At 44.5% G+C, this 71724-nt stretch overlaps 3 protein-coding genes and 3 non-coding genes across 7 annotated transcripts in view; 4 read left to right on the top strand and 2 right to left on the bottom strand.

The window, feature by feature from the left end:
* slc25a3b (solute carrier family 25 member 3b) overlaps positions 1 to 10962 on the top strand; it is a 14988-nt gene extending 4026 nt beyond the window's left edge. The window contains exons 3-8 of one of the 2 annotated variants that reach the window (XM_061714182.1): positions 96 to 220; positions 2126 to 2305; positions 4888 to 5069; positions 7527 to 7699; positions 8489 to 8599; positions 10574 to 10962. In XM_061714182.1, the coding sequence (XP_061570166.1) occupies positions 96 to 220; positions 2126 to 2305; positions 4888 to 5069; positions 7527 to 7699; positions 8489 to 8599; positions 10574 to 10734 (932 nt within the window). In that variant the 3' untranslated portion in view covers positions 10735 to 10962. The remainder of the gene's footprint in view (positions 1 to 95; positions 221 to 2125; positions 2306 to 4887; positions 5070 to 7526; positions 7700 to 8488; positions 8600 to 10573) is intronic. The other variant, XM_061714181.1, reaches the window with a different exon arrangement.
* Positions 3336 to 3520, top strand: LOC133424624 (small nucleolar RNA SNORA53). Its single transcript, XR_009770911.1, has one exon. It is a non-coding gene; the product is annotated as a small nucleolar RNA SNORA53 (small nucleolar RNA).
* LOC133424626 (small nucleolar RNA SNORA53) lies at positions 5108 to 5299 on the top strand. Its single transcript, XR_009770913.1, has one exon. It is a non-coding gene; the product is annotated as a small nucleolar RNA SNORA53 (small nucleolar RNA).
* LOC133424625 (small nucleolar RNA SNORA53) lies at positions 8635 to 8825 on the top strand. Its single transcript, XR_009770912.1, has one exon. It is a non-coding gene; the product is annotated as a small nucleolar RNA SNORA53 (small nucleolar RNA).
* A 9473-nt stretch (positions 10963 to 20435) lies between the features above and the next one.
* LOC133424121 (lamina-associated polypeptide 2-like) lies at positions 20436 to 60318 on the bottom strand. Its single transcript, XM_061714552.1, has 7 exons — positions 60226 to 60318; positions 58691 to 59008; positions 45111 to 45225; positions 43473 to 43607; positions 41758 to 41897; positions 23352 to 23452; positions 20436 to 21343 (listed from the first exon to the last, which is right to left on the bottom strand). Exons 2-7 carry the CDS (start codon positions 58943 to 58945, stop codon positions 20920 to 20922), a joined length of 1170 nt encoding a protein of 389 aa, XP_061570536.1. The 5' UTR covers positions 58946 to 59008; positions 60226 to 60318; the 3' UTR covers positions 20436 to 20919.
* On the bottom strand, positions 30721 to 32327 carry LOC133424123 (uncharacterized). Its single transcript, XM_061714553.1, has 3 exons — positions 32089 to 32327; positions 31519 to 31835; positions 30721 to 31333 (listed from the first exon to the last, which is right to left on the bottom strand). Exons 2-3 carry the CDS (start codon positions 31787 to 31789, stop codon positions 30987 to 30989), a joined length of 618 nt encoding a protein of 205 aa, XP_061570537.1. The 5' UTR covers positions 31790 to 31835; positions 32089 to 32327; the 3' UTR covers positions 30721 to 30986.
* Positions 60319 to 71724: the final 11406 nt, after the last annotated feature.

The raw sequence follows: 71724 nt of genomic DNA, 5'->3' as shown, positions 1-71724 counted from the left end.
TCTGCCAGCGGGTTCTCTGCTCTGGTGCTGATTGTGTCCTGTGTTGCATGTGACCTTGCATGTTGCATGTGTGTTGTCCCCCCCTTCTACCACAGAGGACGTGAGCTGCGAGTTTGGCTCCTCAAAGTACTATGCCCTGTGTGGTTTTGGGGGCATCCTGAGCTGCGGCCTCACACACACGGCAGTGGTGCCGCTCGACCTGGTCAAGTGCCGTCTGCAGGTTTGTACGGAGGCCCGACACGCCAGGTGAAGCACCGGTAGCGGTGGGAGGGAACACCAGGGACCACACGCTCTTCATCAACACAAATCCAGCATTTGAAGTAGAAGTCGACCCATTGTTCTCCGTTTCCGTACATTAAAGTAGAAGTCGTTTGCGTCTAGAGGTTTTCGGTTATCTCCACCACCCGTGAGCTCCGACACTGCTGGGCAAAAGACTGCTTTCCTTTTTACAAACATGTCCTCTACACCAGTGGTCCCCAACCCCCGGGCCGTGACCCATTACCGGGCCGTGGGTCATCTGGTACCGGGCCACACAAAGAAAAAATAATTTCTGTAGCTCCGACTGATGATGGATGACTCTCAAACTGATGGTTCACAATGTTTTCATTCCTTGGATGTAAATACACTGCAAACACACCGTAAGAGCTATAAAGGAATAAAAGAGTTAGTCTTTCTACATTCATAAGTTTCATTTATTTTTCATTTATACAGACCAACGCAGCTGCTTGCTCAGTCGGCAATAAAGCTACCGTTAACCACGATACATGAGTGACCAAACTCAAGCTGGACATAAATACGGCATAAAATGTGCACAAATCCTCATCAACAGGGGCTTTGTGTCAGTTAGGCTCCACTTTAGCATTCCTGACACTAGTTTAGTCTTTCAGACACACTTTCTACTGCCGTTAAACTTTTACCCTTAAAGTCCGAAGCGCCGGATGTTCAAAATAAAAGCACTAAATATCGGTCTCCTTAAACTGTATAACAAATAAAATAAAAGCCTGGCTTTAAATAACGTTAATGAGAAAACAAACATAAAAACACATTTATAAAAAAAATACTCATATTAAAGTTAATTTACAATTTCCATTACTTTATTTTTTCGAAAATATTTTATTTATTATTATTATTATAGCAAAAATACCAGTTTTTAATGCCGAGCTTGTCATTTTATTTAGTTTTTATCAGCTACACCTTTAGATTGGGCCGTGAAAATATTGTCAGACATTACGGTACAGAAAAGGTGGGGGACCACTGGTCTATACGGTTGTGTTGTCCAGCAAGTTACACACTATCCTATAGGGCTGGGGATCCATTCAAATGTCAAGAATCCATTCGATTCTTAAGATTCAGAATCGATTATCACCATTTGATCCGATATTGATTAGTGTTATTAAAACATTTTTTTGAGCTGTTGCATGAATTATGATTGAAAAATAACTAGTGAAATAATAATTTCACAATAATTATTGTGAAATAACTAAAATATTCATTTAAAGTGCAAAAAAAGAAAGAAATAGCAACAGCTCATGCAGTAAATTCTGAATAATTAATTCCAAATTAAAAACAATCATGTAACTGTGGCCGCAGACACAGTGGCTAGCTGGTGCACTAAAGCAGTGACGAGGCCTAAATGCACAAATGGTCCCGGGGCTGTCGGCCGGTAGTCCGGCACTCCTGCGGCCCGTCCGCGTTGTCGTGGAAACGTCACAGCTGGTGTTTTACAATCTGGTGGATATCCGTAGTACGCATTTAAAAACCATCTAAGGAAGTGAACGGGATAACCTCCCGAAGCTGACACGAGTCCCGCTGAACAATCGCTCCACTTCTCACTTCAACACAGCTGAGTTTGTGAGAATGTCGACGTTTATGGGATGTAGCAGTAAAATATTGTTCAGATCTAAAAGGAAGGCAGTGCTGTCTCTTCTGAGGTTCCACGCCAGCCTTGAAATTCCAACCAGAAACTGATGATTTTCCAATCACTTTAGAGCTTTAGACACATCAAAGCCGAGCTGCAGGTTTATAGCAGCTGTCATCGTAACCGTGACAACCGGCTCCCAGTCCCGTGAATGCCAGCCGTCTCCAGGGCCGCGAGTGGTTTTGCTGACGTGTTTGTTTCCTTCAGGTGGACCCAGATAAGTACAAAAGCATCGGCACGGGCTTTAAGGTGACGGTCCGGGAGGACGGCGTCCGAGGGCTGGCCAAGGGCTGGGCCCCCACCTTCATCGGCTACTCCATGCAGGGGCTCTGCAAGTTCGGCTTCTACGAAGTGTTCAAGATCTTCTACAGCGACCTCATGGGAGAGGTGAGAGCAGCTGAGAACCAGCTGGTTCATGTGCCCGTGCACGCCGCTTTAACCGTGACCTCAGCGTGGATAAATGACGGTAGTAGTAGCAGTGTAGCTCCCAGCTGTTTGTCTGGACTCGTCGGGGGAACGATACCTGAACTATGACGTGACTACTGCCAAATAGTACGGGCCAATGCTACTAAAAAAGGTTTAAATAAACTCCAGCTGGTTCAGAACAAGCCAGCAGACCTTATAACACCAGTATCACCAGCAGGCACTTCTGTCTACAGGTTAAAGGTTGAGGACAGAATGAATGCTGCACTTCTGTTTTCAATATGGAAGGTTTTACAATTCAAAACTCCATTCTATCAGTACAAGACACAATCTAGAGTCGTATCCACCCGCCACTAGACAGGAAACAAAGGGCCGCTTTTCACTTCCTAAGCCAAACACTAGTTTTCTGAAGCAAACAGTAGAATATAGATCAATGAAATCATGGAATTCTTTACCACTATATGACCCTACACTTGTAGGGTATACATGTACACACTGGACAGGGTAAGGTGTATTTTTGATCTGATTTTCATGGCCTAGATGATGTTTTACTCTATATTGGAATGTTTAATGTATATTTTTTTTGCTTTAAGATAATGAATTACATGTACGGTGAAGTTGAATGTAGGTTTGTCGTGTTATGTTGTTTTCTTTGAGTCTTGTTTTTAACTGTGTTTTAAATGTATTTTTTAATGTGGACCCCAGTAAGAGTAGCTGTTTAAGGGCATAGCTAATGGGGATCCTTACAGATAAACGACCTCTGGTCCCTCAAGAAACATCACATTATGTCTAATATAGTTGACGAAGTGGAGCGTCAAGAACTCCAACCTAGTCAGAAAAGCTGCGTTTAGATTTGTGGGCACACCCTGTTTGTCACCATGGCGACCGCCCCCTGGAACAATCCCCAACAGGCTGCGACCTGAACTCCAACGGCCTGAAGAACGAGTCTGTTTCCTGACTCTGTTCCTCCGTTCCTCCCCTAGTATGATGTGTCTGCACGCTCCTTAGATCCACCTCTGGAGGAGCCCAGCTCCTCGGCAGCTTCCTGCTGTACAGTTGGAGGTGCTTGAGTCATTGGCGTGCCAGAGCAGTCCACCTGTCCCCCAGACCCCCGTGGTACCGGCTACCCCGTCACCTGATGGGGAACTCCCGGTACCGCCAGTCTGGGGGACGGACAACCCTTAGGATAGGAGAAATGTTTGAAAGTTAACTTTAATGTCCTCCATGTCTCTGAAGAACCAGTGTGTTCTGATCAGTAATCAGCCGGGCCTCGCGGTCTCACGGCTGCTTCCCTGTTCCTCCGTAGTACTGTTTATCTAAGTTGAGTGATTTTAATTATAGTTGTAGTACATATTTGTTGTTGTTCCACTTCAAATTGCTGTTGCAGTTTATTTAAAACCAAAACTAAAGTAGATAACGTGTTTACAGTAAATGGTTTATAAATGATCTATTTGATTATTTTGTTTCTTTTAGTCGGCCTACACTGTAGATGATACTCAATATTTAAAGTGATATAGTACTAAGTGTGATACTAAGTGTAAATCAACCCCAGGCCACTCTTGTAGCTGAATTTGCTCCCATTTCAGATTAAAAACCATAGATGGGTAAAAACATGCCAGACTGACAATAGGATTACGTAGGGCTGGGCGATTTTGGACAAAAATAAAATCCCGATTTTTTTTTTTTTTTTTTAATTTTATTTATTTATTTTTTATTTGGTAAAACTACAAAACAAAATGGAATAAATTGTTTAAAATATTTTATCTTTATTTTTAAAGAAAAATAGCAAACACATTTCCCTATTGGGAATGAAGTGCAATTGAAAGATACTGTAAATCCTCCTTGGGTTTAGTAAAGTGACAACATTTACAATTTTCTTGACCAAACAAAGATGACTAGACGAGCTCTGTCTGTAATGCAGCCAGCTGCAAAAAAGGAAAATCCATTTTCCTTTTTTTAACATCCTCTTGATTAATAAATCCTATTTAGATTTAAAATCGATTAATCGCACAGCCCTAGGATGATGTAAACAACTGCTGCAACTGTGCAGCTCTTTGACCTTTGACCTGTTGCTTCTCTGTGTGGCCAGTAGGGGCAGTTGCTGACTTTGATCAATATTCATTGAAAGATTTTTCTGCAAGTTTGTTAATCTGTAGCTTCCATGGTCTTAATCCCTGTGGATTACAATCTAACTACAACAAAAGGTTCTTACATCTAGTTTTACAAGTGTATTTGTAATGACGGTGAAGAACATGAAATACGTTTATAGTGGCTGTGTGAATGATCAATAATCAGTATTATTGGCAGTAATAGAGGGCCCCAAAATCACATTGTGCTTAGGGCCCCATGGAGGCTTGGGCCGGCCCTGCCTGTCAGCTTGTACACACTTTCCCTCCGGTCGGTTTGAGGGTTTGTTTCAGTAAAACGGAACAAGAGGACTCTTGGCCGCTACAACTGAAATAAGTCCAAAGCTCCACGTGGCGCAGAGGGAGGTGTTTGATGTGGTTGGTGTTGACGTCCTGTCTCCCTGCGTCCCCCCCCACCAGGAGAACACCTACCTGTGGAGGACATCGCTGTACCTGGCGGCCTCGGCCAGCGCAGAGTTCTTCGCCGACATCGCCCTGGCTCCCATGGAGGCTGTCAAAGTCCGTATCCAGACCCAGCCCGGCTACGCCAACACCCTCCGACAGTGTGTCCCCAAGATGTACGGCGAGGAGGGCATCTGGGCGTAAGTGTTCCTCCGTTCCTCCCCTACTGTGATGTGTCTGCACGCTCCTTAGATCCACCTCTGGAGGAGCCCGGCTCCTCGGCAGCTTCCTGCTGTACAGTTGGAGGTGCTTGAGTCATTGGCGTGCCAGAGCAGTCCACCTGTCCCCCAGACCCCCCGTGGTACCGGCTACCCCGTCACCTGATGGGGGCGGGGGCCTCCCGGTACCGCCAGTCTGGGGGACGGACAACCCTTAGATAGGAGAAATGTTTGAAAGTTAACTTTAATGTCCTCCATGTCTCTGAACTACAACACACCTGATTCAGACAAGTGTCATCAGCATAAGACTGATGTGAATCAGCTGTGTTGAGGGGGGTGGGGGCGGGCCTGGGGGAGAGGGGTTAACGTGATGTTGACTAGTTAATAGAGGGTCTGCATTGACGTCACTTCTCCACTGGACCAGCCCCCTTACTCTCACTGAGTGGCAAAACATCAGCAAAAACAGCTGCAACTAGTGGAGAACACGGGATAACAGCTGATTATGGGCTTAAATTAAAGGCAGTTGGACTTGACAGTGACCCGTACAGTTACCAAGAACCAGTGGTCCATGGACATTAATATTTGGTACAGTTACCAAGAACCAGTGGTCCATGGACATTAATATTTGGTACAGTTACCCCGAGAACCAGTGGTCCATGGACATTAATATTTGGTACAGTTACCAAGAACCAGTGGTCCATGGACATTAATATTTGGTACAGTTACCAAGAACCAGTGGTCCATGGACATTAATATTTGGTACAGTTACCCCAAGAACCAGTGGTCCATGGACATTAATATTTGGTACAGTTACCCCAAGAACCAGTGGTCCATGGACATTAATATTTGGTACAGTTACCAAGAACCAGTGGTCCATGGACATTAATATTTGGTACAGTTACCCCAAGAACCAGTGGTCCATGGACATTAATATTTGGTACAGTTACCAAGAACCAGTGGTCCATGGACATTAATATTTGGTACAGTTACCAAGAACCAGTGGTCCATGGGCATTAATATTTGGTACAGTTACCAAGAACCAGTGGTCCATGGACATTAATATTTGGTACAGTTACCAAGAACCAGTGGTCCATGGACATTAATATTTGGCCACCAATCCAGTTTCCTGATATTTATATGTACTTAATTTCTACGCCGGGGAAATACACGAAGCAAAGCTTGAAGGCTTACAAAAGTCTTGACGCTCGGTCCGACTTCAAGGCAGGATTTCTGACACTCAAAGACTGAGTGGTAGAAAGACTGCCACTCAGTGGGCGTAACCCGCTGTGAAGTCTAATCCGTCCATTCCCTCTATTATCTGCATTGTTTGAGCAGCGTATACACAGTGGGCTGGGCTGGGTGGTGCTCACCTAGATGTGGATGTGTAGAACTTGCAGGTCTGACTCCTCCCAACGGTGTCGGGTGTTTTTGGTGACTATAGTTAAGTGACGACCTCCAGACGAGAAGAACCATGTCCAGGTTCCTGTCCCTCGTCCACCATGAAGACCAGCTACTGCTGGGGGGTGGGGTGCACACGGCTGACTGGACACTAGGGCTGGGGATCCATTCAAATGTCAAGAATCGATTCAGAATCAATTATCAGGATTTGATTCCGATATTGATTTGGGTTAGTGTTATTAAAACAGGTTTTTGAGCTGTTGCATGAATTATATGACTGTAGTTCTGCAACATCTTAATACTAGTATTGTATTGAGATTCAACAGCAAGTATTGCAGCTAATGATGCTGTAAGGACCAATCAGCTCCCAGAATGCTGATAGAACTGCTTTCAGAATTATCAAACAGATCCAGGGAGGAAGCAGAGACGGATGAAATCGCTTTTATTTTTCCCCATTATTGAGAATCAGGTTTTTAGCATTTTTTGCAAATGTAACCCCAATACAGTATATAAAGCAAAGAAATATAGACAAATGCAATTATAACTGAAAACTTTAATGTTTTCATACCTTTAAACATATTTACAGGCAAAAACATGGCACCAGTTATTCTGGTGTCCAACAAAACATTACTTTTTTGGGCATAAACAAAATACCAAAAGTTGTAATGTAATGAGAAAAAAAATGGATCTTTAGACATATGAATCGATTTCTTTTACGAATTAATATGAGAATAGAATTGGAAAATTTAAAAAAAGGTTCCAACACGGGCCTACTGGACACGGGATCATGAATAGTTTAATTGGGTTTGACAGTAATCTGCTGAAACCAGGAAGTGCTGCTGTAAATGAGCACATGTCCAGGGGTTTTTCTGACTGACACGAGGGACCCGTGAGGGGGAGACCAGGACCTGCTGGGAGACTCCACCCAGACTCCTAAACATCTGTGCCCTGGGCTGAGACGGCCAGGAGACGGAGCCGTGTCGGTCCGGGGTGGTGCTGCTGTAGTCCAGTTGTCTCCAGCGTGTCCGTGTGTTCCTGCAGCTTCTACAAGGGCGTGGTTCCTCTGTGGATGAGGCAGATCCCCTACACCATGATGAAGTTCTCCTGCTTCGAGCGCACCGTGGAGCTGCTCTACAAGTACGCCGTTCCCAAGCCCCGCAGCGAGTGCACCAAGGGCGAGCAGCTGGTCGTCACCTTCGTGGCCGGTTACATCGGTGAGTGTCGCCGCACCGGGCCTGCCGTCGCCACGGCCATGACTGCTGTGTTTTTATTTATTTATTGTCACAGTTAAAAATTACACAAATAAAAGTAACAAGTTTACAAATTAAAGTGCAGGAAGAGGCGGAAACTCAAAGCTTATCAGCTGCCTCCACCTATAGTTAACATAAAATTTACTATCATACTTATAAGAACAAAATATACAAATGAGCAGTTAGAAATCTATAGATGATGGAAATAAATGAAAATTACAAAGAATTTACACAAAGAAAATCGGATATATGAATAACAATAAAGAGTACAATTTAATAATTAAACAACCAAAAAATAAACGACTAAATAACAAACCAAATAAACACAAACAAAAAATAATTTCAAGGAGATTACACAAGACGATAAAATGTGTCAGCACATCCATTACTTCTGCCAGAGCAGTTCCATTTACAAAACTAAAGTTAAGTGGTGTTTCAGACATCCTTTAAAACCTTGTACAGAGAAGCATTTTGTTGCTAAATGGGAATATTATTCCATAGTTTGACCCCTGTACCGTATCGCATATTTACCCCTGGTTGTAACACATGTTGGAGGATGCAGATCTAACATAAGTTTGGACCTGAGAGTTGGTAGTGAAATAGTCTTTGAGGTGAGCAGGAATGCTTTCCTCCTTTAAGACCTTATAAATAAAAACACATGTCTGATTAATAATTGTTATAAATGTTGAGAATCTAAAGTTTGTGAAACGAAGGTGACGGCTGACTGACTGACCGCTGTTCTCTGCTCTGCAGCCGGCGTGTTCTGCGCCATCGTGTCCCACCCCGCCGACTCGGTGGTGTCCGTGCTGAACAAGGAGACGGGCAGCACCGCCATCGGGGTTCTGAAGAAGCTGGGACCTAAAGGTGCGTACCGCCCCCGGCCCCGGCGCCGCGTCGCCTGCACGCTCCTTAGATCCACCTCTGGAGGAGCCCGGCTCCTCGGCAGCTTCCTGCTGTACAGTTGGAGGTGCTTGAGTCATTGGCGTGCCAGAGCAGTCCACCTGTCCCCCAGACCCCCGTGGTACCGGCTACCCCGTCACCTGATGGGGGCGGGGGCCTCCCGGTACCGCCAGTCTGGGGGACGGACAACCATCACTGTCTGTTTAGAGACTACTTTTGTTGAATTAGACGCTATACAAATAAAAATGAATTGTTTACACTGGATTCACACTGAAGGCACCACAGTCACAGGCGTCCGGTTTCCATTCAGTCTATGAAAGCGCTGCGAGAGGCGTTGGAGGATTCCAGAGCGTCAATTGGAAGTTATAGACTTATGGAACTTATAGACTTGAGATTCCATAACTTATGGTTATGGAATCTCAACTTTATGCAAATGATGCAGCGTCCAATCACAGACCGGGATTCCCGAAGCAAGAACCTCAATGCAGATTGTACTTTCATGTTCACACAAACGTACACTCATTCACATGCATACAGGAGCAGAGCTGTCACTAACAAACTTATTCTATCAGGAATAAATATATTTCATCCAGCAAACTGACATTTTTGCTGATTTGACGGCAGTTTTTACCTGAACTGCCCATGTGAAACACGTATCTGACGGTTGAGGAGCTGGAAACTATTTTATTTGCTACATCGATCCAATGCAAAATAATTAAAAACCGTGCTTATTAATCACAAACTACAGTTTAAACAATATGACCAAATCCGCTCCGACCCAATGTGTCAGTGTTCACCAGACAGAGTGCAGCTTCACCATTTTTTTTAATTTCACCGTGCCGCGCTGAGACGACATCTCGGCCGACTCTGCTCCCCACCCGGCGGTGGGCGCGCCGCAAACCCCGCTCTACGTGAAAGCAGCTTAAGTTGTGCCAGGCAGAACTAAAATACAACAGCAACACGACAAACCTGCGGATCATGTTGATACAGAACTGTCATTTTATTTTATTTTAACTTTGTACTACAGTACAAGTACACAAGTGAGCCATTATGGTGCTGCTAAGTTTAATTGTTCAGTTCATTTCTATGTGAAGTAACATGCCACGTGTTATAGGCATGAAAATAGAAATAATAAAAAATTGCACAAACGGGTATTTGTATTTCTACGTCTTACTGAATTGATATCAAAGCATTTAGATCAAAATCGGATCGTGATGTTAACAATACTCAGCCCTAGGGCTGGGCGATTTTGGAAAAAATTTAAATCCCGATTTTTTTTTTTATTTTTTATTTTTATTTTTTTTTGAAAACCCGATTTTCGATTTTTTTTTTTTTTTTTTTTTTTGTAAAACTACAAAAAACAATGGAATAAATTGTTTCAAATATTTTATTTTTAAAGAAAAATAGCAAACGTCCATATTGGGAATGAAGTGCAATTGAAAGATACTGTAAATCATCCTTGAGTTTAGTAGTGACAACATTTACAATTTTCTTGACCAAACAAAGATGACTAGACGAGCTCTGAGGACTACGGTAGCCAAGAGGCGCACAGCCCGGCAGCATGCGAGAGGAAAATCGATATTCCGATTTTCCTTTTTTTAACATCGTCTTGATTAATAAATCCGATTTAGATTTAAAATCGATTAATCGCACAGCCCTACCCAGCCCTAATGTAGACTATATGCACTTTGTTCCTCCAGTTCTGCAGCACAGCTGGAAAGCCCCGCCCACTGCAGCGTCCACAGACTTTAGCCAGCAGCGATGCAGGAGTCCTGAGCCTCCACAGGACATTTCTGACGCTTTCAGTGTGAATCCAGTTAGGAAGGAGAAATGTTTTAAAATGAACTTGAGTTGTGGTGAAAACGGTTCTTCCTCTGTACTGTGATCACCACGAGGTGGTCTCGGCCCCCGGGTCTGACCCGTATCTCTCCTCCCCAGGTGTGTGGAAGGGTCTGGTGGCCCGTATCATCATGATCGGTACCCTGACGGCCCTGCAGTGGTTCATCTACGACTCCGTCAAGGTGTACTTCCGCCTGCCCCGCCCCCCTCCCCCCGAGATGCCCGAGTCCCTGAAGAAGAAGCTCGGCCTCACGGAGTAACCGGTCCCCCCCGAGTCCACACCTGCTCCCCCCCCACAACGACAGCAGTTTTCTATATTTATGTGCTCGGCTCGCGCCGCCACTTCTCGTGTATATTTACCCGACGGCGGACAGAAGGTGGCGCCGTCCCGGCTCAACAAGAACGTTCCTGTAGAAACACCACTATGGTTTATGGTTTATCGTCCTCATTAGAACATGTGGAGATTCTAATTAAACGATTCCCTGGAACACGCCTCCTGTGGTTATTTGATCAGCCCTCCCCCCGTGGGGGGGACCGGGGTTACCGGGGGTTACCGGGGTCGGGTCCACATGTTACTGCAGAGAAATATGATGTCCAGGTCCGGTACGGCCTCCAGGGGGCGCTGGAGTCGTAGTCAGACTTCACTTGGGGGTGTAGACTTGTGTCCTCGCCAGCGCTGCCCCCCCCCTCTTTTCTCTTTTGTGTACAGGACTGTCTCAGAAAATTAGAATATTGTGATAAAGTTCTTTATTTTTTAAAACAAAAAAATGTCTTACATTCTGGATTCATTCCAAATCAACTGAAATATTGCAAGCCTCTTATTATTTTAATATTGCTGATTATGGTTTACAGTTTAAGATTAAGATTCCCAGAATATTCTAGTTTTTTGAGATAGGATATTTGAGTTTTCTTAAACTGTAAACCATAATCAGCAATATTAAAATAATAAAAGGCTTGCAATATTTCAGTTGATTTGTAATGAATCCAGAATGTATGACATTTTGGTTTTTCTAATTGCATTACAGAAAATCACTATTCTAATTTTCTGAGACAGTCCTGTATGTTTGCAGGCCGGAGCTTCAGGAGCTGCATGCTGACCTGCAGTCCCCTCTGATCATCCCACTGCTGCTTCATCCTGCCTGTGGGGATGTCAGCTATATGCTTTTGATTTATTTTATTTTTTTGGATTTATTCATCTGCACATTTTTGAAAGAAAAGAAAAAAAAATACATTGGAATGTGTTTAGAGAAAAAAAAATTAAAACTAAAAATGTGCTGGAGAGGTCAGAAACCTGAGGGCTTATCGAGTGGCCTCCCCTCTATGATGCACTTCAGACAGTAGAAAAAAACAAGATTTAATAATAGTTAAAATAGACATCATAAAAAATATTAAATTTGCTTGCTGACACCCGAGGCCGGTTCTAGGGGGGGGCAGGGGTGGGCTGTGCCCACCCAAACGTGCGTCCTGCCCACCCAATCAAAGTTATGGGGATCATTTATTTATTTTTTTTTTATATATATATATATATATATATATATATATAAATATCACAGAATATCTGTACCGTTTCTGATTGGGTGGGCACTGCGCATCATTTTTAGACACAACAATGAATGCATACCGCAAAAGTTGTGTCTCGGAGACGTGAGACGTGTTCAGAACAGAAGACACACTGAAGGCTGATTTATGGTTCCGCGTTACACCAACGCAGAGCCCCCGGCGTAAGGTACGCGGCGACGCGCACCGTTCGTTGCGCGTCACCGCGTAACCTACGCCGTAAGGCTGATTTACGGTCCGCCTCGCACCAACGCAGAGCGGTGCGCGTCGCCGCGTACCCCGAGACGCCTCTTTCCATCCCGGCGAGGGCGGAGAGCGCCGGTGCGGGTGGCGGTGCTGCGGTGCCGTGCAGGAGCCGCCAGCCTGCCGCGGGACCTTTTAAATCGACGCAGAGCCTAAAATACATAAAAGAAATGCAGCCTCAACAGGGCACAAGCCAGTGTCCTGTTTGTGCCTCACGCAACAGGTGTCGTTCCAAAAAGTGATTTCCTGCCAGAATCTGATTTCTCCCCTGAAAATTGGTCTTTTTTACCTGCCAAAAATGGATTGAAGGCCAAATACAATTAATAAAAGGTTGTTTCTATCTAAATATGATTTGATCTCATTCTTGAGCTTCATGATATAAACACTATGCTCACAGGATTGCTTTTAACTCTTTTAAAGGACCATTACAACACAAAATAGGCATTTTCACCTGCCAAAAATTGATTGGAGGCCAAATACAGTTAATGAAAAGTTGTTTCTGCCTAAATATGACTTGATCTCATTCTTGAGCTTCATAATCTGAAAATCTGATGTTTTAGCGCTATCGTTCAACGGGCTGCTGTGTGCGCTCCCGCGGCCAGAAATCAGAAGAAATCAGATTATGGCAGGCAATCACTTTTTGGCACAACACCTTGGCACAACACCGGTGTTCTGCCATTTTTTGCTGCTTTGCCAAAAAAATGCTACCTAATGGTTTTCTACCTTTTTGTAGAGCTACAATTTTACTTTGTTTAACTCCCTATCCCACTTCCTTTTCCCCCAAGTGGTCCTGGTCTCTTGCCAGGTCATTGTAAATAAGAATGTTCTTAATGACCTGCCTGGTTAAATAAAGGCGAATGACTGAATGAATAGCAAATAAAGCGATAGAATTGGGTTTTTTTTTCTCTTTATCGTATTCACAAAGTGTAATGCAATTCATGTCATGGTTAATGTATTTTGAAGGATCAAATACTCAACATCCCATATTATCCATGTTACATCGTGCAAGAAATGATTGGCGGGGCAATCAAACTTTGAAAATTGACTGTGCGCGTGCGCAGAACCACAAAGTAGCATTTCTCGGCAGGTAGCAAGGATTGGCAGAACACCGGTCCCAAGCCCGAGTAAATGCAGAGGGTAGTGCCAGGAAGAGCAATTGGGTTAGCATACTGTGGAGAAGATAGATGAACTGATATGATGATAGCATATAGTTTTCAATGCATTTCAGGGGTTTGACCCCCCAAAAATTTTTCGCCCGCGCCGCGTTGCAGCACGGGCAGCATCGCCCACCCTACATTTCAGTCTGCCCACCCTAGTGGGCCTCGCTAAATCCGGCCCTGCTGACACCTCCTCCCCTTCCGACCACCTCAGTGTCTGCTGTCTACATCTGTTTATAGTCATCCCTGTACTGCACCAGTTAGCCATTGTGTCTGTCTCTCCTTTCTCTGTTCTTCATTCTCTCATTAGATGGTATATAAATAAAATTGAATAATCAATATTAAAATAAAAGGCTTACAATATTTCAGTTGATGGTGTATATGTATAAGTTTAAACACCATCCAAAACATTAGGACAATGTTAGTTAATAGTTTTATTTAGTATCAGGTTTCCTATAGTGTGGATTCTAGTTAGCATGTGTTCATCTCCTTCCTCGACTTCACCATCAGTGTCAGGGAAGGTCAGGCCCAGCAGGTCCTGTTTTAACAACGGTGACGTCATTGATTGAATTATTGGGTAATACCAAGCAGGGGGATTTTCTTTTTCAGTATTTGTCAGTTTGATTTTTCTTTCAAGACATTCTAAAAGAATTGTATACTCTTTAGGTAACTAAAATACTGTAATGAGTGACAAACCAGGCGGAGACGGCTCGTAGTTTCTTGCCAGTTTATTACCGAGCAGGAAAAACCAACCAGGTTCTCTGACAAAAATCCAACGGCAGACTGACTAACTGGGGTCAACTTAAAACACCTTAAAAGAACAGAAGAAGAAAACCCGGGGTTCTGAACCCCCCCACCACCAGCACGCACCATTCATAAAATCCCGTGCATTCCGGTGACAGGCAGAGAGGGTCGCTACACTAACCCCCCCTTACAAAGGTCCTCACCCACGAGGGACCAACGACCCAAAACGAAATAGGCAGCTAAGCACACAAAACACTTTTTTTTTTTTTTTTTTTTTTTGAAGAACAGGGTGGACTGCATTCCCTTTCAGTGAGACTGGGGCGCATTCTTGCCCTCTTCTGGAACAAGTGGTCTCACTACAACCCAGTACCCCCATCAAAATGAACAAAGTCTCTGAAGCGGCTTGGCGGCCTCCTCTGCCGTTGCGGACGCACCGCCTGGGCGTCTGACAACCCGGGGAACGGGACTGAGGATGCAGCCTCAAATGGGGGGGCCGGGGAGGGAGGGGCAGGTGACACCCGGTGAATCTGGGTTCCCGGGCGGGGGGTCTGGAAGAATGGGGCGGAGTGCTGTGGACACTGACTCAGGAGCCCACCGTGCTCCCGCTGGGGAACTCTCCCGTGAGTGAGACTGAGGTGAAGCGTCCCCTCGGTACGGGGCCAGTCTGTCTCGGTGGAGCGCCACCTTCCTCCGGGTGTGTGGCAGCTGCACTCGGTACGCTACTTCTCCCAGCCTTTCCAGTATTCTGCCCTTTTCCTCTGAGGGAGGTAGACCCACACCAGCTCCCTGGCCCGAAAGTGCCTCCCGTGTGCCCTCACATCATAATTCCGTTTTTGACGCACCCCTGCTCTCTGCTGTTGCTCCCTGGCAAACCTGTGAGCGGACTCGAGCCGGTCCTGCAGCCTGCTAGCATACTCCGGGCCCGGTGGCTTGTTTGGGCAATCTGGGGGGCGACCAAAGGCCAGCTCTGCAGGGGTGCGGAGCTCTCTCCCCAGCATGGGGAGGGCGGGGGTGCAGGATGTGGTCTCCTGCACCGCAGAGCGACACGCCGTGAGCACTAGGGGGAGGTGGAGGTCCCAGTCACGCTGGTGCTGAGAGGTGAGAATGGCCAGCTGCTGACCCAAGGTGCGGTGGAACCTTTCCACCAAGCCGTCGCTCTGCGACCGCAAGGGTGTGGTGCGCGTTTTGCGTATGCCCAGGCGTTCACACATGGCTGCAAACACCCGGGACTCGAAAATTCTCCCTTGATCACTGTGCAGGGCTTCCGGCACTCCAAATCTGCTGAACATGCCCTCCACCAGGGCGTCTGCAACAGTCTCTGCTTCCTGATCTGGGATTGCGTACACCTCGGGCCATTGGGTGAAATAGTCAACGGCGGAGAGGACGTAGCGGTTAGCCCGGTCTGAGCGGGGTAGCGGGCCCACTATATCTACCGCCACTCTTTCCATGGGAGCCCCCACAGGGAACTGCTGGAGAGGGGCATGAGAACGGTCAGGAGGACCCTTACACGTAGTACATGCGTCGCAGCGGCGACAAAAGTCCTCTACATTGCTCCTGCACTGACCCCAGTAGAAGCCCTGTCGCAGGCGTCGGAGTGTCTTAGTGACCCCGAAATGCCCTGACCCGGCGGCTCCATGCATGGCCTTGAGCACCGCCTCCTTCAGGCCCCTAGGGACCACCACCTGCCACCTCTCCTCTCTGGTGGCTGGCTCCTTCCACGCACGCTGCAGGGCCCCCGACATAGCTGCAGAGCCTCATACTTAGACCACAGCCCCTTGGTGCGTGTGGAGAGAGCGGACACCTCTTCCCATGGCGGCCGCCACTGAGCTTCTACCCACTGCCGCACTGGCCGTAGGTCTGCATCCTGCTCTTGATGCTGGCCCCAATCTGCTGTGTCCACTGTCTGCAACTCCCGACAGATGAACACACAGACTGAACGTCGCCCCGCAGCACAACTCTCCTCCTCCCGTAGCTCTCTGTCACGGTGTTCTCTCCTTCAGCTGCGCATGGGCGCCGGGAGAGAGCGTCGGCATTGGTGTGACGAGCCCCTGGCCTGTGCTCCACTTTAAAGTGGAAAGCCTGCAGTTCCTCTAGCCACCTGGCTACCTGCCCCTCAGGTTCTTTGAATGTCATGAGCCACTGAAGGGCTGAGTGGTCAGTTCTCACAGTGAAAAGAGGGCCTGACTGACAACACCACTGCCAAAAGCTCCCGGCGGGTGACGCAGTAGCGCCGTTCTGCCTTGTTGAACGCCCGGCTGAAGTACGCCACCACTCTCTCCCCTTCGGGACCCACCTGAGACAGTACACCCCCCACCCCCACGCCGCTAGCGTCTGTGTCAAGGGTGAAGGGCAAGGTGGGGTCCGCTGGGGCGAGCACTGGGGCCTGGCTCAGGGCTTGTTGAAGGCCGGTGAATGCCTCCTGACACTGCTTCGTCCACACATATTCCCTGTCCTTCTGAAGCAGCTGAAACAGGGGGGCCGCGATGCAGGAGAAACCCCTCACAAACCTCCGGTAGTAGGAGGCCAGCCCCAGGAAGCTCTTCAGCTGCTTCTGGTTGGTGGGGGCTGGCCAGCCTGTGACTGCCTGCACCTTCTCCTCCAAAGTGCTGATGCCCTCCCCCCCACTTGGTGTCCCAAAAAGGTTACCTCTCTCCGCATAAAGTGGCACTTGTCGGGGTGAAGCTTCAGGCCCCCGGCTCGGATCCGTTCCAGTACCAGCTGCAGGGCTGACAGGGCGGCTTCGAAGGAGTTGCCATGCGCCAGTATGTCATCCAGGTAAACCAGGCACTGTTGACGGAGGACCCCAGCCAGCACCTTGTCCATTAGCCTCGCGAAAGTGGCAGGGGCGTTACAAAGAGGTGGGGCTAGGGACGAGTGGCGTATGTGACTGGCCGGATCGGCTGTGGAATCACTCCAGATAGGACTAGTGGGGAGGGGGGAAGGGGAGGAGAGGCAACTCCCTCCCCTCTCCACTGCAACATCAGCTGGCATGAAAAGCCTGACTAGAGGACTAGTGGTGGGGTCATAGGGAGTCAAAGTGACAGCTGGCCCCCCTCGGAAGCATATGATGCTCCTCCCCAGGTCCAGGTGACAAAGGTCCAAACCTAGGATGCACTGGTCCTGTACTGCAGCTATCCACACCGGATGACGCACTGCTATTTGTCCAACTTCCACAGTCAGTCGGCATTTGCCTAGCAGCTGGGCCATCTCACCTGTGATCGTGCGCAGCCGTACTGTGGTGGAGTCCAACTGAGTCCCCGCTAGCAGGAAGTCAGGCCTCACCAGGGTTACAGGGTTACTCGCCTGCAGCGAGACTGCACGTATCAGTTCGGTTATTTCAGCCACCCAAGCCGGTCTCTCCTCCGGTGGGGGGCTCCCTACTGCAGCCCGGGCCGCAGGTGAAGTCACCCTCTGCTCGCTCCCAGCGGCTCCACCCCACACCTGCTCTCTCTCTACGGCCAGCTCCAAGGTCTGAGGATGCTGCAGCTGAACCTGCACACGCAAGTCAGTGGGGGACAGAGCTCGGATGAACTGGTCTCGGGCTTGAAACTGGATGACTCTTTTGAAGTCTGAACAGTCCCAAACCGCATGAGATCCGATTTTTGCAAACCAGATGGAAACCACCTCCGGGAGGTAGTTTCATATCGCATTTGGGCAGATGCGTTTCAGTCTGAACAGCTCCAAACACTCAGATCGGATATGATCTGTCCGTGACGTCACTCTACGCGACGCCAGACCAGCCCCATGCGCCACACCACCCGCCCATTTCCAGTTGTGGAGCTACGTTACAGGTATGGAGCAGTCGGAAGATGCCGAGGACAGCAGTCCTTGGACAGAGGAAGAAACTAAATGCCTCATTAATCTGTGGTGAGCTGGCTCCATCTTGTTATTGTTTTTGTTGCATTTACATGACTTCACACAATACATGCGCTGGGTGACGCCTCCGCTCCGACGTCGTTGCTACGGCAACCCGTCAGATCAGTCAATGATGTGGCCCAGTCTGAACAGAGCCAGATCCGATATGGACACTTGCTAAAAACAGTGTGGACAGTCAGCCCTGAAAATCGGATATGAGAAGGAATCAGATATGAATCAGATTTGCCTGCAGTCTGAACGCGGCCTAACTAGTTCAGCGGTCAACGAGAACAACTCACAAGACAAAACCACTCAAGACAGCCTTCAGTCTCCCCAGGAGAGGACGTCGCAGCAGCTGTACCCCACAAAAAACCGGGACCTGCTGGTCCAGCTCAGACCGGGACCAGCTGGTCCAGCTCAGACCGGGACCAGCTGGTCCAGCTCAGACCGGGACCTGCTGGTCCAGCTCAGACCCCCCTGAGCTGGGAGGTGTTCCAGTCCAGCACAGCAGAATCAGAGGAAGACTGGACCAGGACGGTGTCTAGAAGAGACTCCAGGAGAAGACAAGAATCTGGGACCAAAACAAATAGATCTGAACAACCAGCAGACCCCTGGATCCATGTCCTCTGGAGACATGAGACCAACGTGGACATGTCTGGTCTTCATGTCCAGAACCAGGTTTGGAGGAAACCAGAACCACCTATGACCCACTATGGAGCACGGAGGTGGAGGGATGCTGGTCTGGACCTGGACACCTGTCAGTCCCTGATGGACCATGGACTCCTCTGGAGACCAGAGTCCTCTAGACCAGTGGTTCCCAACCTTTTTTCCTTGTTTCCCCTCTACTTGTGTCTAAGACCAGCCGGCCCCCTGACCCGTACATACTGGCACCAAAATAGTCTTTAATTGACAAAAATGAACATTATGTTTTTTGATACATTTCTCTTTGGTTTACTCTGTATACACATGACTTTGTTTTTCTCCAATGTCATCAATGTATAAAATAGGCACAAAAGGACATAAAAGGAAATAAAAATATTTCTGAAAAATGTCTCTTTTAATATGAGACCAACATTTTTAACATTTTTCCTTTAACAACCTGTCGGAGTAGATTAAATGTTGAGTAATGATATAATAATAAGGAATGAAATAATTTCCTGTGTTTGTCACCAGTGTATAAAAAACAAAAAATATTCAGACATTCATAAATTATTCCTAACAATGTCTTATGAATGACTCATTTGCAAATATAATTTGTACAACTGCATATCCTCAAAGCAGACAAAGTTTCGCGCCCCCCCAGGGGGGCCTGGACCCCAGGTGGGGAACCACTGCTCTAGAACAGTGTTTCTCAATCCTGGTCCTCGAGCCCCCCCTGTCCTGCAGGTTTTAGATGTTTCCCTGCTTCAGCACACCGTGATACAAGTACCTGTGTCATCAACAGAGTTGTGCAGACCTTGATGACAAGCTAATTAGGACCATTAATTAGAATCAGGTGTGACGATGAAGGGAAACACCTAAACCATGCAGGACAGTGTTGCCTCGAGGACCAGGGTTGGGAAACACTGCTCTAGAGACACATGTGAGGACGTTTGTCTGACAGATGAAGATGTGACAGGAAATGATCCCAAACAGCAGCAGATGTACATCAGAATGATGAAAATAAAATAAAAAACAGGTTCTGCAAGGACCCGGTCAAAGTCCATGCTGGTGGAAACTTCAAAGAGCTGTGTAGACGTGAACGTCCAAAAACTTCAATGAAGCAACGTGGGAAAGGAGGAGGAACCAGAACCTGCACAACCATGAGACTGATGAATGTAGTTCCTGCTGCTGGAGGTGGATCTACTACAGGACTGTCTCAGAAAACTAGAATATTGTGATAAAGTCCTTTATTTTCTGTAATGCAAAAATGTCATCCATTCTGGATTCATTACAAATCAACTGAAATATTACAAGCCTTTTATTATTTTAATATTGCTGATCATGGCTTACAGTTTAAGAAAACTCAAATATCTATCTAAAAAAATTAGAATATTCTGGGAATCTTAATCTTAAACTGTAAAGCATAATCAGAAATATTAAAATAATAAAAGGCTTGCAATATTTCAGTTGATTTGTAATGAATCCAGAATGTAGGACATTTTTGCATTACAGAAAATAAAGAACTTTATCACAATATTCTCATTTCCTGAGACAGTCCTGTAGATACTGCATCACGGGGGGACTTATTTTTTCAATGACTGACTGTAAAACCTAAAAATACACCATGACGTGATTTCAAAGTTGTTTTTACACAAAAATTAATGTGATTTAACAGTGGTTTTGGTTCTTAAGCAACCTGGTAAACTGGTCCAACAGGAGCTGGAACACAAACCCCACGATCACAGAGAAAGACCTTTTTTTTTTTTTTTAAACAAACAACTTTATTGAGTAGATATTCAGTTTTTGTGACAGTGAATACATAATTAAGTAGAATAGACAGAACTTTATTTTTATTACAATTAGACATTAAGAAAATACGGTGAGTTTAAAGCACCTGGATTATAACAAACCTCCCTGTGTCGATAACAAAGATGGTCCAAACACAAGAGTGGAGTGGTCCTGCAGGGGTGGAGCCCCCGGAGACGGAGCTGGAGGTGTGGGGGTGTGTGTGTGTGTGTGTGTAGGTGTGTGTGTGGTCTCAAGTCCATAGTGGCCCAGCAGAAGACAGTTCTGACTCTACTCGAGTAAATAAAAGACTACGTTGCTTCTCTTCTCTTCACTGGAAGCTGATTGAGGGATTAAAAAAAACAGGATTTAAAAACAAAAACAGAGGTAAGAGTAACAAGAAGGCTACAAAGCTGATTCACACTTAAAAGTGGGCTCTGAGGGCCCGGTCCCCGGGTCCCTCTATGCCGTGGCCCCCCCGGCCGCGGCGGCCTCGGGCTCCTGGGCAGCGAACGGGCCGATGGAGTTGGTCTCCATGGCCTGATACACCAGGAACAGGAACACGGCCACCACGCACAGCAGGCACAGCTTGATCCAGACGGAGAGGCCGCGCCGCGCCGCCCTGCTCTGGCCAGCGGGGGGCGCTGCAGCCAGCGGCCGCGCCGTGGCCAGGGAGGAGGCCAGCGAGGAGGGGCTGATGGGGGACGCTGCCAGGGCCGGTGGGGCCGGCTGGCTGCTCACTCGGTGCACCGCGCGGCTCTCTGTGGACGAGTAGCTGCTGCTCTCCGGGGTCTTGGGGAACAGCAGGCCGTTCTCAGCGCTCCACAGGTCGCTGTAGATGACGGGACGGCCCGCCGCGCCGCGGATGGGCCGTCGACAGGTGATGCTGCGGAGAACAGACTCGTTAGGACCGGGGAGGAGAAGAAGAGGCAACATGACAAACAGAGAGCACAGAGTCAAGAGATACAGGAAAGTCCTTAACCCTTGTACTGTCTTTGGGGCAAAATTACCCAATTCTTTTATCCTCCTTTCCTCCTGCTCTCTCCTTCCTTTCCTCTTTTATTCCTTTTTCTTCCTACCTCCCTTTCGTCATTTGTTCCTTCCTTATTTTCTCAATTCCTTCCTTCTTTCCTTTCTCCCTTCCCTTCTCCTTTCATTCCTTCTTTTCTCCCTTTCTTCTTTCCCCCTTTCTTCCATCTTTTCTCCCTTCCTTACTCCCTTTCCTACTTTCTTCCCCACTTCCTTCATTCCTTCCTTCTTTCCTCCTTTCCATCTTTTCTCCCTTCCTTCACCCTCCCTTGGCCCAAAGACAGCACAAGAGTTAAGGCGTACAGGAAAGGAAGAAAGCTGACTGGCCAAGGTTACATGAGGTTTTTTTTAATTGGGAATTAATTATTCCGAATTAAATAATTCAGAATTAAACTATTTTCCTCCGAATTGAGGTTTCCATGGAAAACACGTTTAATGGTCTTTCTCCAATTCCTCTCCAGGTCTGGGGGTTGGGAAGGTTCTGATTGGATAGGGGGCGGACCGGAAGTTAAACTACCGGAATAAAAACTAACTTAGCCGCTATAACTTTGAAAAGATCACCATTTTTATGATTCCTGTTTCCATCTGTTCTTTTAATGATTTCTATTTATTAAATAAATGGTCTCTGCTCTTGACCAGCGTTTACTGCTGCTGCATCTTGAAACTTTGTTAGGAAAACCAGCCCAGTGGAATATAAGATCATGGAGACAGACGGGGGAACGAGCAGAAAGAAAGACCGGAATTAATTTAAAGAGGAATGAGTGTTTACATGATCGCAGAATTATTCTATTCAGATTTAAAATGAATAAACCAGCCACTTCAGAATGAAGTTTAATTTGGAATGGCCCTTTTCATTTGGAATTAAAGGTATAGTCTGTAATCGTATTCAAAAACATTTATTGTTGTACTGGGTGAAATGGTCCTTCCATCCTGAGAGTAGCCAGTGAATAATGTGTTCAGAAAAAGGAAAGAAAAAAATCAGACCTCTGACAGCTTTAATCCTGTAAAAACTCTGACCAATCTGTTTTTTGCGGTCCGAATGGCACGGATTGGTCAGAGGACCAGAGGATTGGCAGGGGGGATGCCTTCATTTTAAGCCCCGCCCACGCCCCCCTCCGTCCCATGGGACGATCTGGGTCCGGAACCATAAATCAGCCTTCAGTGTGTGCTCCGTCTGCTGTTCTGAACTTCTCTGTTGTCTCATTTTGCTGGGATGCCGGGTTCCTCCGCCGAGACACAACTTTTGCGGTATGCGTTCATTGTTGTGTCTAAAAGTGATGAGCAGTGCCCACCCAATCAGAAACGGTACAGATATTCTGTGATATTTTTCTATATTTATAAAAAAATAAAATTATAAAAAAAATAAAGGATCTCCATAACTTTGATTGGGTGGGCAGGACGCACATTTGGGTGGGCACAGCTCACCCCTGCCCCCCCCCTAAAACCGGCCTCGCTTACAGGTGAATGAGACATGGGGTAGTTTTGTTGAAAATGTGCTGTCCAAAATGTCCTGGAAAACTCGACTCCTGCAAATGCGCGTTCCCCAAAGTTTGTGGGGGCGTGGCTTTGGACGGAGCGCTGACGGGAGGGGGAGGAGGGGGTGGGGCTTAGAGGAGGTGCCATTTTCAAATCTTGCTAGCTCTACAACATCACGGACTATACCTTTAAGTGTTTACATGGTCATTTTTACTCATTTTAAATCGGATTTAATTTTAAGACCAACTCATGGGAAGTTTAATTCCTCTTTAATTCAGATTTAAAATTAAATCCAGGCTACTGGGGTCAGAGTTAAACCTCAGGGCGGAGCTTCAGGCTGCTGGGGCTAGAGTGAAACATCAGGGCGGAGTAAACCGGCGCAGACTCACGTGAATCCCGTTGGAGACGTCACGTCGTTGGGGAAGAGCTCCTGCAGGACGTCCTTCTCCTCCGGCTTTGGTGTGGGCTCGCTGGCTGTGATCTTCTCCACCTGCAGCAACGAGAAGCATCGTTCATGTGACAGTCAGGACTCTCCCACCAGCAGAGGGCGCCCTGCTGCTGCCACGCCCCCCCGGAGCCTCCACCCTCACCCGCTGGGCTGAAGCAGCAGCGCTGACTCGGGGCTCCGGGCTGCAGCCGGACAGGAAGCCGGTGATCTTCTGCTGCCTCCCTTTGCGCAGCAGAACGTCTGGGGGGACGGACTCCTGCCGTATGCAGACGACACCTGAGTGTGTGTCTGTGTGCACAAACTCAAACCTCACCCGTGCAACCGGACCTCCCGAAGATGTGCCGTTATGGTTTTAACCCATTCAACCCCACAGACCCGGTACCAGGTCCAGAACAAGCTTTAATAGAGAACTAAGTTCAATGTGTCCAAGAGCATCTAAACATTGGTCCAAATGTTGTCCAGGTGCGGAGCAGAACTTCACCATGACCTCCCACTGAGACCAGGTCCTGCACACCCGGAACCTCCCAGCCCCCACTAGATCCACGGACATTGAGGCATCAGCAACTCATACGCCAGAGCGAGGGAGAGAAAATCCACGATGTGGGTGTACTACACCACTCGACTGAGGCGTACACTACTCAATTTAGGCGTACACTACTCAATTTAGGCGTACTACACTACTCGATCTGGGCGTACTACACTACTCGATCTGGGCGTACTACACTACTCGATCTGGGCGTACTACACCACTCGATTTGGGCGTACTACACCACTCGATCTGGGCGTACTACACCACTCGATTTGGGCGTACCACACCATTCGATCTGGGCGTACTACACCACTCGATCTGGGCGTACTACACCACTCGATCTGGGCGTACTACACCACTCGATCTGGGCGTACTACACCACTCGATCTGGGCGTACTACACCACTCGATCTGGGCGTACTACACCACTCGATTTGGGCGTACTACACCACTCGATCTGGGCGTACTACACCACTCGACTCGGGCGTACTACACCACTCGATCTGGGCGTACTACACCACTCGATCTGGGCGTACTACACCACTCGATCTGGGCGTACTACACCACTCGACTCGGGCGTACTACACCACTCGATCTGGGCGTACTACACCACTCGATCTGGGCGTACTACACCACTCGATCTGGGCGTACTACACCACTCGATCTGGGCGTACTACACCACTCGATCTGGGCGTACTACACCACTCGATCTGGGCGTACTACACCACTCGATCTGGGCGTACTACACCACTCGATCTGGGCGTACTACACCACTCGATCTGGGCGTACTACACCACTCGATCTGGGCGTACTACACCACTCGATCTGGGCTCACTACACCACTCGATCTGGGCGTACTACACCACTCGATCTGGGCGTACTACACTACTCGAATTGGGCGTACTACTCGATTTGTGTGTACTAGATGTGTGTAACGTGCTCGAAGTCACAGACAAAACGATAATTATGATTTCAAAAAGCCTCCTGCACACACAAACATCGTTAAATACATGTGCACAAATCGCCTGATACACAGGCACAAAGCTTTAGATGCGTCCAAATGGTTGAGACTCTTCACGTCTCCAAAAAGCCTCACAGATTCGTCTGTACATGGTGCATTCAGGTACTGGTGGAAAGCTGGGTCATCTGAACTTTCATGAGTCTAGCTTTGTGCATGTGTATCAGGTGATTCATGCACGCGTATTTAATGATTTGTGTGTGGCAGGCTTTTTGAACTCCTAATGATCGTTTTGTCCGTAACTTCCAGCAAGTTACGCACAAATCTAATAATACTCATAAATCAGATAATACGCTCACACAAATCAAGAGCTACGCACACATAAATGTTTTGAGTGAATTTTCTGTCCATAGACTGCCATCAACCGCAAGGGTTGCAGGCCGGCCCGCGTTTCAGGGGTGCTGCCCTGCTCACGTTTGGTGATCCTACAAACGCCACGGACCGACATTACCGAGGCATTTATGCATTTGGTGACTAAAACATCCAGGGACGGAGATGGTTACACATGTACGCGGCCAGATTCAGCCCGAACCCCTAAAGCCCTCCGAGGGATATGATCCCATTCACCGCAAGACCGCAACAACGCTATAAACAGATAAAGAGTTGCTATTAAACTGTTTCTGGGACAGTTGGGGAGGAGGTGTCTCAGATGTAACCACACCTTCCAGAACCTCAGGGTTTAAGGGGTTAAAACCAGACGAGGAACTTGTTTGTGTTCATGAAAAGCAGAGAACGGAGCAGCAGAGTCTGAGAGAAGGAAAGTGATAAGAAGACCTGTACCCCTGCAGCAGAACCTGCACCGAGCCGAGATCCAGACTGGGACTTGGGAGTTTTAATGGGGGAGGTTTTGCTCATGGGCTGAAATCTGCTGACGTGGACCAGAGGGGACGACGGTCTTGGTCTGGCTGCCTGTCTTGGACTCCTTTCCCAAGGACGTTCCTGAGACTATCAGAGAGACTGAATGATCAGAGACGGACTCGCATTTACTAAAAGCAGACTAGAAAAACCGCTGAGTCATGTCCACAAACCCGGGTCACCTCCCTGACGGCCGTCACACGCCGTTTCTGTTCAACTGGGTCCTGAAACAAAAGCACACCATCACTGGCCCCGGGGTCCAACACCACCCCGACTGGGGGTGGGCAAAAATATCCATCTGGTAATATATCACGATACTCTGGCCGAGTCCATATTCAAATTTTGAATTGTTTTTATTTAAGAAAATAAAAACAGGAAATATTTTTGTGAAGTGGATTCAGTGCAGTCGATAAATTCTGAATTTCTTCAGTGACACAGATATCAGTACTCAGTAACACAGTAATGTGTCTTGCAGCATATCGGTTATAGTCTTTTGTTCAGAACAGGCCTCTGGCTGCGCGTTTTAACTCTATTGTTACACAATTATAATACTGCACGTTAAAAATAATTCAAAGGCTTGTTAACTACAGTTTCCACTGTTTCAATAAATGGAACTAATTTTCTCCCTACATTGTTGATTCATTTTGTCCAGCATTTCCAGCTGTAGACTGTCCAGAGACGTATATACAGGACTGTTTCAGAAAATTAGAATATTGTGATAAAGTTCTTTATTTTCTGTAATGCAATTAAAATAAAAAAAATGTCATACATTCTGGATTCATTACAAATCAACTGAAATATTGCAAGCCTTTTATTATTTTAATATTGCTGATTATGGCTTACAGTTTAAGATTAAGATTCCCAGAATATTCAAATTTTTTGAGATAGGATATTTGAGTTTTCTTAAGCTGTAAACCATGATCAGCAATATTAAAATAATAAACGGCTTGCAATATTTCAGTTGATTTGTAATGAATCCAGATTGTATGACATTTTTGTAATTGCATCACAGAAAATCACAATATTCTAATTTTCTGAGACAGTCCTGTATTGTGTAATTAATATTTTTAGTTTTCGGTTCAATTAATTCAATCCAAGTAAACAGAACACTCACAAGATGTCACCAAAACCACTCTGTCCCCTTTAAATCTTTCAGAAAATTATTCAAGTGTATCGGATTGTATGGAATCGTATCGAATCGTTGGCTGAATATCGTGATATATATCGTATCATTGGCTGAATATCGTGATATTGTATCGTGAGCTTAATATCATGCATGGGCTTGTATCGTGAGATCAGTGCATCACTACAGCTCTAGCCCTGAACCCACTTCACCTCGTGTGCAACGTGAACAGAATTGAACCAGGTGACACCATAAACCGTGCTTCATGAAGCTGCAGACCCCCCTGAGCCGTGCCACCGCCCGTGAGCCCCCCACCGAGTGAACCTGGAGATGATTCTCCGTGCCGGTTAACGGGCTAACCTCCAGCAGAGCGGTGTCCAGGAGAGACTCTGGATGTTCCCGACTGCATCCCAGCTCCTCCTCTCTGAGCTACAGGTGTCAAAGACAAAGTAGGAGTCAAGTCAAGTGTCTGCTGTCTACATCCGTTTATATAGTCATCCCTGTACTGCACCAGTTAGCCATCGTGGCTGTGTCTCTCCTTTATCTGTTCTTCATTCTCTCTGTCTGTTCTCTCTTTTCCTGCTCTACCCAGTCTGGCCTCCACCAGGAGGGTCCCCCCTTATAGTCCAGGTTTCTTCCTCCTAAAGGGGAGTTTTTCTTGCCACTGTTTGGCTTAAGATTTTTCTCCCACTAGGGGAGTTTATGTTCTGGTCTCTGGAAAGATCCTAGAGACAACTTCTTTTGTAATAGACACTATTAATAAAATTGAATTGAAACTGAATTGAAGTTTGTTTTAGGGTTTATCCTCAAACATAGCAGCCTCTGGATGTATCTACAAGTCTGGGCTGAAACAAATGTGGCAGGTGTGTAGAGGAGTGAGAGGAAAGGCTCCGCCTGAACCCCTCTGGACCAACTTCACAGCCCTTCAGGGAGGTTGGAATCGTTTGCCTTTTTCGCAAACGATTCCCTTATCGATTGCAGTGGGCGCGAATGACGTCACCAAGCACGTTGCGCAACGTGCGCATTTGCGCCCAGCAGGAAAACACGGGGACAAAGCGGCATAAACGCTTGAAAGTTTGGTTACATTTTACCAAAAAGGATGACAACAGGGCGACAATACTTGCAATGTGGACATATTAACAAAGGGGGGAAACTGTTAGGACTCGGCCGGCTGGTGCGCTGGGAGGGCGGAGTCAGCCGGCATGTGGTAAGGCTGAATTATGGTTCCATGTTACACCAACGCAGAGCCTACGGCGTAGGGTACGCGGCGACACGCACCATACGGCGCGCGTCGCCGCGCACCCTACGCCGTAGGCTCTGCGTTGATTTAACGCAGAACCATAATTCATGCTTTAGAAGAAGAGCTTCTACCGCTAGCTTCTCCTTTCATCAAGGCAGGGAAGAGTATCAAGAGAAGAGGACAATGAACCCAAACGTACGGAGAGGGAGAAGATGAAGAGAACCACAGAGCGGAGGATGGGTACAAGAGGTTCCCGGGCCTCTCAAATCATGCAACAGATCAACCGAATGGAAAAACCAAGAGGAAGTGGTTTTAGTTTCTACCATGATCAAGCATCCTTCCTTAAAATAACCAGTTTCACTCTCTCCATGTGATCGCACACCCATCTGGAACAACCCAGACTTGAGGTTAGAAAGCTGCTCGAGGGTGTCCGCTGTGTGGCTCCGAGGGGTTGGGGGGTCCGGGACGTGGGGGGCACTGTCTCATGTCCCTGGACTGCCTGCTACTCAGCTTTTAATAACATCTAAGGCTGCTTTCAGACCTGACAAGCACCCTTAGATGAGACCTGACACGGTGGCCTGATTTCCCCCTCCCCGTTTCGTTGTGGCATCACTAGAAGAGAGCAGCGATGATTTCATGAGAAAGTGTGAAGGCATATTTAAAAGGTTAGTGGCTCATCCGTGGTCCCCAGAGAAACGTGAGGGTGGAGCACGTCCAACACCACCTCCTCTGAGCCCTGCTGAGGTATTTACCCTGGGATGGGACACCCTCCTGGGTCTGAGCTTCACTCTCCGTCTCCAGCGGCCATGCTGGTCACACGGGTCGCACACCGGCGACTGGAACACGGGGCTTCGTTTGAACAAGTCCAGACTCCACCCACAGCATTCAACCCCCAGGATCAGTTTCACAACTTCTACAGACTTATATGGCGCTTTTCCACTAGTACCTACTCAGCCTGACTCACCTCTACTCGGTTTGGTTCTTTTCCACTAGTACCTACTCAGCTCGGCTCACCTCAGTTTGGTTCTTTCCCACTAGGGGTCTAACGTGCCGAGTAGATACTTTTCTGTAACTATTCTGCCAAGGTTCTAAGCTGCCGAGTCGGCTGTATCTGACATCATCACACTACAGGCCACCGATTGGTCGGGGGGTTGGAGTCAGACGTCTGAGTCAGGAGGAGGAAAATCAGAGAAAGAGACTCTGACGGATTCTGGTTCATTTTATTCAACCAGCAACGGCAGCAAAAGTCTGTTTGATCCAACTCAGAGGGTCAGATGTTCATAAACCTGGTGCTGAGGAGAGAATTAAAAATATCTAGACGGGCGATAAGGAACGACCAGATCTACCAGGAGTCGCTGTCTCTTCATAGCTGCTCACGGCTCCAGCTGACTTTTCAGCAGCGCCGACACAAACTAAAAAAAATTAAGAAAAAAAGCGTCGTCACTTGAAGCTTCTCTCACTCTCATTTTTAACTTGATATCAACACAAGCCACAGACCCAGCAGCACATCTATCATCTCCTCCAGGTTCTACATCTTTAGTGTTGTCTTCTTCCTTTAGATACACAATCAAATACGTCACAGCAGCTTCTCTCCAACCTCCTACTTCTGCTCCAAGTGCTGAATTGTTATGGAAAAGAAACCAGGCCGAGTTGAGATGAGTAGAGCCGAGTAGGTGCTGGTGGAAAAGCGCCACATGACTGGAAGTGAGTCCAATAACAACCAGAACCTTTCCATTCATCTCCCAGGAAACCAGGCCCCCTGTTCCTCCATGGACCAGTGCTTTTAACCGTTTCAGGTCTTCACCAGGAAACAAAAACAGGTTTGCTGATCGACTCGTAACAACCCACGTTTCTATGACCCGACCGTCACTTCAGTCCTGGATTTATCTTGTGTGCACGTACAGCGGTGAACTCCTGCACTCATTTCCGTTTGATCTAGACTTTCTTGGGGTCTGACCTGCTGCCAAATAAAATAAACCCGATCAGCAAGGGCTGCAGGTGTGGCTCTGTTATGGTTCAGTCATTTCTACATTCCTCTCGGTGCCGACGGGACAACTTCTGGGTTCACGCTCGTTTCCTGGCGCGGAAACGAAAATAAAACAGTTGGGTTTGTAACTGCTGCTCAAATAAAAAGTGCTTAAAAACATTCTGAGCCAATTACTCATCGATACCGATCAAAGCTGATGGCACAACCCGGGACGCAGGTATTCATAAGGACCAGAGGTGTCTAAAGTATTCACATTCATTACTCAGGTAAAAGTATAGATACTAGAGTTTAAAAATACTCCTGTAGAAGTTGAAGTATCAACTCAAGTTTTTTACTCAAGTATAAAAGTACTGGTTTCAAAACTACTTAAAGTATTAAAGTAACGTAAGGGGGAAAAAAGCCATTAAGGACAAAAGCCATTGAAAATGAATGATCTTAGTATAATGCAGATATATTAAAGAACCATATATGTGTACTATTGAGCATTAACATGTGTTTCAGAGAGCAGGAGATATGATGATTAGTTGCCTATAAGTATTGTAATGGTGCAAAAAGTCAAACTTCAGAGGCATGTTATCATTTATCCTAACCTTTATTGGAATGTACATCCAAGTTTAGTTACATATGGAAATGAAACAACTAAACAATAAACACCACACTGGTATTAATAACTTTTTTTTCCTCTCCCATTTTTGTTATTGTCACTTTTAAAGTTAAAAAATATAAAAAGATCAGAAAGTAAAAGGGAGGATCGATCCGTCGATTTAAAAAAACACTTTATACATCAGATCTGCATCAGTCAAGCACAGAATATTCAACAAAGAGTTACCAATAGGCTTGGTTCAGCTGCAAAAGCAACTGGTTCTCAAAGTTCTTAGAGCCAATGCAGGCTCTTCTTGACCTGAAGATCAGCCCAGCAACACTTCCACATGCTGCTGAGGCAGGGAGTGCCGTATTAAGCTTCAGTGATAGCTGGCACACAGCGGGGAAGGACTTGAGTAGCTCTACCGTGTCTCCGGGGCACCCCAGGTACGCATCCAACTGCTGGGTCGTTTCAATAGGGCCGGTCTTCTTCAAGGATGAAAAGAAGTCCTCTTCTTCAGAGGAGTGGGAGCCGTCGCTGACGTGATTCTCGGCCTGACAGTCCAAGTGGCTTCTGATATAGTCAAGACCTGTGGAATAAAAAAATAAAACAATTTCGGATAATTTAGATTTAGATTATATGACAGTATTGTAATAGTGTACTGGATATCGGAGCGTGTGTTTAAATAATTGAAACCAGTCATTTCAAACTCATTTCACTGTCTCCATAAAAAATGACACGTATTGAGGGGAAGGTGAAAAGTGAGACACTTACCAAGTTTGAGGATATTTTCGTCACTTGTCCAGCAGGTCTTAAATTTGGGAACTAGAATGGCTGCGGCGATCAGCTCTGGATCTGCAAGCATCTCTCCGAAGCGTTTTTCAAGGCCTGAAACAAGTGCAGCGATCAAAGGCTCACAGAACTTGGAGGTGACTTGAAGGTGCTGGAGCTTGGTCCTTAGGAGAGTTATGGTGGGGACCAACCATCCCATCTGCACACCGGTTTCTTCCTGGAGAACATCAAGTGCCTTTGCAACTGGGCTCATTGTCTTCGCATACTCTGCAAGAAATGCAAGTTCCACTGGAGCAAACCTGTACAAAGAAGAAAGAAAAACAATATGGAACATTTAGCCTACTTGATGTAGCACCTTCAACTGGAGGAACTGATCATTAAAAAAGGAAAAATATTATCTGAGACTTTTAGAAATGTAGTTGTGTTCAAATCACATCCATAGGAAATATGGGGACTGCATATTGGCATATGTTCTACGGCATTCAGAGTATAAAACTGTGACTTAATCTATAATCACTTCATCAACTGAAAGGCAGAAAAGCAGACACTTACTTAGGTGTATCTAGTTCACTGCAGACAGCTGCAAGGGCTCCTTCACCTTGTTCTTTTGTTATTCGCACTATTCTTTCTACTGCTGAGAAGAGTGAATTCCACCTTGCAGCAACAGGCCTTACGAGTTGGAGTTTGCAATGGTCTTCAATTACTTCACATGCGATGGTTGATCTTGAACTTTTGTTCCACAGGCTAGAGCATTTGGCTAATGTGGACCTTGACACACGCTTGTACAATGGGTTGACTTCTGCTTTTGAAGCATCAACTGTGGACACTAAACTGAGGAGGTGGCAGGCGCAGCGATGGTGCTTGGGCAGCTGGTATTCCAAGTAGTCATTTTCGTCCAACAGGGCTGCGGTATCAACAAATTTAATACCCTCAGCGCTTTCCTCTTCTTCATCGTCATGGCCACCATCATGCTCTTCTCCATCACCCTCTCCTACCGGTTCAGGATTATTGTCCTCTTCAGTCTGCCCATAAACTCTGAATGCTTTCAGGAAGTTTGATCCGTTGTCAGTGGTAGTGCGAACGATCTTCTCTCTGATGTTGTATTCTGTGTGAATATCATTTAGGGCACCAGCCAGAGCAGACAATGTATGTGACCCTTTAAGGTGTTTGCATGCCAGGGCAGCACAGGACCTCTGCATGGTCTGGGGGTTAAACCAGTGTGCAGTGACACCAATGAAACTGCGACGGTGTGCCGTCCAGCAGTCAGTTGTTGTTGCGATGAACTCAATTTCACTAAGGGCAGCTTTCAGGTTTGTTTTCATTTCAGCACAGGCCTTTGAGATTTTGTCTACAACAGTATTGCGTGTCATGACCATCGTATTTGGCTGAAGATGTTGCACAAGATCAATGAAGCCCTGTTGCTGAACGATGTGTGATGGGTGCAAGCCTTGGACAACAAATTTGAGGACTGCTCTATCCACACTTGTCTGCGACACTCTTTGAGTCTCCCACAGCTTGGTTTGTTTGGAGGGTGAGGCCAAAGAACCTTCAGTTGATGACTTCCTTTTGAGGGCTGCTGAAGAATGCTGCGTGTAGCTCTCTAGATGAGTGGGGTGTTTCTTCTGTGGAGAAAATGAATGCACAGGCACAGATTGAGATTCATATTTCTCTCAAACCACAAGCTCAGACATCTGGGACTTCTGCTGTATTAAATGTCATGTGTGAAGTTCATGAATGAAGGTCGGACTACAAGTTAGGGTGCACTGTTTCACTGGTCTGTGAAATTATGTTGAGCAGACCAGAATATTGCCACTTATAGCCGTTTTAGGAATTAGGACTACAAACAGCTGGCATATCTGAAAAGTGGCATTATTGATGAGATAGTCCGACTTTAATTCATTTTAAACTGATAGGTGCTAGTTGGGCCTATTACCTCTTTACAAAGACCCATATAACGCTAGTATGCCCCATATTTCATACCCTCTAGTATAGCTCTGCTAAATAAATTATAGATAAATTATTAATTTCATTTGCCTGTCGTGGCGGCAATCCTAGACACCGGTGGTGGACACCAGAAGTACAGGATGCCGTCAGACTGAAGGAGTCCTACCGGGCTATGTTGGCCTGTGGGACTCCTGATGCAGTAGATGGGTTCTGCCAGGCTAAGCGAGCCGCGGCTCGGGCAGTCCTGGAGGTAAAAATCCAGGTCTGGGAGGAGTTCGGTGAGGCCATGGAGGAAGACTTTCGGTCGGCCTCGAGGAAATTCTGGAGGACCGTTCGGCGCCTCAGAAGGGGGAAGCAGTACTCTGCCGGCACCGTTTACGGTGTGGGTGGGGAGCTGTTGACCTCGACTGGGGATATTGTAGGACGGATTGAAGGAATACTTCGAGGATCTCCTCAACCCGACTGACATGCCTTCCACTGAGGAAGCAGAGAGTGAGGACTCGGGGACGTGCTCATCCATCACCCAAGCCGAGGTCACTGAGGTAGTTCGTAAGCTCCTCAGTGGCACCGGGGGTGGATGAGATTCGCCCTGAGTACCTCAAGTCTCTGGATGTCGTAGGGCTGTCTTGGTTGACACACCTCTGCGACATTGCATGGAGGAAGGGGACAGTACCATTCGAGTGGCAAACCGGGGTGGTGGTCCCTCTGTTTAAAAAGGGGGGCCGGAGAGTGTGTTCCAACTACAGGGGGATCACACTTCTCAGCCTCCCCGGGAAAGTCTACTCCAGGGTACTGGAGAGGAGATTACGGCCGATAGTTGAACCTTGGATTCAGGAGGAACAATGCGGTTTTCGTCCCGGTCGTGGAACACTGGACCAGCTGTATACCCTCCGCAGGGTGCTCGAGGGTTCATGGGAATTTGCCCAACCAGTCTACATGTGTTTTGTGGATATGGAGAAGGCATTTGATTGTGTCCCTCGTGCCATTTTGTGGGGGCTCAGTGAGTATGGGGTCCGGGGCCCTCTATTAAGGGCTGTCCGGTCTCTGTATGATCGAAGCAGGAGTCTGGTTCTCATTGCCGGCAGTAGATCAGACTTGTTCCCGGTGCATGTTGGACTCCGTCAGGGCTGCCCTTTGTCACCAGTCCTGTTCATAATTTTTATGGACAGGATTTCTAGGCGCAGCCAGGGGCCGGAGGGGATCCGGTTTGGGAACCTCAGGATTTCATCTCTGCTTTTTGCAGATGATGTTGTCCTGTTGGCTTCATCGGACCGGGACCATCATCATGTGCTGGGGCGGTTTGAGGCCGAGTGCGACGCGGCAGGGATGAGAATCAGCACCTCCAAAACCGAGGCCATGGTTCTCCATTGGGGAAGGGTGGCGTGCCTTCTCCGGGTGGGTGGAGAAGTCCTGCCTCAGGTGGAGGAGTTCAAGTATCTCGGGGTCTTGTTCACGAGTGAGGGAACGATGGAGCGTGAGATTGACAGACGGATCGGTGCAGTGTCCGCAGCTTTTTTCTTCAATTTCTTGTTCATTTTAATGCCTGGTACCACTAAAGTGTATCATGTGACTAAAACAGACAGAAAAGAAAACATTGAATGGAGAAAAGCACTGTATTTGGCAGTACAGTGCTATAGCTATTGATGTAAAAACTTAGTGATTTAGGTTATTATCAAGAAAACCATGGAAAATGGCTAGATATTTGCTCTTAAATAAAACTCTTATGAGCTATTTTTGTGGTTATCATTATATTTGTCCAAACAAATGTACCTTTAGCTGTACAAGGCATTATAATGAACAAGAATAGAAGGAGTGGTCTAATAATTTTTTCCATGACTGTATGTATTCTGACTGCCACAGATGCAAAAAGAATTTCCGAAAGGACAATAAATTGAAACTAACTAAACTAATTAACACAAGCGCGTGCACTCATACACAGACAGGACCATGCCTATCCTTAACGTTACATGCTTTATCAACCAGCTGCAGATTATAGCTTTGCACAATTAACTTAAAAATATTGCATATAGCAATAATATAAGCTCAGATAACATTTGGCTAAAAAGTCGAATTTCAAATCTCACCATGCCCACCAAACGAACTTGCAAAGTTGATGGCATGTCTTAGCATGTAGCTAGTTAACGTCAGCTAGTTAATTAGGTATTTAACATCACCTCCCCATAGCAAACACAGCAAATGTACCATTAGTAGGCCTACGTCACTAGGTTAACGTTACTACAGTATTTTGCCCATAACCCACTGATAATAAGAAATTTTAGTTTCATCTTACCTCAATATGCTTTTTCAAATTAGACGGCGAGTTTTTGAAAGCCATTAGCTTGTGGTACTTCGGTGCGCAGAGCTTGCACCGCATTATAAAGGGAGTTGTTTTTGCATCCAACCATTTCGAACAATTCTTCCAGGTACGGCCAGGGATGTACAACAGTTGGTTGGTCTTCCTGGGCCTGGCTACCAATCTCCTCGCTGGTGCTTGGTTGGGACATTTCTCCCGACGAGTTCTCTTGCGTCTCTGCCACGGAAATCTAGGCTAACGTGACCAGCGCTGCTGGAGCGCAACGTGATTTGTATCATGTGCACGTGCAATGGATCACGTACAAACCAATAGGGTGTCGGAATGGTATTATGTTTATACTTCTCATCCAACCACAACCAAATTCACTCAACCCGGATTGCGCAATTTAACTGGATAGTTTTTTTTCTAAAGGCTGAAATGAAATAGAGTAACGAGGCTATTTTTAAAATGTAAGGAGTAAAAAGTACAGATAATTGCGTGAGAATGTAAGGAGTAAAAGTAAAAAATCCTCTGAAAAATGATTACTCCAGTGAAGTATAGATAACCAAAATTTTCTACTTAAAAGGAGCATGAGGCTGGATTTATGAAAAAAATTCGTATACGTTTTAATTTTTCTAGTAATAATGTCAGATGAAGCGTTCCAAACCAAAAAGAATGAGCCCTCTAGTGCAGGGGTTCTTAACCTTTCTGACCTTGGGGCCCAATTTTTTCAGTACAGAGTGGCCCGGGGCCCGTTAAATACTAACACTGTATAGCAGGGGTATTCAACTTTAAGAGGTCCATTTAGAGAAAATGTACTCAAGCGAGTATATATATATATATATATATATATATATATATATATATATATATATATATATATATATATATATATATATTCATTCAAGTATCGCGTAGTTGTATCAACATCTGCATCTGACTGTTATATTAAAAAAGTACATACCGGTATTTGCCCATTAACATGTGTAACTTCAATTACACATATTTTTTTCTCTTAAAAATAAAATAGATTTTATTTTATTTTTCAAATGCTATCTTATTTTATTTCTTTACCAGCAGTTTGAATTTCCCCTTTTCTTTGTTAATTGTCTCAACACATTTTTATAATAAATGAATATAAACACATCTTAACAATTGAACAGTTTTGCAGTTTTTCTTTCTTCCCCTTATAATCTTATATGTCCCCACTTTCTGTCGTTCAGTGAGAGAACTGAGCTCTAATTTCTCCTGCCAGGACTTTAAATCTGGGTTGGATGGTGTCAGGTTCTCATGAGAAGGTGCTCATTGATGAGCCTGGAACGATATTTAGTTTTATTTAGCTTCTCATCTCTGTAAGAGTCAAGCTAATTACTTACTAAGTAACTTACTAAGTTTTATTTACATTAATAAGTCAGGACTGCGCGTGTCGGATTTCATCCGAGCCTGATCAGCTGAGAGCCCGCAGCTCTCTGGCCGCTGCAGCCGTGTCACTTTCCGATGTTTTTGAGAGCCCGAACAACAGTCCAGCCCACACATCTACATCTACAATCCTTCAGCAGTAACGACGGAGCCGCCCGAGCGGCACCGACCTCCCCGGCCGCGGGGACGCGTCGGGATGAATGAACACGCCGCGCTCGCTCGCTCTGGGCGCAGACCCAAGTAATCGATACCTGATCCTGGCGGATCTAAACCTACTCTGTGCAAAATGAAGGATTTTCACTATAAATACACACCATTTCTCTTACTATTACACGTATAACTAGCTGAGGATCTTCTTCTCCTCATTTGGTCGGGAGACTATGCAGTCCCGCGGCCCTCGCGGCCCACATGTACAAAACTGATTTTTTTTCGCGGCCCACTAGATGGCGCTCGCGGCCCAAGTGTGGGCCGCGGCCCTATGGTTAAGAATCACTGCTCTAGTGTATCTCTCCGTTGCCTTGAACAGGCTGTCTGCTGCAAAATGTGCTGCAATTCCGGACCGGAATTTCCCACGCTGGGCTGCGGATGTGACGTCACATGACGCTGCATGCGCGTTCTCCCGTGCCGGCTTCACTGTTGGCTGCAGTACCCCCGAACGGCCGTCGTGGTGAAGGGTGGCGCTAGAGTCTCATTTCTTAAAAGGAGCCTCATGCTCCTTTAAGTAAGGTAACGAAGTATTTGTACTTCGTTACTTGACACCTCTGATAAGGACACAAGACACAAACAAGGTCCTATGGCGCTTTTCCACTAGTACCTACTTGGCTCATCTCAATTTGGCCTGGTTTCTTTTCCATAACAATTCAGCACCTGGATCAGAAGTAGGAGGTTGGAGTGAAGCTGCTGTGACGTATTTGATTGTGTATCTAAACGAAGAAGACAACACTAAAGATGTAGAACCTGGAGGAGATGATAGATGTGCTGCTGGGTCTGTGGCTTGTGTTCCATATCAAGTTAAAAAAATGAGAGAGAGAGAAGCTTCAAGCGGCGACACTTTAATTTTTTTTAGTTTGTCTCTGCTGCTGAAAAGTCAGCTGGAGCTAGGCCTGTGTTGAAAAAAATCGATTCTCTGATTTTAAATCGATTTTCATATTAATTCCTAAAAATCGATTCATATGTCTTAAGATCAATTTAAAATTTTTTTTTTTTTTTTTTCATCATTACATTACAAAGCGATTTCCTCCGTCTCTGTTTCCTCCCTGGATCTGTTTGGTAATTCTGACCCACACTGTTTCTGAAAGCAGTTCTATCAGCATTCTGGGAGCTGATTGGTCCTTACAGCATCATTAGCTGCAATACTTGCTGTTGGATCTCAATATAATACTAGCATTAATATGTTGCAGAACTACAGTCATATAATTCATGCAACAGCTGAAAAAACTGTTTTATTAACAGTAACCCAAATCAATATCGGATCGAATCGAGATAATCGATTCTGACTCTTAAGAATCGGAATCGAATTGATTCTTAATATTTGAATCGATCCCCAGCCCTAGCTGGAGCCGTGAGCAGCTATGAAGAGACAGAGCTCCTGGTAGATCTGGTCGTTCCTTATCTCCGTCTAGATCTTTTTAATTCTCTCCTCAGCACCAGGTTTATGAACATCTGCACCTCAGAGTTGGATCATGAAACTGACTTTTCCTGCCATTGCTGCTGGAATAAAATGAACAAGAATCCGTCAGAGTCTCTTTCTCTGATTTCCTCCTCCTGACTCAGACGTCTGACTCCAACCCCCCGACCAATCGGTGGCCTGTAGTGTGATGATGTCAGATACAGCCGACTCAGCAGCTTAGAACCTCGGCAGAATAGTTACAGAAAAGTATCTACTCGGCACGTTAGACCCCTGGTGGAAAAGAACCAAACTGAGGCGAGTCGGGCTGAGTAGGTTCTAGTGGAAAGCGCCACTAGAGGCCAGACGAGGTCCACATGAGGCGCTGAGAACAGGAACGCGCTCACACAGTTGTCTTCATGAATACATGGACTCTCTGTACACCCAAGACCAGGGTGGAGCTGTCAGCAGCTCCGCCTCCAACCACGACCCCAGAAATGACAAACCAGCACGACAAACCAGTGTGCAGCACCTCTGGTCCCCGCAATCCTGCTGGTCCCAACGACGACTTCACCGAGAACGGTCCTCACAAAGTACTAAAACCACACACACACACACACACACACACACACACACACACACACACACACGGCGGCTCGTGTCAGATTATTGGAGTCAGCCCTCCAGTTTTCACATGCCTTTCATTCCTCAGCCCGGTTCAACAGACGGACCAGCAGGAGGCGCCACTGGTCTCAAACACAGAGACACAAGCTCATGCAGATACCTGGCAGTTCCTACAGCACTACGTGTGGATTCATCTTCACAGCTCTGGAGCTGGATCAGTGACTAAGGCTGCTTTCACTCCTGTCCCATTTGGAGCAGTTGTTCCCAAACAGGGAGCGTTTCGCCCTAAAGATCGGTTTGTTTGGTACATGTGAACACAGAAATCACACTCGGATGTGGGACAAAACAAGCGAGCTGAGACCCTGGAGAGTTGGTCTCGGCTCGCTTCCATTCCAGACCTGGAGCGGTTCGTTTGCAGTGAGAACAGAATCCACACAGCAACCGACACAACTCACTCATAACCATTGTTGTTTTTCCCGGGGTACGGAAGAGGAAACTCCTTCCGCGTTCCTTTCTGACCAATGAGAGAACATTTGGTTCATGGCTTCATGGGTTCATTTGTTAACAGCTTTGAACCGCTACAGACGGTTGCCTTGTGAACACAAACGCCACAAACGAAACCACCGTATTGATTTAGCCCCTGAATCGGAACAAAACAAACGGGCCACAGGTCTGAAAGCAGCCTCACTCAGCCTAGCGCTCGTCACGCAGCAGCTAATCCACATCATGTGCTCTGAGTTGCTGTGGAGGCCTCGCCGAGGGCTGGGTGTGACTTCTGCCAGGAAAATGAAGGGAGAAAAAAAAAAAAAAAAAAAAAAAAAAAAAGGAGGAGGTTTCCTCTGCCTAGAGCAAGAGGAAACTGCAATCAAACCCAGCTGCTGCATACTTCCTGCTTCACCACACGCACACGCCCACTCTGGACAGGACAAAATGTTCAGGTGGGGGTTTTCTTAACCTGGTCACTCCTCGGGATCTGGGAGGTGAACAGGCCAATATCCCCACAATTATAAAGGACAAAATGCATAATCTTTGTCTCAATGGATAGTTAAGACCTCACAGCTTACATTCCCAGTGTCAGAAACATTGTGAATGTTCACATGCATGAGCAAATTGTGATAAACCAAAGAAAAAAAGACCATGATAGCAATGCATATAATTATAAAGACACCACTGCCTGGATTCAGCAACTCCCTGACTACAACTGTACCAAGTTACATGAGAATAGTTTAAATGGGACCTATTATGGATCTAATCCCCATTTTAAACAGGCCTTGAATGTCTTAAAAACAAGCTTTTGATTGTTTTTGCTAAATAAATTAGAAATTCAGCCTCTGAGCCATGTCTTTATCTTCCCCTTCTCTAACCTCATTATCTATGCAGGATTCTGAGTGGGCGGGGCTATGATAATGAGGCTCTGTGCTGATTGGCTGCCTGAATGACGCGATACACCGCTACGAAAAAATGGCGGAAGCTCCGGCCGGCGGAGTTAGTTGTGGCCGTGGTTTCACGCATCGGAGGACAACCGATGTAAATCGCTCCTGTCGTTACGTAATGAAAGGAGCAGAATCTTATTGGCTCGTAGATCCACATCACACTGGACGGCTCATCCGGGCGGCTGTACAGACACTGCAGAATTTGGTTGCTTTCCTCCTCCTCTGAGTTGGCAGGCTGAGGGGAGATCACTTTATATATGTTAAAGCAAGAGAAAACCTGTTTTTTATAATAGGTCCCTTTTAAAGCACAGATTTTATAAAGGTTTTAGTCTGGATAGTACCAAGCGGACTCTCCATTTGGCCACTTGGATACTATATATATTTTTTTTACATCTTTGAAGGGAATAAGACTATAAAATACTTTGATGATACATGATTTCATAAATGTAAAATCAATCCAGAAATCCCTGTGCTCTGTGCAGGTCTCTCTGTGGGTGTCGCTCTACACGCTGTGCAACTGAGCATCACTGATCCAAGAAGGATCAGTGATGCTCAAGTTTACGCTCAACGGCAGAGGCCTGATGGAAGAAGTCTCGTTCAAGTATAATATATCGTTTGAAAGCGACATGTAAAATGTCAAAGTTTACGTACATTTCCAAAAGCAACGAGAAGTCACGACGGACGGTCAACCGAGACGAGTCACGAGTGGACCATTCAAGACAGTTGTCCGTCCCTTCTCTTCCGCGGGACCCACTTCCCCGTCAGAACTGTGTAACACCATAACCACCAACGAGCCTCTAACGGGCCTCTGTGCAACCTGACCGGTCCGAGCTGGACCTGTTCCTGGAAGACGACCGGGGGTCCGGAGCCCCCCCCCCCTCCTTCTCAGAGGAAAGTGTTACCTTTTGGTGCTGGCTGCTGCGGGTGCGGGTGGTGACGGGGGTCTTGGCTCTGCTCCTGAGGGGTCTGTCCACCACTGGAACTGGTTCTGGCTCTGGCTCTGGTACCGTCACTGGCTCCGGCTCTGGCACTGATGTCACTTCTGAACATGAACAATGACGAATAAAGAATCTTGAATTTTCCAGCAGCGCCGCAACGAGCTCTCGGTCAGGGTTGGTTGAGGACGCAACCGAGAGCAGCATTCTGCTAGTGAATGAGCCTCCTCCCAACTGCTAGGGCTAGGCTAGGGCTGGGCGATATATCAAGTATACTCCATGTATCGCAGCTTCTACTCTGTTCAATGTACAAAATTACTATATCGTGAATTTTCGAGTATACATTGTCACACATTTGCTTTTAGCCACGGTCATTAAATTACAGGCTTTTCTCACTCTCTCGTCTTCTCAGAGAGATAAAACAAGCGCACCTAGTTAAATACGTCAGTCACGTGTAGGGGTGTAACAATATATCGTGCCACGAAATTTTGCGATAAAAAAACATCACAATACGTGTCAAGGAGGTGACAAACTGTAGCGCGATATTGGGTTATTAATATGAATATATTGTGTTTACTAGTAACATCCTATTGGTGCAGCGGGATCACGTGACGACCTCGACCCGCGGACCAAAATCTTCCTCCGCTCAGAAGAAACTCTTGCAGTTTTGAGCTCTGAACTTTTACTGATGTAAGGCTGGTGTAGAGTTAAGCCTTACCTTATTAATTAAACCTTTTTGGGGTGGTGAGTAGGATAAACACGGGGACAACTTCTGCTGAGTTCCAGTGTACTTTAATGTCCCTCAACAGTGTAGGATTTTAGAACATCAACACAGCACCTAGTGCCGTACTGTGGCGTATCACTCCGCCCAATCTAAAACAGACTAATCACTACAGATAAACTGACTAGTGTCATTATAGTCCCTGATTTACATCAGAATATAAAGAATATATTTATAAAATAATCAACCCTGAATTACCAAAATAAACTTCTTAACAAAAATAAATCTCCTCTTACACTTATAAGGTGAGCATGAATAAATCTTTTTATGATGTAAAATTGTATGTATTTATTTACTTTTATTTATTTATTTAATTTTAGTTAAATTTCTGAAAAAAAAAAGTCAAATCATACATGAGAGAAACCATTCAGTTTGTGGTAAAATATTTGTACTTGTATGAAACTGAAGATCATAATGCAAACCTGACATTTACTTTTAGTTCAGTTTGTGGAAAATGGTTGGCCTGGCTTTCTCTTTAAAACTTAAACAGTTATAAAGCATTACAAACTGGAACAATAGGGCAAATGTACAGCATTGTTTTGTATTTTGTGTCTTTCAAATAAAAGAACATTTTTTCCAGTCATATGTTCCTCATTCAAAATACTGCTATAATATCGTATCGTTATCGTGATCTCAATATCGTGTAATTAGTGTATCGTTACACCCCCACTGTTGAAGTCACGACAACAGACCAAGACAGGAAGTGAGCAGCAGATCTGGGCCAGTCCTGGTCCTCAGGATCCCCTGCAGGTTCCACATGGTTCCCAAACCAACCACTAACAGGTCTGGCAGACTTTGGTGAGAAGGTGGGAACCATCTACAACCTCTCAGGGAATCCTGGGGACCAGGGAACTCTTGTCCCACGTCCTTCCAGTAAGATGCAGGAGGCGAGCGCTCTCACCGTCCTCCTTGTCGCTGTAGACGTCGGGCTCGGCGCTGCCGTTGTGGTTGGCCGGGCCGTCGGCGGGAGGCGGCGCTGCCGGACCGCTGTCCAGCAGCCTCTGCAGCTTCTTCTCGTAGAGGCCACGGGTGGAGGCTGGAGACGGCAGCAGGGACACGGTTGGACACGGCCAGGAACATTCACAAACAGTCTTATTTACGGGTCAAACAAAGAGTTTGAAGAGAAAATAACCGCTACACAGCTGGAATTGAACTTGAACAAAAGGGGTTTTACTAGAGCTGTCAAATGATTATTTATTTATTTATTTTTTTTTTTAAATCGCGAGTTGTTCATAGTTAACTCGCGATAAATTGCACATTTATTCACACATTTTTTGCTGTTCTAAATTACCTTAAGGTTTTTAATACCGTTAACAACATGAGAAAGGGCAAATATGCTGCTTTATGCCAATATTTATTCAACTTTCCACAAAAAAAGCTTTTGACCTGAATGTAACATTCCTTCATGAATACAAACAATGTAGTCCCCAACTTTACACTTGGAAAGACTAACTTAAGATTCCTTGTTTTTCTTGGGTGAAACTGGCCCTTTTAACAGGAAGCAGGATAGTACTTAGGCATTGGAAGTCAAGAGAGAAGGTCAGTTTTAAGGAATGGAGAGATGAGCTGGCTAAAATAGCTTCATTTGAGCAGCTTATTCACAGAGTTAACAACAGTATAAGTGTGTTCAGAAAAGTCTGGGAACCCTATCTGGAAATAATGAGTGGAGAGGTTAGCCATAATAATTGAAATCTGTGTGTCATATCCCTGATGTATGTGTATTAACAAATAATGTGTGGTAGATGAAGGTGAAGTTCAATGTTGTAGGAGGAAATGCATATGGTGTCAAGAGGAATGTGCATTTTCTTTGTTTTCTGTTTTTTTTTTCTTTGTCTTTTCTTTTCTCGTGTTCACAGCTTGGTTTTGTATTGCTGTAAACGGCCATATTATGGACATGTGAAGTGCTTGATCGAGTGATGGAAAATCAATAAAAAAGTTTAATCATAAAAAAAAAGATTCCTTGTTTTTTTAAGCAGCTCAATGTAAAACAATGAACCATATGCATCACAAACATTGTACAAGAAGTGCATTGGTCAGTTACATTCTCCATGTAATTATGTCTAACCTCATATGGAGGAAAATAAAAGGCTGTCTGTTTTTGACGACGGGGGGGGGGTTGCTATTACTGCATCAGTCGTGTGTTTGGCTGCAAGTGTATTTGAGACTCGACGTACTTCGGTGGTAATTCATTTCAAATCGACAGTACATGCAAATAACTTTAGTCTTGTCCAGTCTTGTCTGGCATCTTTTTGAAAGTGAACTTGTCGTTCAAAAGTCCCTTTTCATTCTCCATCTTTCCTCGCTTTTCAAAAATGTTCACTCAGTCGTCCACCATACTTTTCCTCAAGCTACCGGTGCCGTCGACCGCCACAAATTATAGAAGGCACTTTTTTTTTAAAATCCTGCGCGTTAATCGTACATTAAAAACATTGTCGGCATTAAGAGGACCTTAAGTTAATGTGTTATTAACGCGTTTGACAGCCCTAGTTTTTACACGTGTACGTGGGTGTAAGGTTTCAGCCGCCGCAGGAGAACTCACCCACGATGGGGCCGACGTCCACGCCCTGCTTCAGCAGCTCTTCCCTCAGAGCTTCGTCAGTGAACGCCGTCACGTCCGGGTCGGGCTGGACCTTCTCTGTCTTCCTGGTGGATTTCTGCAGAACAGCAGCAGGTTGAGAACAACAACAACAATGGTGCCAGATTCACCAGGAACCTGGAGGGTGGAAACCCTCCTGGGACCTCGGACCAGACACTCCGTCTGCTTTCATGTTGGATACGCTCTCCAACTCAACCCCGACCCACTTCTCAGTGCCTGTAATAAATAAATAAATAAATCTCTGTAAGCTCGTGGTCTGGCCGTGTCGCCGCTAGGGCTGCAACTAACGACTATTTTAATAGTCGACTAGTCACCGACTATTGAAACGATTAGTCGACTAATCGGATAATTCGTAATTTTTACCCGCCCACATCTGCAAAACTCTGAGAATTCATGCCCGCACGGCGCACGATAATAGAGATGCATTGATTTAGTGTCTTCTCCCGTCCCGCAAGAGAAATGTCCAGACAATCTGATCTAATGTTAACATGATCATTGTGGAGCTTGATGGATAATTGACAGTTCATAGGCACCTGACTGAAAGTTAGATGCAAATCCATCATTGTCGTCACACAAGCTTTTTCACCTTTCGCGCAGCATCAATTATGATTGAGGTTATAGCAACGAGAATAGCTGTGAATGGGTCAAATAATAATAAATAACATGAAATAAACAAAGTTAACGAATGGAACAAATTAATTTAACAAACGAAAATACGCTTAACGTCTTACAAAGGCGAGTCCATTACATAGTTCAAAGCAGTAATCCGATGACGTTTACAACAACAAACCGCTGCCAGCACGTGCGTTCCCACACCTCAGACCACGCCCTCTTAAAAAGGAGCATGAGGCTCCTTTTAAGAAATGAGACTCTCTAGCACCACCCTTCACCACGACGGCCGTTGGGGGTACTGCAGCCAACAGTGAAGCCGGCACGGGAGAACGGGGAGAACGTGCATGCAGCGTCATGTGACGTCACATCCGCAGGACAGCGCGGGAAATTTGGGCCCGAATTGCAGCACATTTTGCAGCACACAGCCTGTTCAAGGCAACGGAGAGATACACTAGAGGGCTCATTCTTTTGGGTTTGGAACGCTTCATCTGACATTATTACTAGAAAACTTAAAACGTATACGCATTTTTTTCATAAATCCTGCCTCAAGCTCCTTTAAGAGGCCGTGGCCGTCTCTACAAAACATCAACACTGAAAACGGCATCGCCAGTATGGGAGTTTTACAATAGCCCCTTTCACACAGCCAGTTCGAGGCGGGAACGTTGCGCCTTTAAGCCGCCTCGCTGTTCTGTGTGAAAGTCACGGAGGCGGAATGGGGGGGCCAAGTGGCCCCACCAATAAGCCGGCAGCGGAGGTAGTCACAGAGCCGTCACAGAGACGAAACGGGGTCTGTGTGAATGACACAGCCGGCATGCCGCTGACATGACGGTCGGACTGACGCTGTCGTCACGCCTCTGATTGCGGAACGCCGGCATGCTGTGTGAATTTACAGACGGGAGCGGCGTTATGCCGGCGTTGTATGGTTCTGTGTGAACCAACAAAGGCGGCGTATTGGCAGGACTTCTTTACACCAATATTGCGGAAAGGGGCTATTGTCTGAAAAGGACAACAAATTTGCAGTTTGGAGGTGTGTACAAAGGAGAAACCCCGAGGAGCAATGCTACAAAAGAATTTAAACACAACGAAGCTGATAAGACATTTGAAAGGTTCTCACATCAAGGAGTATATTGAGTTTTCAAAGCTGGCTGCCGTAAGGCAGAGAAAGAACAGGAGCAACGCCGCTAACTCAGCTGAACGTTACAGACCTATAAATGACAGCAAGAAAAATAAAGAACTACATCATAAGGTAATGGATTCATGAGCTTTGATCATCAGCCGCTTTCTCTTGTAGCAGACGTCAGGTTTAAATGCTTCCTTAGCTGCTCGGATCCACGGTGCACGCTGCCGACTCGTAAATATTTCACTGTTGACAGGAGTTACACCAGACTATAATCAGTCACATCCAACCCTAACTTACTCAGGACGACAGCCGTGTCAGTCGCTGCACGTGGAGTTCTAGTGTGAGGAAACTCTTGTGAGTGAAGCACAACTCTTCACACGCACCGGATGCTATCACTAAAGCTTTCATAACTCATTTTTATTTCAAGATTTAATTCCTTTTTCCACAGGAAAACTAAGGTTTATAGTTTACAACTTGTATCAACTCTAACACAGTGACATGTGTACTGTTGGTGTACTGCACTGGTGCACGTCATTACTCCCACAAGAAAGTTTAAGCTAGTAAACTACACAATCTAAGTCATCTCTAGAGGGTGAAATATTAACATTTTGCCTCAGCCTGCAATAAAACAGTCAATTCATGATACTTTCTCATCTTGATACCTAATAATACCATGTCAGTGTCGTGTACATGAGACAACAATATTGAAGAATTGATGGATTTCACGCTGTGATTGGAAATATCGGGATCGGCAGACACTGCTTTTGGTGATCGGTCCTCAACATCCTGATCGGTGCATCTCTAATAATGGGAATGTTTGGGAATGTTCCGGTTCGTGAGAAGAGGCCCTGAGCGGGGTCATCCCAAGGTGTGCCAGGGAGGAACACCACTCTGGTGTCCTGGGAAGGTCCAGCTGGACGCGTCTGCACGTCCCACACTGGGGGACATAACGAGATAACCAGCAGCAGCCGGAGACCTCCTCTGTCCTCCTCCGTCCTCACGGCAGACCAGAACAAACTCCAATTAGAACACCAATTAGAGCCCATAATTCAATTCAGATGGAATGACCACCAATCCAGCCTCCCAGCGCTGGTTTCAAAGAATCACGAGGTTCTCTGACGGGTCTCACTTACGGGATCCGTCACGGATGGAACCAGAATGAAAGGTATCACGTGAGTTACATTATTGGCACTTTTCCACTAGTACCTACTCAGCCCGACTCTCCTCCACTCGGTTTGGTTCTTTTCCACCAGGGGTCTAACGTGCCGAGTAGATACTTTTCTGTATCTATTCTGCTGAGGTTCTAAGCTACTGAGTCGGCTGTATCTGACATCATCACACTACAGGCCACCGATTGGTCGGGGGGTTGGAGTCAGACGTCTGAGTCAGGAGGAGGAAATCAGAGAAAGAGACTCTGACGGATTCTTGTTCATTTTATTCAACCAGCAATGGCAGCAAAAGTCTGTTTCATGATCCAACTCTGAGGTGCAGATGTTCATAAACCTGGTGCTGAGGAGAGAATTAAAAAGAGATCTAGACGGCCATAAGGAACGACTTTTCAGCAGCACAGAGACAAAACAAAACAAAAGCGTCGCCGCTTGAAGCTTCTCTCTCTCATTTTTTAACTTGCTATCGAACACAAGTCACAGATCCAGCAGCACATCTATCATCTCCTCCAGGTTCTACATCTTTAGTGTTGTTGTATTCTCAGTTTAGATACACAATCAAATACGTCACAGCAGCTTCTCCAACCTCCTACTTCTGATCTGGATATTGAAAAGAATCGAAAATCGAAAATCGAAAATTGAAAAGAAAAAAGAAACAAGGGCAAGGCGAGTCGAGCTGTGTAGTACTAGTGGAAAAGAGCCACAACAGGAAATTACAGACTTTAAACCCCCCCCCCCCCCAAAGAAAAGCAAACTTGCAGGAGTTTCATGTGAGTGCAGATTCAGACCATCACATGACCTCCGGCACCGTGACCTGCAGGAGTCCCGACAGGTCGTTTCCTCCAGTCTGAGGGGACGACTGCTCCAGAGCTGTACCAACTAAAACCCCTGGCCGCTCTGAAGCAGAGTCTAGAGGCACCGCCCCGCCCCGGAGGCACACGGGTTAGGACGGATCTGACACACGGCCAGAACCGCCCCCAGCCCGACGAAACCAGGAATCTCTGTCCGTTTGATCCGCCCATCACAAGAATCTTTTGGCGTGCATCGGGTGGTGACGACGCGTGAAGAGCAGCTCACCTGCACGTGCTCAGAACTGCACTTCTTCCACCACAGGAATCAGTAAAATGTGAGGAATGCGTGTGTGTGTTTCATAACCAGCCCGAGGGGAGGAGGGGGTGGAGGCCAACGGCGTCACACTTTCCTCCACTACTACCCCTCCGGGGGAGCGGGGTTACTACGACAACCACAGGTGTACAGGAGGTTCAACGCCTGAGCTGGAGCTGCTGCCCCAGACCCGGGGAGGTTTGTGTGTGTGTGTGTGTGTGTGTGTGTGTGTGTGTGTGTGTGTGTGTGTGAGAACCAGTACTTGAGTTGAGGGGTAATGGCATCCCCCCCCTGAAATAAAAACAGTCCAAATCATCCCCCCTGAAATAAAAACAGTCCAAATCATCCCCCCCTGAAATAAAAACGGTCCAAATCATCCCCCCTGTAAAATTGCCATCCCTCCTTTCCATCCCTTATGTCATTTCATCAATGAATGTGGTTTTACTGCTATTTCAACATTTAGAGTCATCACCAGAAAAATAACACCAGAAAAATAACTTATTTGACAATTTTCACCTGTTTCAAGTACATTTTCACTTGAAATAAATAAAAACAATCTGTCAGTGGGACAAGATTTATCTTCTTATTACAAGCAAAGAAATCTTGTTCCACTGGCAGATTTTTCTACTTATTTCAAGTGAAAATCTACTTGAAACAGGTGAAAATTGTTGTTTTTTCCAGTATATGAGTCTTGTTTTAAGTGTAATGAGATTTTTTTTACTAAAATTTTAACATTTTAACTAGAAATAAGACAAATATTCTTGTTAAGATTGTGAGTTTTTGCAGTGATCCATGTTACTTATCCTGTGAAGGACAGAGTCATATTGATAAGTTCAGAAAAGTGTTTTTTATTGTTGTGTTTTGATGTATTTGATGTAAGCCCAGTGGATATTTAAAGCTTACAGAAGGCTGCATTTAACTGCTGCTATGTCATTCCTGCAGCATTTCTGCAGGTGTTTTGGTCACTGCTATTATTTGTAATATATTATATTATTTGTAATCAGCACAAATTATCTGTCCCCATATGATCAAATCCACCATCCCCCCTGATTTTTTTTTTTTGTACAACTCGAGTACTGGTGTGAACACTGCATCCTGTCAGCACCTGTCCTCCTCCGGGCCCCGCCCCCCCTGAACCGGCCCAGACCGGCCCGCTGCACACCTGTCCCAGGCCAACAACAACAACAACAACAAAAACAGCAGCAGCAGCAACAGCAACAACGCTGCAGGCGTCACAGCTGTGATTCGCTGACGGCTGATTAACCGCCGCGGTTACGGCGCAGGAGGAAACACAGGCTGCAGAGACTGACGTGGTCTCTAAACACCAGCTCGCTGTGGGTCACGCTTGCAGCCCAAACACAGAATACCCAGCACATCCCAACCGCCGGCCAGCATCTGCGGCTCGGAGGGAAAACCGTGGAACTTCCTCTGAAGTCCAGGAATGCAGCCGGTCTGCATCTGGGGGCAATTATATCACAACTATGAGAGGAATGCTGGGAAACGGCGTCAGGCTGAGCTGAAGCCCACAGTCATAAACGTCTGTAAGCTCCATCCAACAGGAGAGCAGGTCCGGGTCCGAGGCCAGGAGCCCGGGGAGCCTTTCCTGGGACGTCTACAGGGCACAATACCGTGAAAACATTCTGAAGAAGTCTCTGTACGGGACACAGCCCTGAATCAGTGCAGGATACTTGGGATCTTCAGACCTGCAGGGGGGGTGGGGGGGGGGGGCATCTAGAAATTACAGTCCGAGAACCCAGTTGGTCTGCAAATGCAGATTAAAGGTCCGACCAGGGAACACCATCAACCCAGCGTAAGTTACAGCTAGGGATGGGAATCGAGAACCGGTTCTTGTTGAGAACCGGTTCCCAGTGTTTCAATTCCTTGGAATCGTTTGCCTTTTTCACAAACGATTCCCTTATCAATTCCAGTGGGCACAACGTGCACATTCGCGCCCAGCAGGAAAACATGGGGACAAAGCGGCATAAACGCTCGAAAGTTTGGTTACCAAAAAGGATGACAACAGGGCAACAATACTTGCAATGTGGACATTTCAACAAAGGGGTGAAACTGTCAGGACTCGGCCGGCTGATGCGCTGGGAGCGCGGAGTCAGCCGGCGTGTGGTAAGGCTGATTTATGGTTCCGCGTTACACCAACGCCGAACCTATGGCGTAGGGTACACGGCGACACGCACCGTATGGCGTAGGCTCTGCGTTGATTTAATGCGGAACCATAATTCATGCTTTAGAAGAGCTGCGCGCTCGGCCACGCGGACGTGCCAGGCGCACTCCGGCGGACAGCGGAGCTCCTGACACACCTGCAGCTCGTCAGCTCATCTATGGAGAAGTTAAAGAGCTTCTACCGCTAGCTTCTCCTTTCATCAAGGCAGGGAAGAGAATCAGGCCAGAATAGATGAATGTCACCAGCAGTGACTAAGTTTGTGTTGTTGAACATGTTACTGGACATTCTTGTGTAATTGCCACAAAATAATTTGTTGTATTTAGTTAATTTCTACAGAAGAATATTTATTTTACGTCTTAAGACCTCACTTATATTTTTTTGTTCAAAGATATAAAACAAAGTTGATACTAAAATTGTTTGTTCTCCTTTTTTCCAAATGATAACCGATAAGAGAATCGATAAAGAATCGAATCGTTAAGCAGAATCGAAAATGGAATCGGAAAAATCTTATCAATTCCCATCCCGACTTACAGCACATGCATGTTTCAGGGCAACATCTGCCCCGTCCAGGCGGCGCCTCTACAGGGAAGGTCTGGCATCCTTTAGAAATGCACCGATCACCGATCTCCAAAATAAGTGTCTGCAGATCCTGATGTTGCAGATCACCCATCACAGCGAGAAATCCATAAATTAGTCAATAGTGTTGTCTCATGTACACAACACTGACATTGTATTATTAGGTATAAAAATTAGGAGATGAGAAAGTATCATGAATTGTCTGTTTTATTGCAGGCTAGAGACTCTTAGGGCCAATCCCAATACACCCCCTACTTTCTACCACTAGCGCTAAAAATGAAGCCACAGGCGTAGGGTCCTTGTAATCTTCCCTAGGGATTGGGACACCACTTGCTACATCACTGCGTGGTTTACGTTCGGGTACGTAAGCGACTGCGTAGTTACGTTTGCACAAACGTCACACGATATCAGGAAGCCCAGAGCTAGAAGCTGTTTTAATTTCAGCTGTAGCGCTGTTAATATGCCACTTTATTAAGTTTTAATATTTTTTCCAGGCGTAAAAGTACTCGTTAAGATCCCCAACCTGGACTCAGTTTATCCAAATAACGCCTGTTAAGAAATTTGCCCCGATGTTTTCAGCAGCCGGTTCGGGAGTTGATTTGTGGTTCTGCGTTAAATCGACGCAGAGCCTACGGCTATGACGGGCAGCCCCGGGACCGACGGGCAGCTAAATACATTTAAATGCTTCACTGTGAAACAGCCAACTTATGCAGTTAATCTAACTAAACATCAGTGACTGGCTGCAGTCAAAGGTTGTTGTTCTAAACCTTTAAAAACTTAACAGTTTTAATGTGTGGAACTAACAAGTGTCAGGCGTGTGCCATGTTTACTGCTTTATTTTACTAGTAAACTTGGATTTGAACTTTAGAGTCACAGATCTTATCTTCTTCAGGAGTACCAGCAAAGCAGAAACATGTCCCAACTTTTCTAAACCATGAAACCAACCCGGTTTAAACAGTCACTTCACTAATTTGTCCTTTGAGGGCGATTAGGTTTGCAGCAGATAAACATTCAGCTACAGCTACGTTCAGACTTAAAAACATACATGATGCGAGCAGAGAAAAACTACATCAGATGCACCAAGCTCATAGTCAACAGAAAAACGAGGGAGAGCAATAAAAAGGGAGACTACCGATCAGCATTAATAAGTGATGAACCGAAAATGAAAATTTGTGGCCGAAACCGAAAATGATAAACACTTGGCCGAATACCATACCGAACATGGTTGTTTGCAGTTTTTTTTATTTTGCCAATTTTTTCACCATTGCATATATCAAATAAATGTGCTTTAGGCATGCTTTTCAAAAGAAAAAAATGTCACATGAATCTGAAATGAACAACTGAACATTTCCCAGCATTTTTTAAATATTCCAGCAGACATACCAACAAAGCACAATAACTTAAAATAAATAGGCAATAAAAAAAAATTCTGGCCATTACATTAGTCCTATAACTGACTGCTGAAAAACATAGGCCTTAAAAAAAAAAGAAAAAGAAAAAAAAAGCATTTAATGCATTAAAGTATCGTAAAAAAGTGAAAAAGAAGTGGATAAAACAAAAAGAAAAAGAAAATCAAACCATTTCCCATACAAGTATTAATATGGAAAAAGGATTGATTTTCTTTTTATTTATTTTGTTTTATCCACTTCTTTTGCGTCATCTAAACATGCCGTTATTAATTGTTCGGTTTTTCCCCCACTTATTCCACCGAACAACGAAAGTGTTTTTTTTTTTTGCTATTTTCGGCCGAACAATTTCGGTTACCGAACATTCAGTGCATCACTAGCATAAATAGTTTTAAATACATTTCAACAACATGGGTGGCAGCATGGGCCAGGTTCTAAACCACGGTTACCTCCTCTTCTCTGCAGCGTTCAAAGCATTAATGGAGAGAGGCACAAAGGAACATTTGTATTAGGGGTGGGCGGTACACCGGTGTCATAGTCATCACCGGTGTGAAACTGTGCCACGACATGGATTTTGCAATACCGTCAATACCGTAATAAATCAATTATAAAATAATAAGCCTAAATAAGGCATTAAAAACGTCGGTGATATGCAAGGTTTGCTGCCGTGTTGTGACAGCAAGAGGTGGAAACACAAGCAACCTGTTTCATCACTTAAAAAACACGCACACCCGTGAATATGAAGAGGCAACCCGGGCCAAAACGAGCGCAAGTGGGACCGCTGCTCCGCTGCAGCACCAGCGGAGCAGCGGTCCCAAGACTACACAGCTTTCACTGCAGGCATCGTTTACTGCTGCTACACCTTACGACAAGAGTAGTAAGAAATGACAGGGCTTAAAGTATTCCGGCACCGTGCCGGATCTCCGACGTACGGAGTTTTTTTTCTCGGCGTGCGAGTTTGACTGCTTTATAAAAAAAAAAAAAAAAAAAAAAAAAAGGTTTGAGAGAAAAAAAAAAGTTTGAATCAACTGAGTTCGTCTACCAATGGAATGAGAGGAAAGCAGCTCTGGCTCAACCAAACCAACACTAGCCAATCAGAAGTAGAGCTGGGCGGGTCTTTGACGGCAGCGGAGCGCAGAGTGCTGTTTCAACCTGCCGGAATACCAATCACCGACTTCAAGATGGAGAAAAAATTAATGAATGTCGGTTTAAAAGAATCTTTTTTCCCAGAAGAAAAAAAGAGTGACAAAAAAATACCCATAACCATGTTCTTCTCTCGAAAAAACACACCTGCACCGCGGGCTTTAGAAGAAAAAGACGCTACAGCGCAAGTCGGTATGCAGCGGCATCAGAACAGCAGAGAAATACGTTCGAGGCGGTGCTGATCTCCGCAATTTGAAGCTTTGTATAATAATTATATAAAAAAAAAAAAGGGTTGCTACTATGTGAATATCACTTATCATGGGTTCTTTTTGGAACGTAACCCTCTCGAAAAACAAGCGATTACTGTATATGAATACTCATGGCATAAACCTGTCAAGTTTTGGATTTAAAATTAAGGGAAATTTTCCACCACCCGCTGTCCAACCAGCCCAACCGAGGTCCAGTATTACATTTTAAGACAGGTTTACAAAATATTTAAAATATAATAAAAAAATAAAAATAAATATAATATAATATATATATATGTAAGATCTTTAGGTTTTTTGCCAAATAAATATGTTGAGAATGCATAATACTCTCCCATGTCTCTTTTTGATAAGGATACCTACCATTTACTTATTATATTATAAAAATATTAACCTTTTTCACATAAAGGGACAGGACAGGCTACTCCTCCCAAAACGTACCAAAAAATACCGTGATATTATACCGTCACCGTTCAAAAGATGAAAAATACTGTGATATTATACCGTCACCGTTCAAAAGATGAAAAATACTGTGATATTATACCGTCACCGTTCAAAAGATGAAAAATACTGTGATATTATACCGTCACCGTTCAAAAGATGAAAAATACCGTGATATTATATCGCCACCGTTCAAAAGATAAAAATACCGTGATATTAATTTTAGGTCATATCGCCCACCCCTAATTTGTATCTATTTTTTGTAGCTGGAGGAACAGTTATGTGAAGGCCAGAGGGAAGAAGCTTATATTCTTGGTTAAAGGGGTGAGTATCGTCCCTGCGAATGGATTTTGCTTTCTTAAGCACCTGAGAATCAAACATTTCGTCCAGACTGCTGAACTTCACCCCAGCAACTTTAGAAGCAACACGCACAATTCTCCCCAGGGAGTTTTTTTTCCTTGCTGGCAAGATTTCCGTACCAACAAATGATACAAAACGAAATAACAGATTCAGTAAAAGCACTATAAAACATTTTCATCAAGGTTTTGTCTACCTGGAATTTAGCGAGCTTCCTCCGACAAGAGAGGTTGTTGACCTTTTTCTTGCCAAGCGTATCACAGTTCACATCAAATTTGAGCATATTATCAATTATAGTGCCGATATATTTGTAACTGGTCACTAGTTAAACTGGCTGGTTGTGAAGAATACTACAAGAACTGGGGATTTACATCTAAAATCCATGCAAACCTCTTGTTTTAGAAACGTTAATTTGAAGGAAGGTTTCATCACACCAAGATATAAAATCATCAAGTACCTGGCCATGGCTAACTTCATCATCACTAAGCAGCTGACGATGACAGAATCATCTGCATATTTATGATGAATCTGTTGCTGTGGCGGCTACGGCACGTTAGGTGTTAACTATCGTCAGTACTGGAGTTGAAAGGGGATGGCATCCCCCCCTGAAATAAAAACGGTCCAAATCATCCCCCCCTGTAAAACTGCCATCCCTCCTTTCCATCCCTTATGTCATTTCATCAATGAATGTGGTTTTACTGCTATTTCAACATTTAGAGTCATCACTAGAAAAATAACTTATTTGACAATTTTCACCTGTTTCAAGTACATTTTCACTTGAAATAAGTAGGAAAATCTGCCAGTGGGACAAGATTTATCTTCTCATTACAAGCAAAAAAATCTTGTTCCACTGGCAGATTTTTCTACTTATTTCAAGTGAAAATCTACTTGAAACAGGTGAAAATTGTTGTTTTTTCCAGTGATGAGTCTTGTTTTAAGTGTAATGAGATTTTTTTTTTACTAAAATGAGACATTTTAACTAGAAATAAGACTAATTCTTGTTAAGATTTTGAGTTTTTGCAGTGATCCATTTTACTTATCCTGTGAAGGACAGAGTCATATTGATAAGTTCAGAAAAGTGTTTTTTATTGTTGTGTTTTGATGTATTTGATGTAAGCCCAGTGGATATTTAAAGCTTACAGAAGGCTGCATTTAACTGCTGCTATGTCATTCCTGCAGTATTTCTGCAGGTGTTTTGATATTATTTGTAATCAGCACAAATTGTCTGTCCCCATATGATAAAATCCACCATCCCCCTGATTTTTGTTTTTACAAGTCGAGTACTGACTATCGTGAAGGAAAAGGGGCTTCTGAGCCCCTTGTTGTCTTGATCCGAGCTCTGGACGGCAGCGGCCAGCTTTGTTTTGAATCGCTGAAGTTTCAGATCGTAATCAGAGACCACGTGACCCTGCAGGGACCATGTGGGACCCCACCCTGGCTCCGGTCCAGACCCGTCCAGACCCGCTGGACCAGAAACCAGTCTCCCTCCAGTCTTCATCAACTTTATTTAATGCAAAAACGATTTGTAAGACTGGCAACTTTTTCTAACTCTAGGGAACCCTCTACTCCTCTGTTAGGAACACTCAAAATTCTTACAGTATATGACATAAATATTCATCAGATATGTGTGATTTTATACAAACGTATGTTTTTGCCTTTTTCGTTACCACTATCGTTTAGTAATGTTTTCAAATATAATTCTCAAATAAATACATTCATATAATACTAGACAGATCAATCATCTTCATCTTCCTTTTAATAAAACTAAACACGGCCAGTATTCCCTCAGATATCGTGGTGTTACAGATATGGAACTCCAAATCTCACATTATCAAAAGCTCTGTTTCTCTAGAGATTTTTAAAAGAAATGTATCATCTCATTTAATTCACATTTAAAAAGTTTTCTTTGTTGATGATAATTTTTTGTGTGTTGATGATGTGTAACTTCTGTATGTAGTCTAACCTTCTTTGTTTTTTGTTTACAGTTTGTCCTGTTGTGTTTTTTTGTAATTACAGTTTAACTTCCTAAATTGAGGGGAGGTCTGCTGCACAAGCCTGTTGGCTTTTTTACCTCTCCTGTCACATTTGTTTTACTATTTTGATTGTAAGTGTTACTTTTATTGTGTGCAAACCTGAGGTGGGTAGTAACGAGTTACATTTACTCTGTTACAACTTGAGTAAGTTTTGGGAAATTTTGTACTTTTAGGAGTAGTTTTGAGTCACTGTACTTTTTTACTTTTACTTGAGTGAAGAAGAAACTGTTACTCTTACTCCGCTACATTAGGCTATGTTGAGCTGTTACTTTTCTTTTATCCCTTTTATCCACGTACGTGTTAATCTCATGACAAAGAAAAATGTTAGTTTTTGCATGTTTGGTCACATTTACACAGACTCAAACACACACAGTTTCTATGAGTTCATGTTTGTTCTAGTTCTGCCTGGTTAAAAAACAAAAGTACAAAGGCTTGAAATTTTGTGCTACTTGTGCTATATTAATTTTTTCATTCTGTTATTTTATTATGTATTAAAGTACTTGAATTTACTTTAAGATTTTAATTTAAGCTATTTTTTATTCATTGTAATTTATTTTATTGATTTAATTTGCCTGAAGATGATTATTTTGTACTTTTGTCTGTTTGAATGGTTGTGTTAAAAAATATAAATCAGATGTTACTCAACAGTTACTCAGTACTTGAGTAGTTTTTCACCAAGTACTTTTTTACTTTTAGTCAAGTAATTATTTGGATGACTACTTTTTACTTCTACTTGAGTCATATTATTCTGAAGTAACAGTACTTTTACTTGGGTACAAGTTTTGGCTACTCTACCCAGCTCTGGTGCAAACTAATAAAATAAAAAAAAGAAACCGGTCCGTCTACTCCCAGAAACGCCTTGTTTTGCTGTGTGAAGCAACACCAGTCACGACGCAGAGCGGGAAACCTGCCGGAGGAAGGACTCTCCCAGTAGCACTTTCTAACGGCCGGTTTATGGTTCCGCGTTACGCCGACGCCGTAAGGTACGCGGCGACGCACCCCGTACGGAGTGCGTCGCCGCGTAAACTACGGCGTAGGCTCTTGCGTCGATTTAACGCGGAACCATAAATCAGCCTAAACTCTTCTGATACACAAAGCAACTTATCGAGTCTTTACTCACCCTGCCCGAGGAGCGGCTCCTGCCCGCCGCCACCACCGGGGGCGGCGGCAGCTCCTCGTCGCTGGAGAAGGCGTCCAGCGCGACGGCAGTTAGGGCGGGCTTGTGTTTGTTCAGCGCCGTCAGGTTCTTGAGGTACAGCTGCACGAACACGTCCTTGGTGGGGTTGCCGGCGGGCAGCTCCACGTGGTGGGCCAGCAGCTCGCTCTTCAGCTTGTCCTTGGTGAGCACCGACGGGTCGTCCAGGTACTCCGGCATGGTGCAGGAGGAGGAGGGACGGGAGACGGGACTGCGGCGGCGGCGCGGCCCCGGGGAGCTAAACTGAGAACCAGAGACCAGAGGGGGAGGAGGTTCACACCATAGACGGAGAAAAGTAGACGCCCCGTGGAGCTGCTGCGATACGTCAACGTCGCCGCCATATTGGATGTGGCAAGACTGCGCTGTAAACTAATACAAGTAAATTGACTTATTTTCATAAAGTGCCTTTCTACAAAGAAATGTACGTTTTACGTCTCATTTATTCATTCACACACGCACTAATATACTTGGGAAACAGTTAGGCACCAAATATTATATATCAACAAAACATATTTAAATTTTTTCAAGTAACAAAATAACTTTTGAACAATTTTTCAGACTATAAAATAACATGTTTTGTTGATGAGAAAATATGTTTCTCTATTTTTCTTATTTTAGTGAGCGGGAATATACAGGACTATCTCAGAAAATTTGAATATTGTGATTTTCTGTAATGCAATTACAAAAACATGTCATACATTCTGGATTCTTTACAAATCAACTGAAATATTGCAAGCCTTTTATCATTTTAATATTGCTGATCATGGTTTACAGCTTAAGAAATCACAAATATAAAAAAATTTGAATATTCTGGGAATCTTAAACTGTAAGCCATAATCAGGAATAATAAAAGGCTTGCAATATTTCAGTCGATTTGTAATGAATCCAGAATGTATGACATTTTTGTTTGTTTTTTTAAATTGCATTACAGAAAATAAAGAACTTTATCACAATATTCAAATTTTCTGAGACAGTCCTGTATATTGTTTTTCTGCACTACCTTGTTCTCTATAGCTGATATATCATGAATTACTTCTATGTGGGATCAATAAAGTTCTTATTTTTGCCATCTGAGAAAATTTAATATATTACATTTGGTGCCTAACTGTTTCCCAAGTATATTAGTGCGTGTGTGAATGAATACATGAGACGTAAAACGTACATTTCTTTGTAGAAAGGCTTTTTTGAAAGCTTTTTGAAAATGAGTCCATTCACTTGGATTAGTTTACAGCGCAGTCTTGCCACATCCAATATGGCGGCGTCGTTGACGTATCGCAGCAGCGGACAAGAACACTGGATGTGGTGTCTACGTATACATGTCTATGGTTCACACAGTCAGTCGGCGGCCAACCAGCGCCGCTCGCCGGATTTCACTCGTAAAGACAACTAGTAGTTACACGGGTACACGTTAACTTCACATACATGCAAAGGAACTAACAATAAAAACTAATAATACGCACCACGAGTGTTCCGACTTCCTGCTGAAGCGAGAAACCGAAGCGAAAGCGCAGGTGTCGCGGCAGAAATGTGTTCCCGTCTGCTAATGTGACCCGGGAAGATCGCCTGTGATTGGTCAACGGCAGGAGTAAAACGCGCTCTGATTGGTTGGGCTGTAACCGTTCTTAACTCAAACGGGTTCAACAAAGACGCGTGACACTTCAAACGTTGATTGTTTTGGTTTTCATTAAGCACTTGTTTGGTATTCTGTTTTTATCCAATTGTATAATGAGAAGTCGTGGAAAGTGAAGTGATTTGAGTGGGTTTTTTCAGCAGTAATAATATTGTTTGGTTCTTTCACCGCAGCCGTCAGTGTGTGGGAAAAACAGCAGCTGGATTGTCCTCCACACGCGTGACGTGCAGCTGATCCACCACATTCACACAGTTGTTTTTACAATCTTTTATTCCAATGTAACATGAGGATTTCATATTTGCAAACTCACACATTCAGAAGTTTAAATGAAAGAAAATAGCCCCAGTTTGTTACTCTTCATAAACAGCATACAGGACTGTCTCAGAAAATTTTAATATTGTGATAAAGTCCTTTATTTTCTGTAATGCAAAAATGTCATACATTTTTTATTCATTACAAATCAAAAAATTAGAATATTCTGGCAATCTTAATCTTAAACTGTTAACCATAATCAGCAATATTGAAATAATAAAAGGTTTGCAATATTTCAGTTGATTTGTAATGAATCCAGAATGTATGACATTTTTGTTTTTTTAATTGCATTACAGAAAATAAAGAACGTTATCACAATATTCTTCTGAGACAGTCCTGTATTCATGCCTTCAAAGCATTATATATAAGCATTTATATTAAAGTTTTTCCTTTGAATATTTTCCTCCGTTTCTTGGTATTTCATTGTTTTATTTGCATCAGGTCCTTTGTTCCTCATCTTTTAGAAATTATGAAACAAAACCTGACCTTTTGTTTTTCTTTTTTCTGAATCACCTGGTTTCATCTTTTTACCTGAGGCCCCGTTTACACGTAGCAAAAACGGTGGTGTTTTCATGCGTTTTGGCCGTTCGTTTACTCAAAAACGAAGCTCGAAGTCACCAAAAACCATCATTTCTGAAAACTCCAGCCAATGGGAGATTTTTAAAAACGCCCGGTGCGTCCGAAATGCCATACTAAACAGTATATACTGAAAAAGTATACATTAGTTCGGCACTCTTTTGAGTGCCGAACATGCATGCATTAATGCATGCATTAAATATGCATTAATTGGGACGTACTACTCAGAGCCACACGGCACTTCCTGCTATTGGGAGGGGGAGTTGTTACCATGGTAACAACTCCTGTCACAGCAGCAGTTTGTTTGTTTGTTTGTTTATTTGTTTTCACATATAGAAAACATTTGTAACACAATATAAAAAGTAGAAAGAAATGTGAAGGAGAAAGCCTAAAAACCCTCCAGGGGCTTGAGAAGTGGCTTTCTCCATTTACATACACCCAGAGCATTGGAAAGCAGATACAATTTATAACAATGAGGGGGGAGGGGGGGCAGTATAACTAAATACAGAAACATTAAAAAAAAATTCAATAAAAATGACAAGATTGGATACACCTGGTTAAGTTGGAAGACCGTATCGGAAGTATTTATTGTTTAAAAGAGTTGATTTTAGAGCTTTTTTTAATTGATTGGATGAGAATTGCCATAGGTATGAAGGTAATGAGTTCCATATTTTTGATCCTCTGAAACCAATATTAAACTGAGATTGTGATGTGCGAGTCTTTGGGGGTCTGAGGTGATTAGAGCTGCGTGTTGGATAGGTATGTACTTGTGAGTTGTGATTAAAAATATTATGGAAGAAAGGGGGAAGGGTTTTCCCCAGTGAGCCATGAACAAACGGACCAATTTGGAGATGGTTCACCTGGAAAACACTGAGGACACCTATGGCCCTTTCGCACTAGTACCGCCTTAGCCCGGCTCGGCGCGGCGCGGCGCGGCTCCACCCGTTTTGTCCCCGTTTGTTTTTCCACAGCCAGGGGAGAAGTGGGCAGGTTGGGGTGATGCTGCTGTGACGTACTCGATTGCGCAACACCTTTGTTCATGTCGGCGCAGATGAGGAATCAGCTGGAGCCGCGAGCATCTGAGAGTAAAACAGCCCGTCTACATCCCTCTTTTAATTCTCTCGTCAGCCGCCAGGTTTATGAACATCTGCACCTCAGAGTTGGATCATGAAACAGACGTTTGCGCTGTATAATAAAATCGCCGCGAGCCGCCAGTCGCCCTCGCACTGACTCCCGCTTCCTGATTCAAACGTCTGCCGGCCCCCCGACCAATCAGAGGCGTGGAGGGTGGTGACGTCAGAAATAGTCCCGGCTCAGCCCGGATAGAACCTCGCCAGAATGGTTACAGAAAAAGTATCGGCTTGGAGCGGCTCTACCCGTCTCAGCCCCTAGTGGAAAAGTGCAAGACGGGGCCGTGGCGGGTAGAACCGAGCTGAGGCGGGAGTAGTGCGAACGGGCCACTAATGGACTAAATAAAGCCTGGGAAGAATGTGTCGGATGAACACAATGTATTGTTCTGACTGCTCGTTTCTGAAGACGGTATAAAGGCTCAAGTTTGGTATGATGGGTACAAGCCCAGACTATATTACAGTAATTAATATAAGGATAAATCATAGAATAATATAACATAATGGCCACCTCAGAGCTGATCAAATGACGGGTTTTACGTAAAATACCAACACTCTTAGCAATCTTTGTAGATATAAACATAATATGTGATTTCCAAGATAATGATTCATCAACCATAATGCCGAGGAATCGTGTGGAGAACACATTAGTTATAGGGATATTATCGATATATATTTTAGATGATTTGTTCAAAGAATGTGGTTTAAGACCAAAACATATGAAGTTAGTTTTTTTTATGTTGAGTGATAATCTATTAGACCGAAACCAAACAGACAGCTTACCAAGTTCTTCATTCAGGACGTTTATAATGGTGTCGGGATCTTTATGAGAATAAAGGACACTTGTGTCATCTGCAAAAATGATTTTAGACAGTTTATCTGAGACATTTGAAAGATCATTAATATATATCAAAAATAACAAAGGCCCCAGAGTCGAACCTTGAGGCACTCCACATTGCAAGTGAAGGGGTGGAGAATTAATTCCATTGTACTCCAATATGCGACAGTTTCTGAAGAAGAATATGATAATCGACAGTATCGAAGGCCTTGGACAAGTCCAGAAAGATACCAATAGTATTTTCCTTTCTATCTCTAGCATTATACATTTCATTTACTAGGTGTATAAGTGCCATATATGTTGAGTGCTTCTTTCTGAATCCGTACTGATGTGTATAAATAATGTTGTATTTATAAAGATGTTCAATTAATCTATGATAAACAAGTTTTTCAAGTTTTTTGGATATAGCAGGCAGAATCGATATAGGTCTGTAATGATTAAAAATGGCAGGGTCATCATCTTTATGAATAGGGATGATCTTAGCTATTTTTAGTTCGGAAGGAACTATTCCTTGTTCCAATGAGAGATTAAAAATGTGAGTAGGAGGTAGTAAAATAGACTCATGAATGATTTTCAATAATTTACAATCAATATTATCATAACCTGGTGAAGAATCCTCCAAACCAAGTAATGTCTTCGAAACCTCATCCGCGGATACCATTGGGAAATGCATATTTCATTCATAAATCATTCATAAATTGAAGCGGATCGTGGATACTGGGTGGAATCTTGGAAGCCAAATTAGGGCCAACTTCAGAAAAAAAAAGTATTAAAACTATTGGCAATTTCTTGAGGGTCAGAAATAACCCCCCTATCAACCTTAAATTCTTTGGGCAAACTTTTGCATTTTTGTTTTTTGTTGAGAATACTATTTATTGTTCTCCATAGAAGAGTCATGTTATTTTTATGTTTTAGGAGTTCTTCATTATAGTAATGTTTTTTCGCTCCTCTAATAATGTGATTTAATTTATTTCTATATTTTTTTAATTGAGCATGATTAAATGGTGTTGGACTAAGGAGATATTTTTTATACAGACTATGTTTGGTATTTACGGATTTGATGATGGCTGAAGTTATCCATGGTTTAGTTGGTTTATGATGGGGTTTGGAAGACACCGGCCTAAGAGGAAAACACAGATCATAAGCTTGTGAGATAGACTTTAAAAAACAAGTATAAGACTCTTGTGGGTCTACAGAATGAAGGATATCTGTCCATGTATACTTGCTGATCTCTGATTTGAATTTAGCTGTATTTGCTACATTAAATGTTCTCTTATATCTGGGATATAGGGTAGAAGTAGACTCTATATATTCCTTGAATGTCATTACAAAAATTGGACAATGATCAGCAACCTCCATACACAGAACTCCTGACTTGTTGTTATCACCCAACATGTTTGTAAAAATATTATCTATCACAGTGGCAGAGGTCTCCGTCACTCTGGTTGGAACCGAGATCAGAGGATGAAAATAATATGAGTACATTGTATCAATAAAATCCATAGTTAGATTATTGTTCATGTTTGCAATGTTGATATTCAGATCCCCCATTAGATAACAGTGTTTCCATTCTTTAGAAAGAATGTCAAGGACCTTTGCTAAGTCATTATTGAAATCAGGAATACTAGAGCTAGGTGGTCTATATATGCAAGCAATAATGTACCGTTCAGTTTCAACAAACACAGCTTCAGAAGAGGAGATGAAGTAGTTTTCGATATCTCGTCTTTCTTTATACATCAAATTAGAATTGAGATATAAAGAGACCCCCCCTCCCCCTTGGTCTGCTCTACATCTGTATATATGGTTATAGCCATTAAATTCGTATAAATTAGCATTAGTGTCGTTCAACCAAGTTTCAGTTAGTCCAATTGCTTTAAATGAGAAATCAAGTTTGGTCAAACATAAGGATAAGTTGTCATAATTTGTCTTCAGGCTGCGAACATTAAAATGAATGATGGAAAAATCACATTTCATGTTTTTATGTTCAACAGAGGATTTAAATTCATTCTCAGTAAAGTAACCAGATGTTCCAATGTGAACCTGTTTGAGTTGAGAAAAACAGTTTGTGTCAGGCTCAGTGTTATATAAAATGTTAGATACCATGGTAACCTGTAGGGAGAAAAAAATATGTTAAGAAAAAATAAATGAAATAGAAGAGTCCAATGGGATGCATGGATTCAGTGCGCTGGCTTCCGTGGTTTGATTACCAGCCGATCATAATTGATGACAGCATACTTTCCATCTTCCCTGGCCTTTTTCATAGCAGGAAGGAGTTCTGCTCTCTTTTTCCTCAGCAATTCAGAGAAGTCCTCATTTGCATAAAATGAAGTATCTTTAAGGTTTTCTCTCGCTTTGGCCAATATGAGTTCTTTGTCCTTATACCTTAAGAAATTCAACAATTTTCAATTTCAAAGACTTCGAGTCGATTTTCAGATTTTTGCTCATAAACTCTCAAACCTTTTGTTCGGTGTCTGACCAGGACTCATAAGAGTTGACTTGCGTCAAGCCATCAATAATGACATTATTTCGACGACTCTGGTTTTCTAAGTAGTAAATTTTTGATATGACCTCTTTGTCACCAGAAGACAGGGACTGAGAGGGCAGAGACTGCAGTTGTGATTCAATTCAACCAACTTTCTTCACCATCTCTCCCAGGTCATCAATTTGGGCCTGAGAGAACTGAAGGCTGGCTTTTATCTCCTGTACCTCTTTCATGAGTCCGTCGATTCTGGTAGTTGTAGAATCCAGGATCATCTTGGTGAAGTTCATGAAGTTTTATTCTTGTCTGTTCAGCAATTCCACGTAGAACACCTTCTGCTGTTCCATCATCTCTTTCATGGTCTCCAGAGTGACAAAATCTTCATCATAGCCAGGCACATTAGTGAAACGATCGTTCACTTTGTGAGACAAGCGCCAAATTTTGCACAAAGTATATTCTAGGTCTACTTTAAAAAAAAGCCAGTTAGCCACGCAAAAAAAAACAATATGGCTGCCGTTTTCCAAAATGGCTGCCACAAAAGCCGTTTTTATATGTTTTTTGACCTGGAATCTGATTGGAAAATCCAATTTTGATTATTCTGACTATAATCTTGGGACCCCCCATCCCCTCCCCCATTAGCTATGCAAATAAAACAACAATATGACTGCCTTACAAAAATGGCTGCAGGCAAAAGACAGTTTATATGGTTTTTGACCTGGATTGTGATTATATAATTAGATTTTGATTGTTTTCGCATCAAATTATAGTCCCCCCCTCCTCCCATTTCTGTATCACATTTTTTCTAATCATCACAATTGCAGGCACACAGCTGTGTGCACTTGAGGGCAAAACGGTAGCACTTTTTGCACTTGCACTTCGTGAGTTGTTCACAGCTCTGGGCAATTGGTGGGAGTGGTAAAAGGAATCAGAGTGGATCACTTTTTGTTTTTTGTATAGCACTTTTGATTTGAGCACTTATATTTATTTCAGTGGATCCACTTCTGATTATCTTTGGTGATGTATAACCCCCAGTTGGATGTACATAATATTTAAAATAGAGGAGGAAGCAGAAAAGTAAAAACATAAAGAGGGAAGGGAAAACCTGAAATACCAACAATGGTAATTCAGGTCCCCAAAATATACACTTTCAGTGTATTTAATTTAAAACCCCTTGAGGGAGGGGGGAACCCAGGATACCAACTATGGTAACCTGGACTCCCAAAATCCACATTTTTTGTGTATTTGATTAACCCTCTAAAATCAAAAAAGGAGTGGGATTAAACTCTGAGCTTGCGTGCCCGTGCCTGGCCACGGCAATTTTGCTGGGCCATCTCATAATTCTAAATTTCCTAAAACCTAACCCTAACCCTAACCATAATACCCTGAGGCAGTCTTTGGTCCCCAGCACCCATGGTGGAACGTTTGAGGCAGCCTGGAAGGCCTACCAGGCGGAATTGGCAGTGGAGGAGATTATTCATGGCCACAACCTTGCCAATGAGGACAGGCATCTCTTTGCAAGCCTGGGAACCTCCGCGTCAGCTGAAAAAAGCTTGACGAAAACGCGGGGATTCCTGGGCTTGGCACCGCACACAGCTGCCACCTCAGAGGTGTGCTGCCCGCCTCTTTCCAACTGGACAGCAAGAAGGATTGCTCGCATCTTCAAGCTGTCTGACTCCATGGGGGCAGCACCCTCTGTGGTGGGCAGAGAGATGCTGATGGTCCTCCTCGGGGACCTCTATGATGACCGTGCCATTCCTCCAATGCATCTCTTAAAAGAGGAAAACTGCCCATTTGTGGTGGCAGGCTGCCTCACCGTTGACATATTCTTGGCTAACATCATTGACAAAAGGGCTTTCCCCTTTCCGGGGACCTTTGACAAGGCCAAGGACATTGTAACCAGGGCTGGCCTCGACCCCCTTCATTGTGTGAAGAATGGCTTGAAGGAGATGGGCCTTCGTTGGTTCCCTTATATCCGGGTCTGGCAGGGAAAGAGACTAAGATGGACTTGGGACAAGAAGTCCTTCGTACAAGTGTACGAGAAGTCCACGCTACCACTGAAAGTCTCCTGCCTGGCAGCAGTTAGATTTGAGGTACTGGCTGAGGTGGAAAAAAGAGGGCTCTGCTACGCATCAAGACTCGACCGGTACCGAGAGCAAGGGATGCCGTGGATCGAGAAATGCTTGGACCGCCTTCCATCAAAAATGGACTCAAAGGACAAGAAAACCCTGCTTGTCTTCCTCTCCTGTGTGGCGTTCATTGAAAATGGGGACTTTGTAGAATACGATCGCTTGCAAGAGCTGATGGAGAAGCTGCCCCTCAGCCAAAAACGGCTACAAACACTCCACATTCAAGGAAACCACTCCCTCCCAAAAGTGGGGAAATATATCGTCATGCGGCTGCATGATGATATCCCATATAAGGTGGCTCAGGTGGTGATGGAGCAGGAGGACGATGTCCAATTGGTTGAGGAGGACAACACTCCTGCTGTCGTAGTAAAGCAGGTACAGCGATATTTGCCCCCAACTGTAAGGTCGCCTGGTCAAAGCAGGAGCTGTCCTTTGTGGACAAAAGGATCAAATTTAAAGATGCCTATGCAAGGTACCTTGACAACTGCCTTGAGGCAAAGATCCCTGGTAGAACCTTGAATGCATTCCAGCGCAAGAGGCAGAAGATGTAATCGTCTGATCCACCCAACCCTACCTCCCCCACCTGTGTTTTTTGTTGTTATTTTATTATGGAGTTTTATGTTTGAAACAGGCAGTGTGAGACCACATTGATGGCATCCTGTCTTATTTTCACATTTTTCACATTTATTTTGTTTCATCTTTTTATTGTTGTTGATTGTTTTTGTATATAGTTGTATTGCATGTATATTGTTCTTTAAAAAAACACAAAAAACACCAGAAAAAAATACTTAAAATACAAAAGAAAACAAAAAAAACACCTCCACATGGACTCTGCCTTGACGTGGTGTGGGGGCTTGCGTGCCTCAGTCGTCCTAGGGATTCTTCAAAATGGGTGTCTGGAGAATCTCAAGGACCACTGGGGCCAGACTAAAGAGTCCAACATTTACCATGTCTGTTATACTTACCCTAACCAAATAGAGGTAAAAGAAATACAAAATCAGTCATCAGAAGGTGAATCAAACAACTCAAAATGACCTAAAACGTGCTCCTAAACACTTTCTAGAGGGTCGTTTTTGGACAAAACACCAATTTTTACATCTTTTCGCTCCCATTCATTTCCTATGGGGGGACGTTTTGCCCTATATCTCCGGAACGGAGCGTCGTAGAGCTTCGAAACCCAAACCCGTCGGACATATTTAGGGGTCTAGCTCTCCAACAAGACCAACTCAGAAGCTGAGATATGAAAGATTTAAACTTTTTTTGAGATTTTCTCCCACTTCCCAAAGTCGTAGAAGGTCGAGGGTGGGCTCGGTGGAAAGCTAGACCCCGAATTATGTCTGACGGGACCAGGTTCCGAAGCTCTAGGACCTTCCTATCAAAAGTTATTCGCGAAAGGTCCCAGGGACCTTACCTCATTTCACCCCCTTAATCTAACCCTAACCTTAACCCTGACAGACGGATCGGTGCAGCGTCTGCAGTTATGCGGTCGATGTACCGGACCGTCGTGGTGAAGAAGGAGCTGAGTCGAAACGCGAAGCTCTCGATTTACCGGTCAATCTACGCACCTACCCTCACCTATGGTAATAAGTAGTGACTGAAAGGATAAGATCGCGGATACAAGGCGAGATGAATTTCCTCGGCAGGGTGGCTGGACGTTCCCTTAGAGATAGGGTGACACGGACAACCTTGTTTTAGCTTTCATAAGACAGCCATCTTGAAAAACGACCACCATCTTGGATTTCAGGTGGCTAACAGGCTTTTCTGCATAAGTAGGTACTCTGCAATGTTCATGCAAAATTTGGTGCTTGTCTCACAAAGTGAACGATTCTCCTAAAAACCTGACTTAATTTCCTTCAGTATTAGGGTTAGGCACAAAACCCACTTGGTTAGGGTTAGGAAAATATCATGCCGGGCTCCAGACTGAATTTTATAACTAGGAGCACCAGTGCGACTTGCAAATATTATTAATATGTGAACCGGAGAGCTGTTAGTTTGTTCAAACGGCGGGGCTAAATTATTAAAGACCGTAATGTTGATAAGCTCCGACGTCACCGGTTCTCTTATCTGTACTTTTTCACGTTTTGGTGTAATTTATTGTCACGCTGCAGCCTCTCCTCTCTGCCCTCTGTCAGGTCTCAGCTTCTCCACACACACACACGCTCGCACAGCAGAGAGGTGGAGACAGTGAACTAGGTGAAGTGAAAGATAACGTTATACCCGAGTTGACGACCATGCTCATTACTGTAACTGCAATAAACCTTCGCAAGTAAAAAGCCAATACTTTATTAATACACCTGTTCAACAAGCATAAACATGTAGAAAGCATTATTTTAATCCGCTCTGTGGCAGTCTATCTATATTTGCAACAAAGACAATTTTACAATCAACCAAAACAAACATATTTAATCCAGATATAGCCTATTGATGCGTTGAGATGGAGAGAAACACCATCATCAGCTGTTGTCAGAGCTGATGATCTCCAATAAGGCCACCAGAATGTGCCAGTATTGTTTTGTTTCTATAGACTAGACAGTGAGATCCTGAAGGGCAGATACAGACACTACAGCTAGTGAAATAAAGGGATTTTGCAGTAAAGTAAAAGCAAAAAAACCAATGAATGTTTTAAATAATTTATTTAATTTCTTTATTCAGTGGGCACAGGCTATTCAATGTTTGGGGTCTATGTTAGCAGTGTTAAAGCAGAAAGACATAGGAACTGTATAACTAATATGCACACCTCAGTATTTGTTAATTTATCGCAAGTCATATCCTCATCGCAATATTGAACAATGTTATCGCACATCGCAGATTTTACTCATATCGTGCAGCCCTACTATAGGGATTTTTTGAGATGTTGGATTGTGTGATTGAATTAAACTGAAATTAAGTTTGACGTTAAGTGGATTGTTACAGTGTGGATCATCTTGTATAAAGCAGTCTGTAGCCTAATGATTTGTATTTATCTTTTTTCTTTGAAGGAGAGTGGTGCTGCTGCTATTGCTAATGAGGCAATTAATGGCAGTGTGAGTGAGGGGGTCATAGAGAGGCATGGACGCAGATGCAGAGAGTGGGATGGGGAGGAACATCTTGCAGATTTTTTGTTGTCACAGCCATTCCACAGTTTGGATTACGCAGCAAAGGGGAGGATCAAGACTGCTGGACGACCAACTCCACAGATCACCATGATCAACAGTCAACAGAAAGATTCCAAGCTGAATAAGGTCTGGTATGAGCGATATTCTTGGCTAACAGGCAGTCCCACGACTAACCGATTGTATTGTTGGCCATGCCTTCTGATGGGGAAACCTAAAGCTCACTTTAACACTTGGGGCCCGATTTACTAAAGGTTTGCGTGTGTAAAAACGTGTGCAAACTTGACAGCACTCGCAAACCAAAGTGCCAGCTGATCTACTAACAGCGTGCAAAGAGGACTGCGCCTTTCAAATGCGCAAAATAGCACACGCAATCCATTTAGTACTTTTGCCCTGATGAATAATCAATATGGGGCGTACACGGGAGAACGCGCTAAATACTGGGAGGGGAAAATGCAAATACATTCATTTACTACACGCAATGAGATTTACCAAGCCTGAAAGTAATTGCGGGGATTGTGATTGCGTCTGTATTTAATACGTTCAAAAGGAAGGTGCTAATCTGCCAGCATTACGCACCGATGGCTGCTGTTATTGTGGCAAGGAGGCGACATCGCCAAAATCAAAGAATACGCAGAGAGAGAGTCTTTCGGACTCGTGTAAATTTGTTTGGAATGAATGAAAACCAGATAGTTGAAACATATCGACTATCTAGCGATTCCATCTTGGAGCTGTTGAATGAGTTAAGGGCTGATTTGGAGCCGGTCACAAGCAGGAGT

This window comes from Cololabis saira, chromosome 23 (assembly GCF_033807715.1).
Source record: "Cololabis saira isolate AMF1-May2022 chromosome 23, fColSai1.1, whole genome shotgun sequence".
Classification (NCBI taxonomy): domain Eukaryota; kingdom Metazoa; phylum Chordata; class Actinopteri; order Beloniformes; family Belonidae; genus Cololabis; species Cololabis saira.
This window is presented reverse-complemented; position numbering and strand designations above follow the sequence as displayed.

Bases quoted from the DNA above. Each gene is read 5' to 3' on its own strand.
- LOC133424123 (XM_061714553.1), bottom strand. From the start codon at position 31,789: ATGAGCCCAGTTGCAAAGGCACTTGATGTTCTCCAGGAAGAAACCGGT. The intron at 31,334-31,518 runs GTAAGTGTCTCA...TTTATTCCACAG, and splicing joins CGAAAATATCCTCAAACTTG to GTCTTGACTATATCAGAAGC.
- LOC133424121 (XM_061714552.1), bottom strand. From the start codon at position 58,945: ATGCCGGAGTACCTGGACGACCCGTCGGTGCTCACCAAGGACAAGCTG. The intron at 45,226-58,690 runs GTGAGTAAAGAC...GCTGTTCTGCAG, and splicing joins GGAGCCGCTCCTCGGGCAGG to AAATCCACCAGGAAGACAGA. The intron at 41,898-43,472 runs GTGAGAGCGCTC...GTTCATGTTCAG, and splicing joins CTACAGCGACAAGGAGGACG to AAGTGACATCAGTGCCAGAG.